Here is a 71,576-nt window from a genome sequence, read left to right as displayed (position 1 = left end):
AAAATATGATTATGTTTGCAGCCTCTGCTACTTTTGACCATTTTTTTAATCTCTATCTTGTGAGTCCACTAACTTAATGTTAATTCATGTTAATCGCTAGATAACCCCTTTATTGTACAAAATACAGAAAATACAAACATGAGACATCGCACTGTAGTACAGTAATAAAACATGTAAAGTATAGCCACAAAGTATCTGTTGCCACCTTGATCATAACTGTGTGGTCAACATGTAAAACACTAAATGTGTTGACAAAATTATTCTTTCCAGCACTGAAAATGCTGCTACTGAAAGAAGAAAGGGGTGCTTGAAGGTGCTTTTGGTGGGGTAGGTGTAGAGAAGGGTTGAAACAAGTCAAAAATGTACGTCATATTTGAAACAAATCTTTGCTTTAGAGTGGAAATAATACACAGTAATTTTCTTTTTTTAGGCACTGACGTATTTCCGTATTGCCGTATGATTGAGGCTAACACACACACAGGGAATAAATAAAATAATTGTCAACACCTCGTGGGAAATGATTTCACTGTGAACTGTGTCTGAAACTGGGTTTTAGCCCTAAAACAAACATAACACAGATTAGTGAATGAGGGTGGATCAGAAAAAATTATATTACATTAGGGTATGTCTCAGTATTTGCTCATGACCTACCAAATTTAGTATCTAATCTATACATAGTGTATGTTCGCACCAGGTTTCTAACTGCCTGATGACGACACACGGCGTCAGTCTGTGTCTAAAAACAACAAAACACCAGGGGAATGGAGGGAATGCCATGTAAGGATTAACACACTGACTCTGAGGAGTGGCGCACACACACACACGCATGCATTTGTGAGTGACAACTTGGCATCAATGCGCAGCATCACACTGCTAGCCTTCCTCTGTGTAGCAGCCTCAATCTGTTGAGCAAAGACGTCAATGTGTGAAGTTTCCTGGCACAGAAAATGTGGTCAGAATCCAGGATGCTCTCTCCCTTTCTCTCTATAACGCACACGAACTCGCAATAAACAACAACAACTACACACATGAACTACAGACAGATACACAGGAGAGTGGGTGGGTTAAAATGGGTCAGCGATAATGTCAATCTTAGCTGGAAAAAAAACTAAAGCTAAAGCTCCAAATAGTAAAACTAAAGTAAAAGTAAAATAAAAAAGTGTAATATAATGATTCCAAAGCATATATTGGCCCACTACAGCACCGGACAATAATGAGACACAACTATCAGAACCTGAATCAACACAAACTGTCGGAGTCAACAATTAGAACAAGCTGCTATTTTGGTCGGACGCCCCCCCCCCCCACTCCTGAGGTTTAAAATCCACTGGGCATCCCTGTGAAATCCACCCCTCTAGCACCATCTTTCATATTTTTACACCAAACGTGATTCATCTTCCTTGAAAGAGTAAAACAAGATATGTAATTTTCTCTCTTTTTTTATTTGTTCTTTTCCTCTATTTTTAGCACTTTTTTTCTCACTTCAAAGTTGGATGATTCAGGATTTGTGGTGGCAGCTCGTCCTCCCTCCCGTGCTTTCATGCACACACTAGAGAGGGGCTTTGTGAGTCAATCTGTGCCGTGTACTGGTATTGAGCCTTCTTCGCATATCCTTTCTCTTCCCAGGCCATGCGCACATATGCACACAAAGATTAAAATGCTGGGCCGTTTGCGTCATCCTCTGTTTCCACGGCATTATCTATCTTCTTATTCAGTATTCAGTGGAACACTTTACTGCCTTGAACCTAGCTCTTGGAAAATGACCACACAGTGAAAACAAACAAATTCCACTGATATTAAAAAATTCCCAACAGCCTGTTGAGACACGGTGTGCAAATTATGAGAGGAATACCACCACTCAACAGCTCAATAATCAAGCCATATATCCAGAAATGTGTAATATCACAGAATAATTTTTTTAATGTACTGGCTTAGATATGAGAATCTAAAAGTGGTTTAAAACAAATAAAAACTATATCTTTTATCCTTGGCAAGTTAATAATGTCATATGCTTACTTCCATTTTTTTGTCTGTGAAGATTCTCAGTCATCCAGGTCGTAGTTATCCAAGGACATACATTCAAAGGTTAAGAGACACCCTTTTGAGGACAACAACGTTTATATTCTGGATAGGACAGACAGTTTAAAAGAGGAGTGAAAAGGCCAATTTCACCAGAGTAGAAAAACACCGCTCAACAGGGGAGGAGGCCTGTCACACCAATTACCCTCCACTTGCAATGGCGTCCTTTCAACTCTTCCCAGGGGATTGAACAAACACCAGCAACAAACAACGGTCATTTCAGACTTAGCCTCAGGTGACTAACAACTAACAGCCGGGAGCACTATCAAACCAAGCGGTATCCATCACCTTGATAACAACCCCACAGGTGATAGCAATAGCTGGGACTCCCAGCCAGTCAGTCAGAACTGAAGAAGCCTCTTGGATGAGAGGCGAAAACATCTTCAAGTATCTTCAACCAAGTCCAGCTGCCCGTGATTCCAACCCCCCCTGGACTCCATTGTATTTCCAATAAGATCATCAATAAAAAGGCTGTCAGCACTACACTACAGCTTACACCCAAAACAAGAACCCTTTTACTGTTTCTTTCTATTTCACAAATGGAAAAACTGCAGATATCGCACATTGCCGTACCTGTTGTGTAGCTTTTAACTCTTGTTAAATGTTATCAACATACTTTAAAGCTGCACTAATAAATATTTTGTTATTACAAATGGATCTAATGAGTATGTGTAATATGAAAGGGGCCGCCCTATGTGACAGACTCAGTTTCCCTCAGCTAGCCTGTAAGGGTTTAAGTGACTTTCAACCCCTTATTTTGGTTTTCAGACTTGAAAATCTCCTGTTATCATTATCGTCTTTTCCATCAGCAGCAGACAGCTGTTTTCAGCAAAAAAAAAAAGCTCAGATGAACCCACATAAACAATGAAATTAGGCTTTAGTGGCATCTAGTGGTGAGGGTTGCAAATTGCAACCAGTTGCTCACGGTGCATTCACGTGCTCCTCGGATGGTCCCATTTCCTGAATTGTGAAGTCTTTCATCCAACTTCAGTGCTCTGAAATGGGAATGTTGAATCAACATGGACACTACTACAAAGATGTGTTAGATTAGAATTATCAGAGTATATAAACAGCAGGCAGACATCTAGTTCAATCTACATGGACAGCAAACTAACTGTTATAATGACGTCCGTGTAAGAGGACCTGCGGTGTATGTAGATAAAAATGGCTTATTCTATCACACCAATATTTTGCGACTTGTGTGCTATTTTTAAAAGCTCAGATCTTTCCTCTTGCTTTGAAAGATACACATATAAAGGAACACTGCGGGAGTGGGGGTGTGTGATTTGTGACAGGAAGTTGAGGGTGTCATGGGAATTATTGTCTTTATTTTAGGCCATACACAGAGACAGTACTCATTAAGTGTGTGAATGTGTTTGGTGATTATGTGTCAGTTTTAATAAGGTTAACATGTTAGCACACAGACAACATTCAGACACCAAAACCTAATTAACAATAGGATGAGATGAAATGAACACAAGGGTGTGTTTATTTGTGTGTGTGTGTGTGTGTGTGACGTGAGCAGCTCTATAAAGAGATGTTACCTCTATAGCCGTCAGTGTGTCAACAGCCGTATCTGTTCCTCTGTGAAGATAGATGGCAAAGTGTTGTGGTGGTCTGGTCCACCGCTGTGGAAATGTACCTGCTTTTACTTTCCATTTCTCACACACACACACACACAAACACACACATATAGTACATGAAGGCGGGCATAAACAAACAAGCACAAGCCGTGCTGTTCTTCCCATACTGACCGAACACATAGGAAATGAATCATGGCTAACTGGACGCAACCCCAGCTGATGTGCAGGCAGTATGTTTTTTATTTTATTTTTTTATTTTGTCAGTGTGCATAAAGAATAGTTCAAACTGAACTGTGATCAACTTCCTCTGTTACCATAGTTTTCAACTCAATCTGTCGCTCACATACTCTATTTCCCCTGCACTCATTAATTTTTCTCCTTTCTGCAGAAATCATTAAACCTTACATGGAAGCAAATTTCATTTCCAGGGACCTTTTAGCAGAACATGACTAAATCACAATTAGCGATTATGAAGTAAGGCAGCGGGAGAAGAAAAGAAAAACCCTGCAAAGTGGCAAATTCATTTCTGTACTTAACAGCTTGTTCCACTCAGAGGTCAATGCCAATTTCATTGTCTTCCTCTGAAAAGAAAATTAAGTCCCATGCTTTGTAAGCCTGAGTTTCGTTAATGGTTTCTTAACAGCAGTTCTGTATATACTGCATACTCTGACTCCCTTATGAGAGAGGCACGGAGGAGAAATGTATTGTTGTTTAGCCCCATTTAATGAAAATTCCACCCTCTGATACTCATGATGAACTTCTCATTTGAGCCTGACCCCACTTTCCTTTAACCTGCCTCTACTTCACTTAGTGCTAAAAGGGCTCAAAATTGGCAATATTGGCTGGGTTGGTCAGCCGCTCTGGAAAAAAAATATAAGTAAAGAATAGGTTTTTAGACCCGTAAGGCTGAAAAATTCTTCTACAAAAATACATGGAAATCTCTGTGTAGATGCTTGCACAGGTGCCGACATTCATCGTTATCACACTTGTTTCAGTGATTCAACATAGCTCTGAATAATAATAATAACTTAATAAGTGTTTAATTTGAGTACTGTAGTACAACATGTAGCTGCTTGGAATATGATTTTGGTGCCAATTTCCCAAATACTTATAATTACTATTACTAATAATTCTCATGCACAGCTTCTTGAGTTGCCGTGTTTATTTGCTCCGGTTACATGAAAGTAGCATACCTGTCACCCAAATCATGGAGTACCTCGACATTGAGCTGTCTTCCTGTTGTCATTTTAAACATCCATCCCTCAGATCTTACCCTCTCTCCATACGACAATCACCATGCAGGGCTGGCTCAACCTCAATAACTGCTTATCACAGATACCTTGGCAATTTTAGGTTGGTTTTTAGTTTTTATTGCATTCAATTAAATAAAAAAGCACAAAGACAAATAATGTTGTGATGATTTGCTGACAAAGCTGGGCTCAGTAAATTAACATCAGTGGGGGAAAAGTATATTCAGTCAGTAGAATTGACTGAGAGACAGACTTCAGGGCAACAACACCAGATACCAAAAAAACTTATCAGTGTTACTGTGCTGTAATCGAGTGCATTAAGATGAAGATGAAGTTGTCAATCAATGACAACACATTGTTTTCTTATTATCTTATCTATTATTCCATCCCCTGGCTCCTCCAGTCTGCATGTCAAAGTGTCCTTGGGCAAGATACTTTACCCCAAATTTCTCCCGATGGCTGTTCCACTGGTAAGTGAATGTTAATTTCTGTTTCTGATGAGCAGTTGGCACTATAGCCTCTGCCATCAGTGCGTCTGTTAGGAAGGTGCTATACAAATACAGACCATTTACCATTTAAAGAGGCAAGACCTTTTCACTTTTAATGCCGTTGCTGTGATGTACAGATGATCCTGTCTGGAACAGATTTTGCAACACACACTGCAAGCTTGTCTTTCCTTCTCCGTTGTAAAGCAATTAAACAAACGGAAGGAGAGCAATCCAAACAAACAGAGGGGATAACAGAGTGTGAGAAACAGGGTGAGGTGGTCGAGGCCCTCTGACGGAAGGAATAAAAACTACTCAGCAAACAGGAAAAACTCCACTTGACCCGCTCTCTCTGTTTTACGCGCCTCATCGCACTTTCTGCAATTCCATTTTTCCATCCAAGTCATCCAGTTTTCCAGTCATGCATTTGTACTGTTCTACTGCACAGAATGTACTTTCTATAGAAATACATCATCACATGTTCTATTGAACACAACCATGGAATATGTAAGTCCCTAGATATTAACCTTCAACAGCTTCAGCACATGGTTAACCGTAACCTAATCTAGACATTCCGTTGATTCTAACACTGACCATAAGCACTGACTCCAAGCCCCCCTCTGTCCCGGCGAAGACGTATTGTATAAACAATACATAATGTTCTGTGCAGAGAATTTCCTTAGTATGTCCAAAATGAGTGCACGCCCCTTACGCCTGCATATTCATTTTAAAGAGAAATTCTTTCTTAGTCCTAGTTTTGCTGCTCTGTTGGGATTTCCAACTGTGACGCATTTGTCCAAGAAGCACATACCTTTGCACAACGCAGTGCAGTCAACACAAGGCTGGGCTCTTCATTCCAAGGCTATATACAGATCTTTGATTACTTTGGCAGCTTTTGATAAGCCGTCATATTTGGGGTTTTTTGATCATGTTCTTGAATACATGTAACTCTGTAGGTTTCTGGGATTTAGCTTGACACTGAGAATGTTGGATATCTGGAGACTCCGCCCTAAAAAAATACATTTCACATAAAAGTCAGTCTTGGCAAAAACAACAGCAGGCATGGCTGTAGTGCCAGACAGTATTTCTGTAACTGATAGAACTAAGGGGCGTGACAGAGGGGATTTCTTTTTTCCACTTGATGCAGAAAAACCAAACACCAGCCTTTCCAATAGAACAGCACGACACACTTTTTTGGCTGCAGGTGAAATGACACATACAGAAGACACATACAGCGCAAGAAACCATTGTTTTATACTGAATGCTGCTGTTATGAGTGGAAGTGAGTCACTGTGTTGATGTCAAGGTGATGACGGACAACTTTTTAATGTACATACACACCCTGTATAGTATTTCATTTTGGCATTGTGCTCTATGAGTCCACTACTGGTATCACAGAGTAACCATTATCATTATATGAGCATACCTGTTATTTTAGTTCCATTCAAATCTACTGCACCTCCTGGAAAATGTCCAATACAATAAAATAAAGGAAAATCTAATCCTGGCCAATATCCCTGGATGTCCTTCCCTTTTTAGTGACATTTTATTGCTTTTGAAGAGCTACTGTATTTTTATAGACCGGGGTAGATATGAGGGACGGGTATATTTACGGTTCGAGTACAGCAGAGGAAGAACACGCTCGTTTTGTAATCACACACATTTGTCATCCATTAACATTTCAGATTACAAATGCTCTTAGCCACACTGTGCTAAAAACCAATCCTGTCCAAACATGGCTTTACATGCTGTTAGTGTCCTGTGCCATTATACTGTACCTTGTTGAAATTAAATAGGCCAGCAACACTCCCTAAAGACTTTCAGTTTGATTCCACCCCCTGACCACCTCCACTACCCTGAGTCTGTGCCTACACTTACAGTACACGTCATCTGGACTAGGTTTCCTACCTCAACTTCAATATTTGCAGAGGTCGAATGTTGTTAATCGGACTGAATTCACAGCCAAACAAAATGCAGACTGATGCAAAGATCTGGCATTTGAACACAATTCCATTTAATTAATGATGTGTTCACATGACCCATATGTATATTAAAACAGCTCGTGGTTGCGGTAAGCATTCCTCCTGTTTATACTGGCTCTTAGGAGATCCCTTCCCAATATGCTCAGACTGCTGAAGCTTCACTTTAGCATATCAGATAAAGTCGGGAATGTATTTTTATTACAATGTAAACACATTAGGAACGGATCTCTTAAAGAAGAGTTTGAAAAGGAGGGATGATTACAGAGAGAAAAAAGTCTTTCAATGTTTACATGGGCACCTGACTGTTGTTTTAAGACATGCTTGAAAAATTGTGAACCTGTCGTTGAACCAAAACCATAACACAAATCAAACTCTTATGAATTGATGTGGGATTTAAATGGGCTGGAAATATGCACAGGGCTGTGACAACTTGGTGGAATGAAAACAGGTTCAGATTTACTTCATTTAATCAAACAGTTTCAGTGCCATGGTTGGTTTGAAAGTCAAACCACAATCTAATATATTATTGGAATTCAGATGGGCTTGTAATTGGTCAAATACTATCTTCTCAAGACGTTCAGGAAGATTTGAGATAGGCCTATAATTGGCACAGTCACTAATTTAAGGAGCAGATTTAAGAGCAGAAGGGAAAGTACCTAATTGCAGAGATTATTCTTGTTGTTTCATGAGAGATGCACTGGAAGCTCGATTTAAACTGTTTGGTAAGAACGGGGTCTGGTGCACATGTGCATGACTTCATTTTGTTGATGGTGATACCAATTTGTTGTCATACTATAGAATGTCATAGTAGGTGGAGGCTCACCACCAGTAGATCACAAAGACTTGATGAATCTGTATTTCTAATACTGGTTCTAATGGTGTCAATTTGTTCTTTGAAAATTCTTGACATTTGGGAACTGAGACTTGAGATGGTTCGAGAGTGTTGATTTGTGGAGAAGAGGACTTTGGGGTTGTGTTTGCTTTCAGTAATGATCTTTATGAAGTTAGTTTGTTTATCATTTCTGACAACATTATTGCAAATTCTCATTTGAAACTTTAAAATGTCAAATTGAACATTTAATTTTTTCTTTTCTTCCCCAGTCTCTCCGCCCTGTGACGGTTTCCTTTTAGGTGACACTACTAGAGAAGCCGCAGTGTCATAAGAAGACCTCAATTTATTATTATAATCATGCACAAGATCATCAACTGAGCAAGCATCAGATGGAAGGGAAAGTATTCATAATATCTGAAAACCTAGTCCTAGCATTGCCATCTAGAATTCACTTTAAAACAACAGTCTCAATATGCTGTTTTGATGCATAGTAGCATTAAAAAATTCAGAGAAATGGCGCAAATTCAAATATGTCAAAACAAAGCTCTCTTGCTGTATTTATGATTGAGACTATTGTCAAGCTTAGACTTTCGTCTTTTCAGCAGTATTTACCATTTTACAATATGGGTTCCAACATAGCAAAAGGCATTTCCGATGGTACGGCAATTGGCTAGGCTAAAAACAATGCTTACTGTCTGCTGCAGGCCACATTTTGGCCTGTTGTCAATGCTCAAAAACTGACATCCATAGAAAAGTTAGGTGTCATCTTAAACCGGAGTATCTGCAGATTAATTCTTTAACTGATATTTTATGATCCACTAAAGTTAGGCACAATACAAGATAAAAAAAATGCCTAATTTTGTTATCTCCGCAGCCATCTTGGCTGTAAGGGAGCCGGGAGGGACAACCAAGTGAGATTCTTCATTGTTTAGGAGGTGGGAGGGAAAGGGTTTTTTTTGTGTGTGTTAAAACAAAATATTGTAAATAAATAGCAATGTGCACTCCCTGTTCCCCGCCCACATGCTTTCAGCTGACGTGCTGTCACATGTTTTAAACTGTGATAGGGATTTTGAATTTAATGACAGTTTATAAATTAAGATGAATTTGTTAATCTCACACTTTGCTGTATTGTCAGATACCTGATGCTTACATTGCTATGTAAGTAGCACACTGTCAGTTTATTTTGTTTGGTTTGCCATGTAGTGGCATTGTGCAAGCAGCTTATAGGCTTAGCTTAAAAAAAACTTATGGTTGTGAGGTTCCCCTTGTTATTAGAAAATCTAATGTAATGCCGAAGTTGTTTTGTGAGTAGACCATTGCAGTTGCCACAACTCCAGGTTTGACATGGTTTTTAGGTATCATGTTATTTGCTAAGAAACAGTAAACGAAGCCAGTCTGCTATCAATATGTATAAAAATGATAGTATGCAAATACACTTTGCAGAGGTTCTCGCACAGATTAAATCTCACAGGCCCCCTAAATGTATATTTCTGGCTACGCTTATGGTCGCACAGTGATGATGTTGTTTCAGGCTCTCCACCAGATGTGAGCTAATTGCAGGCCTGTGATGCCTTCATGTAGGATACACCATGTCCTAGATTGGCAATGAATGTTGGTATTGAACATGAATCTTGAGGTGCAGAATCATCCAATATGGACACGTTTCATAGTGATACTGGGCTGAAAATGACAGAATTTCTAATTGTACACTCATTTTATGTTGACCATAATGTACACTGGATAAACAGCTACATTTGGTAAATGCCTGAGAAACATTCAGTAAAAATTGGCACAATGGCGCCGTAGTTAACATTGTCATCTTATAGCAAGAGGTTCCTGATTTGAGTGGAGACTGCATGTTTACATTCACCGTCAGACAGACTGGAGACACTTTCAGGCTGTGAGCAGCAAGTCTTATTATTCTGTTCATTTGCTCAATGTCTGAACCAGACAGATACTTTTGTAAATTGAGAAAACTTGGCCATAGACAAAAATTCTGATCAACTGCCAAACAGATTTTTAACTTCACTTCTACTTTGATCTGATTATGTTTCGTAAACATTTGTTTTGGCAAGTGCAAAACGTGGAAAAATTACAGCCATTGAAGGTTCCCAGTTACAGTAATCCATCAGAATTTTGTTTCTGGATGTATTTAACGCTCCATACAGTACAGCCTTTGCTGTACAGTATGTTAACTTTTTAATACAATACTAATACTAAAATCAACACGAAAGTAAGAATAAAAAATACAAGATGTGCCTTGTATGTATGTATGTATGAATAACTTGCTGGCAAGGTTTTTTTCCATTCAACAACACAGCTCAGGGGAGCAGCACAGCAGACCTCAGGTACACTTTGAGGTGAAGATCTGGGTGTAAAAGACAGCAAGATTCATTGCAGAGTGAGGCAGATAATGTTATCTAACTACTCCGTCAACACATCCTGTCCTGATGACCAACTACTATGGAGGAGGACTGCCCACGGTTGGCTAACACCACCTGCCGTGACACAGAGTCAGAGGGTTATGCTATTGTTCATATAAAGGGATCACACTTTCACACAGTTAAAAGATTACAGCAGTTTAAACTGTAAGAATTCTTTATTTCAACAACAACGTGGCCGTCAGGTGGGTGATCCCATGCAAGCTCTTCAGAAGGGTTCCCCCCAGGAGCTTCCAGGTCTTGTGAGAAACAGCTGACTTGGTTGACCAGTTAGTGGCGGTGAGAAAGTATGGGAGGGAAGCAAAGGTGTGATTTTGAAAGTTGAGAGTTTATATGCCAAAGAAAGAAAAGAGAGCTACAGGGATGCACATAAAATACTGTACCTAAATATTGACTGTAGGGCTGGGCAATAAAACAATACAGATAATTATTGCAATATCATTTTCCTCAATAACAATAAAACAAATATTCAATAAATGTTTGATGTAATTAATTTGAATCATGAAGCAAATTTTCTATTAAGATTTTACTTAATTTTACTCATCCATATTTGTTGAAAAAAACATTTTATCACAACTGCTTTGAATGGTCTACCCCAGATTTGTTAAGAGATCAGCTCTTTGGCAAGTGTTTGTCATGCTCTGACCATAAAGAATAGTTTAAAACCAAAATTAACCATCTGCTTTCTTCAACTTTCACTGTGTAAAAATCAGCCTTCAATCTTGAAAGAAATAATGATTTGACATTTATCGCGATAATTATTGATATCGAATTATATGAAATATTTATATATATTTATTTATATATATAATATTTTTGGCCACATTGCCCAGCCCTAACTGAGTGCTAGACTTTTTTTGGTGTGTGTATCTTGACAGCAACCTTGGCCGGGCTTCTTTCTGCGTGGGGTTCATAATTTCTTCTCTGGGTTTCCCGGGACCGCCGGTTTCCTCCCACATCCCAATGTGAAGTGAAAACAATTATGAATGTGAATATGTTGTCTCTCTGGGTGTAAGTCCCACCACGGAGTGACAACTTGTCTTGGGAATTTCCCTGCCTTTTACCCAAGGTATGCTGGGTAAGCTCCAGTTCCCTCCCTGACACTGAATCGAAATAAGTATTCCTTTGCGTCGTATTTTTCATTTCTTCCCCTACTCTTTTAAAAGCATTCTTTAGTGTAATTCTTTGACCTTTGACTGCTACAGGTCCAGCTTTTCATGCTCCGCTACAAGAGCTGTAGTGAGTTTCATAAGGAATGAAAATGTAGTCAGAACTCAACACAGAAATCACTACCAGAATGCAACAATTTATGTACATAAGGAGGCAGATGTTGAAATTTGATATTCAACAGTTTCTCTTGTATAGCAAAGTCTATCCTGGTATAATTAAATGGACTGAGGGCAGACTGCAGTCTAGACTAATATTCATATTCAGCTGTTTCTTCGTGTGTTCTAAACTGATATGATCAGCGGAGAGAGGAAATTACAACAAAAAACACAAAGCTTTCATCATGTTTAGTTAAGCTGTCCCATACTGCCACAGTGTCAAACCAGGACAAAGTTTCCACACTTTTCAAAAGTTATTCATGTGACTTTTGGCAGCGTGGGTCTAAATGAGCAAAGTATAAAAAAACTTGACAAACAAAAGAAAATTAAATGCACCTTTAATTACACCAAAAAGAGCACCATTGATAATGCCTCTATCCTACTTCTGCTTTTCTCTTTGTGTGCGTTTTAAGCGAGGTGGACGTTTGATTTTATAAACAAGACACAGCACAACAGCCCTCGGCACATCTTCCAGAACACATGTTCAGCATCCATCGTATCAACAGCAGAAAATTCATAACTAGCCTGCCAGAAATTGCCTAAATCGATTCAAATGCAGTACTTACAGTGTGTCTTAATTGACTGTGAAGCAGAACAATGCAAATCCTGACAGGAAGAAAGCTCTTCTCTTAAATATGCGCCTGCTAAATACACCACATACAGAAGACAGTGATGAAGAGTTTTGGAGTTCTTGGCTGAAAAGGACAAATGCAGTTTTGTGGCTCGTGACTCAACGGCATAAAAAGTGGATATACAATCTTTTCAGTCAAAATGTATTTTCAAATCACAAATGACATGCTAAAATAATATACAAATACATTGTGTTGTGTTGTGGAGGTACTATGCCAGTCAGGATTTCTTTAACCCAAAACCCTGCTTATGTAAACAAGCTAAAAACAGAAAATAAAGTTAAAAAGTCATGAATAGATACAAGTGAATTGACACGTTTTTCACAGCACATTTTACCAGCAATTACAGAGATGTAATTCCAAACAGCATAGATCATTCATAACCATTACTTAAAACCGGTGCTAAGGCTGTGAATTGATTTTTGACATTTCGAGGTAATATTACTTTCTAATTTCAGGGTATTTACAATAAGCAAATTATGAGAAAATTATAAAATATGGTAAGTTGAAAATAGTTTCACTACCATGTAAAAAACAAGAAGTATCTAACAATATAAATCATATCTGTGTTTGTTTTTTAATTCATTCTTACATGTAGAAATTAGTCTTGTGTTCATTTTCTCGTATTCAAATAAACATCTTGCCATCTTTTCCTCCTTTAATATTTTAAACGTATTCAGCACACATTGACTGTGACTGTTATTCTAATGTATTCAACATTACTGATGGGTTTGGCACATGCATATGTGTGTGTAATTATATACGTTTCTCATCTGTGTATTACTTAAGATGCATACATCATTGTGAAACAGGAAATAAGTTTAAAAAATTAAATAAAATGAAGCACCAATATTAAACTATCGGCTCGTTAAAACCTTAAGAGGTATCTCCGTACATGTATACTTGCATTTACATTTACATGCCAGTGGTACTCTGTGACCCAAGATGTAAAACAAAGACCCGGCATAACAGTTACAGTGTTTTTAAGTCCAGGTCTTGTTCCTATGTTTCTGTATTGCATATACTGGCCAGTGCCTACAGCTCAAGGAGATTTTTTTGTACATTTCAATGTGTAGTGGAGTGCCTCACTGTTGTGAGTGAATATCGGCTCACTGACTCATTAATAGAAGACAATGCTGTCACCTACTGATAAGCCTTTGGTGAAGAATACCACAGATAACCCGCTCCAGTGGCTCAAAAATAAAATTAGTTTCTATTTGAAGAGAAATGTCTGAAATAAGAACCCCAAAAAACATACAGTATGCAGACACAGAGCAGCTACCAAGTTCAGTCTGCCCTTTGAGACTTAAAAAATAATTTTGTCCTCACCTTCAACCTTTTTGTTGTCACAGTTGTTTCAGTGAAATTGGTGGATATGTGGTTGTCAACTCCACTTCACACTCAGTCTCATTGTGCCCCCTTGTGGTCAAATAAGTGAATGTCTTCTTCCAACAGAGTGCAACAATCTTTGCAAGTGTCTGCTTTGTGTAAAACATCCAAACTCTAAATTATCTTTATTTGGCTGATCACTTCCCTCTTAGAATTTTACCTTCCCTCTTTTCAGTAGTGATTTCTGGCATTGCCACGGCACCACAGCGATCCCTCTGAGCCTCGACATCCATCTGTGCGGTGGTGATGTCGGACTCGTGGGCGAAGGAGTCCCTCACTGCCGTTTGCTGTCCAGAATGGCCTTCCAGTCGTCCGACCAAGAAAGGAGTCGCCTCTGGGAGGGGCTGATGGGGAGATGTTTGTTGTGGCAGGCAGTGAACAGGATGTGCTCCCACGTTGGTTTGGGCTCCACACCTGATCAGAAGACACATTAAGGCTCAAACATTACATAAGCGACAACCACACATATTTCACTGCGGAGGAGTACAAACCGTACAAACCACGGCTTTAGGCAACCCAAAAGACTCTTATAAAGCGCAAATGAGGCACTGACTCACATGCCACCACACTAACAGGATTATGCACTCCTTATCATTTCATGTTTTTTTCCATTCCGGCTTCCTTTTAATCTTTAAAACACACTTTCATGCATGGTGAATGCTGATCATTTCTTTACATCTTGATTGTTATGTCACTACTTTTTTGTCAGTCAGTGATCCTTGTCAGTATGCCATTTCAGTTATTAAAACTCAGTCAACGAAAAGAGCTCAACTGCGATTTTTCAGATCAGAGAACTTGCAATATTGTATTTCTGTTCGCTAAACCTCTCCCGACTGTCCATTCAGTTTATAATAATAATAATAAGTTTACTGACCGTAATCAGGCGCGCAGGTCTGTCGAGCTGTGGATTTCTGTGCACAGGTGCCTGTAGTGAGACCACTACTCAGACTAGAAAGTGTTTCAAGGGCCGTGTCATTTTTTTTAGCCTTTACAAAACCAAAAACTCGAGAAAAAGTGTAAGGAATGGTATAAAAAGTGTGTCTGTCTAACTTAAGGTGCAATTGTTAACATTTCCTGTTAACTAGCTTACTACCTACAGCAGTAACCGAGCGTTACTTCCAAGACTAATGAACATCATTAACTAACTGTGTGTAACAGGTTACATTTACAAACAGCCCTGTTCAGGATTGAGCACTAGGGGTGCACGATATTGACAAAATTTGATGTTGCGATTTTGATGAGGAATATTGAGATAATGATTTTTATTTCGATATTCTTAAATACATGTAAAATGTATGTTAAAATACATGTTTTTGGGCCTTGTTTCTGATAGGTTTCCCCTTTTATCTCCGCTGTTTCGTTGTTTCCCTGAGCCACACTATCTTCTTACTTTTCTGTCGCTCCTCTGACTCGCTTTTCTTTTTTTCTCTCTCCGTTCACTCACACATTGTCAAAGTATGCAAACACCCGTCACATGATATGCTCCGTAGCGTATGCTTGTGTAGTGGACCTATTTGCTCACACTTTCATATGATAGGGGAACTGGCCAATGAAACATAATTTTTTATTTCAAGTGGGCTCTAAATCGGACTCAGCTAAGCCACACACCCAACGGATGCATCTGTCTGCAAATTAAATGGAATATTGCATAAGTTCTGTTTCAGTATGATATTGCGCAATGTGATATTGCTAGATAGCACATCTACGGTGTGGTATTTCCCCACTGTGTGGAAGCTGGTCCTGGATGCTATAAGAGTTTAGGCTAACATTAGCATCTCTGTTCTGCTCTTTATTGGATTTGGGCAAATTTATACTGCACCAGAGGCATTGGTTAGTTCTCATCTTTAAAGCCCTTTTCTTTTGATTAAAAATAAAACATAATGTTTGAATATATAAGCCTCATAGAGTTATGATAAAACAAAGAACAATTTTTATTTTATTTATTTTATTGGCCAGGACATCTCTGCAGTACAATAGTATTTCCTTTACAATGGTATTTTGACATCCATTTTGCCTTTTAACACATATGGCTTCTGCAATTTGAAAATTGCAATTGGCCATATTGCAAATTCAATAAGAATGCGAGTAACTGTTCAGCACTATAATGGAGCTAACTTTAGCTTAATTAGCTGGTCTGTTATTGCTCTGGGAGCTGCACTGTCATTATTATCAATATAAAATAACAATAAATATCAATGTAGTTCAGAAGGTCTGTTACTTATTGACTAAATTAAAATGTCAATTAGCAGGCATTTAAATGCTCACGTGTTTCCAATCCTCACCTAGAATGTCAGGCTTGTCATCGATGAGTATGTCTCCGGTGATTACTGTCTTGTCTCTGGTCAGGATGACCTGCTCCAGAAAGTCATGACCCAAATGATTCTCTACCCATGCATACTAGACACACACACACACACACACACACACACACACACGCGCAGCAGATGAGATCTAATTAAAAAAAGGAAACACAGTAGTCATTTCAAAAGGGAACTGAATTGATGTTGTTGATTGACACAGGGCTTACCTTCTCATATGGGCAGTGTTTGTAATGCTTTATAGGGCTGGTACAAATAAAGACATCTGTGCTGCAGAAAGAAAGGGAAAACAACAGGACCAGAGTGGAAAAATTAAAAACATACAAACATTTTTATATCCTAGCTGTTTATTATGAGATCAGACCATATGGCAGATTTCCCTGATAAGAAAAGGTTATTCAGGCGCTGGCGGTTAAGGCAAGCCATTCATTTCCACCAGGAGAGGAAATGTAAACATACAGTTTCATAACTATATGACAGCTATTTTTAGACGTTATTCCACTGTTGTGGGTTTCTGAGAATGCTACTGGAAATGGCAATGGCACAGCCTCCCATATATTGACTCCAGATTTCACTTGAATGAATGAATGTAGTGACATGAATTGTCTCACTACAGATGCGGGTTGGAGGATGCTGTCACCAAAGCATCTACAGAGCAGGGCACCAAAAGCTGGTTCTACAGGGAATCCCAGCCCAAATTAGTATTTGACTTACAGAGCTCATCAGATCCAACATTTACCATCTTTAAATCTGACCCGTACCGATGTGGGAGTCAGGGTTTTTTAATACCCGAACTGTCAAGGAATTTAGGGGTACTATGACACAGGTTTCTCCCAGGTCATGATAGGGTCAATTTCTGAGCTAAAGTAAGCCATAGGAGACAGCTAGTGACTCTCCAAAACAGTAGGTCAGACTCCTTTCTCCTTTCTGCCTGCTTAGTCGACTGACTGACGCAGCTGTCTTGATAAGGATGCACTGTTTTCCATTGGTTAGGTAACCCAAGGTCGAGATTATCTTTATTTTGTTTCCTTACAGACAGACTGACTGGCTCGAAGCAGAAAGTGTTGCATGTGGCTTGAATGACACACAACGAGACATTAGATTAACTTAGGTAAGCACAGTGTCTTGATTTGAACAAATATAAGATAGAGGCTTCACACATGTATAAAGGAGTGAACAATAACCTTATTTGGACACTTAGCGAATCTCTGGGAAGGATAAAAATCCTTAAACATGAAGTATTATTCAGATTTAGTGTTGGCATTACATGTGATCAGATGTTGGATGCCCTGCATCTCCTCGGCCAGGCTCAATAAACAAATGCTGTGTAAGTCTTCATCAGCCTCCGAAATTTCTTCATCACACCTGAAACTGGCTCACTTTATTTCCATGACACGCACCCACCCAACCTGTTGTGAGACCCAATCCGCACTGCCCTGTTGAATAGCAGCAACACAGTAACCCTTCATTAAAGACATACAGCTCCAGGATTTCAACAATTTCTATGTGCTTCAAGCCCACAACCAACTGAACTGTAAGCGCGCTCACTGCCCCACCCATCCGAACCCACGACATTTTCCAGTAAGCTTACACAAACCCGCCCTGACTCGTGCATCACTAGCAGCCGAGGTTTCTGGGATGAACAGAACTCTACGCCTCTCCATCAATGTCTCTTATAACTCCTATAGCGACTGTGGTTGCAGGCTGTTATTTTTCTATAATGATGGCAATGTGACACATTTCCCATCCATCACAGTCTGCATGTCCGTTTGCCGTCACCACATCACACACCGGAACTGCACGTCACACTGGACACCCACAGGTACCGATCATAGAGGCTACCACACATTTGCCATATTCATTAAACTACCATAAATGTTGCTCAGAAACCTGTCTATGTTGCATGTGATTATTATATCAGCAGCAACCAAATTAGTTTATGCATCAGATGAGTGGACTGCATGAGTGGACTTCAAAACTTACTTATCTAGCTTGGCCATCTCCTTGACCGCCTCCACTCCTCCTGGCAGCGGATCCAGTTCTACGAAAAAGTCCTTGGACTCCCAGATACTGATGGCTTTTTCCTGGAGTAAAATAAACAAAAAACACAAGCAGCTTACTATCAGTGTACATTGATAAGGAGTACATCTAAATCTGTAAAAGTCTACACACCCTTGTGAAATAGTTTTTGAAATGTCAACATCACAACAACAACAACCTGAATGCCAGACTTCCGTCTTTAATGTGATCTTCCAACAAATGGAAAACAAAGAGGAAAATAACAAAGAGTTAATCATTAGGACCATTTTAAATAAAATAAATTTAAAAAAAACTACAACACCCCATTCATAATAATCATTTTGGACGAGCCTCCAAAATGATGTAAGGACGGGGAGAAAACTTCTGAAGGAGGCTAAGAAGACCGACTCTGAAGCGTGGTGGTGGTAGCACCATGTTTTGGGGCTGCTTCTCTTCAGCTGGGTCAGGGGCTCTTGTCAAGATAGACAGGACATTGACAACTAGTTCCAAATGTCAAGATATTTTGCCACAAAACCTGCTGGCCTCTGTCAGAAAGCTGACGCTGAAGAGGAATTGCACATTCCAACATGACAGTGACCCAAAGCACACATCCAAGGCATGGCTTCAGAAAAGGAAAATCATAGTATTGGAATGGCCCAGGCAAGATCCCCGAACTCAGTCCCATCGGAAACATGTGGAATGACCTACAAAGAGAGCTGTACACAGGAGAGCACCTCGCAAACTGAAGGAACTTTAACTTTTTTGCAAAGAAGAGTGGGACAAAATTCCAAAGTCTAGATGTGCAAGTTTAACAGAGTCTTCATTTTTCAATAAGAGGCTGATTTTCCAAATTCAGTCCGTGTTGGCGGGCCCTTAAGCATAAGCCAATCCTTATCCGTAAGACTTTCTGCTGTAATAAATACAGAGCACATGGCCAGCAATACCATTATTTGGATAGGTGTGCAGACTTGTGCAAGCAAGTTGTTACAGTTTTTTCCCCCTCATAATTAACTATTTGTTTTTTTTCCTCTGAATTTCTGTTTGTTGGATGATGACATTAAAGATGGAACAAGTCTGACATTTACGTCTTAATATTTCAGAAACCTACAATTACATAAGAGTGTGTGGGACTTTTCATAGCCACCATATATGTGTATCCACGGCACGTGAGTGTACACGTGCTCTGAAGGAGGAATGTCCAAAAGTCAACTTTTTCAAGGTCAGCTAGACACTCTGGAGGACAAGAACAGCTGAATTGTGACTGAGAATGTACAGCTTTCTTGAATATTTCAATAACAAAATAAAGCAGGAGGAACTACGAAAAACATCTTTGCGGTCCATTTCTTCTTTTGTGCTCATGTTTCTTTACCTTTGACCTAATTTACAATTCCCTGACATATTTTATTTGCGTTATATAACATCAATTTGACAAGCCAATGTGATTAGGGAATTTTTGCATTGTCAGATGGATTGGCTGTACTATAACAGTGTGCGGGATCATAATTTAGGATACATCTATGCCTCACCAACTTGTGCAGGATTAGCAGACATGTAAGATACTAGTGCAAAATCCAATTTATTAAAATAAAAGCTTTAAATAGTCTGTTGTGAATTAATTAGTTTAGTTTCTGCTTTGTCACTAGTGCAAAATCCAGAAAATACGTTTTTTCCACAGAAAAAACCCTTTCAAATTCATGTGACATTCATACACTTGACTATGAACACTATCTCAGTGGGTCTTAAAACACTGTAAATAAAAACACCTCTAATATGCTCTTATCACCTCTGAATTTTGCTGATTAAGATACTGGCTACTCCTCAGGCCTTTCTGTCCAGTCAGATGAAATTCATAAACAAAACATATATTGTGGTTGAACTGGTCATCACTCAAATGCAAGCATGGGACACTGGGTGGGAGTATAGGCCCTGCTTATTTCAAAGAACTGCTCATCTATATAGCCCATTAAATAATGTTTCTGTCTGAGGAACCAGCAATATTTCATGTTGGTTAATATCAAACCTCAACTGCAAACGCTACAGTGAGACCTGTAGTTATTTTTAAACAGTCTGTAATATATTGTTCATTAAATTCTGATCAATTAAATTATTTGTGTGGGGACCCGGGAAAATGGTTCTGTGTAAGACTGCAAATTGTGATTTTCAATAGCTCACTTACACACAGGTCACTCCTCAGCTGCCCGTACTGCGTTGACACCCAAAACCCTCTTCGGTCATCCAGGGTGATGTAGGGCTCGTCCGGATACCTGGCCCGGTACTTCTTGAGGAACCCTCCCTCGAAGTCCGCCAGCACCCCGTCCATGTCAACCAGAACCCGTAGTCTCTTACCCGGGGCAGAGGAGGACGACATGTTTACGCAAATCCTCTTAAACGGATCACGTAGCAATGTTTTCCCTCTTCCGAGTAGGCGTGTTGTCCTGCACAGTAAAAACATAGTTGACTATTGACAGATGGCTGCAGCAGTACCGACAGCTGTCACCAACAGTTACCGTTAACCCTCTCCAACCGACGAGTGCAAACAGTGGAAAAGTCCGCATGGGAGTCGAAAAGTTTTCCAAATTATGTGGTAGTTAAACCGTGTTGTTATTAGCACCTAGCATTGGTCGTGTTGTTATTTGTCCTTTCGTGAAATTTTGTTTCACTGCTGGCTTTACTTTATCATTCTGAGCGTCTTTCTGCTAGCCAGCTGCGGTTGAGCTAACGGTCGCTAACGTTAGCCGACAGGCTACTCGAACAGCAGCAGTCAGGTCAAATGTAACATGCCTTTGGCTACAGTGTTACTGGGAGCTGTTTGCATCGTTTGTCAGTGTGTTTTAACTTCCCGGCAGCTACCCGACAGCCTTTCTCAAACCCACAGCATCTGAACAGTGGCTGCTGGAGCAACCTGAACTGAAACGAGTAGTAGCCTAACATAACTGGTACCGCAGCACCAAGGGAAGAAAAGCTCAGCAGCTAGAACAAACTGTACGACAAGCCTGCTCGCAGCAAAGATATGTTAGAAGAACGAGATGGCTCACTCCTCTGTTGACAATGCGTGACAGCCATGCACAGTCACAATATGCAGTGAACCGTTTTCCGGAATCCATTAGTTGAACATACAATTTCATAACATAATTAAAATCAAGTGTATAAAGGTAATGAACCAATGTTTAATAGACTTCCATTCCACACTGTAACAAACAAAAATAGCAACAGCTTCAAGTCACCAGCACATGTGCCTTTAAGGCGTATTATCTACTTAATTTAAATTAGGTATCAGGGCATCTCATTAATATATTTGATTTTCTCAATTGTTAACTGTAAAATCAGGGAACTCCAAAAATGGAAGGGGGCAACATTGCTAGGGGTTTAGCAAGGTCCTCTTTGAACCCTGAACATGTTAAGTGGTTTAGAGAATCGATGGATGGATGGACAATCAGAATCAGAATCAGTTTTATTGCCAGGTACTGGTACACATACGAGGAATTTGACTCAGGATTGTACATTGTTCATGATGTGCTTTCTAATACAATAATAAAATAATAATATAATAAAATAAAATCAGACAAACTACAGAGTAGACAACACTAATATACACACTATGAACAAAACAATATAGACATATTGACAAATAGTGCAGTAATCAGAGTGCAAAGGATGCAAGAGTAAACTATTGTCATTATGTACATGTTGAAGGTGGATATGATATACAGGTACACATACATGTACACATGTACACAGTGTGATGGAGCATAGTGCAAAGGATGCTGGAAAAAATAAATAAGACCTATGACCTGAGGTAGGTGTATTGGTATACAGTATATACAATATGACATAGTATGAACATAGTATGAACAGCACTGAAATAGAGAATGGTGAATAAATAAATAATAAGTGGAAACCAGTAAACAGGTGCTGATTAGAGACAGAGTTACTGGGTTATTGCACAGGAATTGTTCCTGACACTGTGAGTCAGAAATCAGCTGTTCATCAGATTGATGGCTTGTGGGAAGAACAACCTTACATTTAACCAGTTCTCAGTTCTTAACATAACATAAGTGTTATCACAAAAACAGTCACAACCAAAATATTTACAAAAATAGCTGAATTTTTTTAGAAGTACAAGAAACTTTGGGGTCTTGTCTATATTCAGTCTATAATAAATGGATGCTATAAACTCAGACAGGAGCTCTTCCATATTATAGCATCTTTGTCGAAAACCCAGTAGATTGCGCGTCAGTTCCTGTATTTCTGTTTTTTCCTTAAAGGGAGAACTGACACTGCAGTCTAAAATAGACAACTGTAGTCCCCTAACATATAAGACAAGCACTATAAGTTACAAATTCCTAATAAAAATAACATAGTGGAAATAATGACAATCAAAGTTACAAATACTTTAAGCAAATCGTGCGTCTGGCCCTTTAAGAATTCAACGGTCGGTCCGTAAACTCGTTCCAGTCTGCTCTGTTCTTATGATCTCGCGACAGTTTCTCCTCAGTGGCGGCTGTGTGGCCCCCTGTCTCAGTCCGGACGGAGTTGTTTCTGACGTTTGAATGAAAAACAGTGCTAATTACCTCCACTTTGGACCCAGGAAATAATGGCTTCAGCCTTGGAGCAGTTTGTGAACAATGTGCGGCAGCTCTCCGCTCAAGGTAGGGATGCTAAACTCATTCGAATGGGAGGTATTAGCTAGGTAGCTAGCATATGCTATCCAATGCCTTGCCGATAGCTAGGAAGCCAAACTGGTCAGAGCCCTCTTTCTGCTTTATCATGTAAACACTCCGCAAAAATGACTTTTTCTGACTGCGAGAGTTCTGTAAAGTATCACCATAAGGTGCGTTAGTACACGGGGACGCCAAGGATAATCGCGAACTAGGTAGCCCATCAAACAAAATGTCAGAATTATACTTTTTGTTTTTGATCTAGAAAATAATTTCTGGGGATTGCCTACCGGTAGTCCCGCCCCGGCCCCACATGATTGGCTGACAAACTGAATTAGCGAATGTTATTGGTTCAAAGTCATCTGTCAATCACACTTGCATTACCTCTGTTGCAAGGCCTTGACAGGACACTTGACCGGCCGATTTATATTTAAATACTCAGCCTCAACGTGATAATTATAAACAGTTTTGTAAGTCTGTTTGTTTTTTACATTTGTGTCTACATTTGTGAAGAATAGCCTTTTGGCAATCATAGACAAGAAAATTTTAAAATAAAAATAATTTTCTTATTAATTTGACCCCTTTAAATAAGAACATGAAGAACATGCCTCTGCATACTTGTAAAAAAGTATTGCACTCTAATTTGGTTGTGGATTAAACTTTACAATGACCGTAAAGCGGGCATGTTATAATAACATTTTTAGTTTTGGCAACCAGTGCAGTCACATCTTTTGTCCGTGTGTCTTGCAAGGCATTTGGAAGCTGAAATGTAATGACATTAAATCCTGTTTAACAACCTAATTTTATGAAACGGGGGGGCATGCCTCAAGGCAGTGATTTCTAAAATTTTAATCTAGTATTGCAATGTAAACTGCCTTAAATATGAGAGATGTGTTTTTTTCCAATTATCAAAAGGGCATGTGAGACTGGCCAAAGTGGTTTACTTTCTTCTCTGTTCTCCTGCCTCCTACCCCTCCAGGCCAGATGACTCAGCTGTGTGAGCTGATCAACAAGAGTGGGGAGCTGCTGGCCAAAAATCTGTCCCACCTGGACACGGTGCTGGGGGCCTTGGACATCCAGGAGCACTCCCTAGGCGTGCTGGCTGTGCTGTAAGTAGCCCCCCTTTCCTTATTCTTTACAGTTTTGCCACCATCAGTGTAGTTAGCACCAGTTAAGAACTCTTCCTCAGTCTCTAGTGATGTCCGCTGCTGTCTTGTTTGCCTTTGTGTTCAGTTCTGTCCAGTCGTGTGTTTCTCTGCTCTCCTGCCTTCATTTTGCTACTTGCTTCTGCTTCATGTTTTTGTTTCTGAACTGGGCCAAGAGATTCTGTTATTGTTTTGTTTGTTGAACGTGATGTTTTACATTTTGTGGTGAATACGGTAAAGGTGGTGGGACTTTTGAGAAAAGTAGTTTAAAAGTAGAAAATGGTGCACATGACTTTGGCGCCAGAGTTTTTATGTGAGTTTGATATAAATAAATCACATAAATGATCCAGTATTTGCATGTTATTTAAAGGGTGCCAATTCCTTCTTAGTATTATGATGTTTTTATATTATTATAGTCGGCCTGTTGCATGTAGCATAGCAAATCTGATGTAGTCACAAAGCAGCTAAAGGCTACCTGTTGCATGTACAACTAATAATGTAACCATTAAATAATTTGCAAAGAAAGTGATTATGTCTTATCATTAAGTAAATCAAGAAATGCCAGTGCTGAATTTTTAACAGCTGTAAAAATTATGTTTAAGTCATAGAGTTTGATTGTGCATGGTCTAAAATCCAATTTTTATGAGTTGACTTCAGCATCACGAACCTGAAAAAATCAAGTTATGGAAATCATTTTACCTGTGCAGTATTTTTTCATATGGAAAGACTTTACATCCCTTTGCATATGGAAATGACTTAACAACTAAACCATCCAATTTTGCTTTTTCATCCCACATAACAAAGTGTTAGTGTCATTACTAGTTAATCTTTAAGGCCTCTGTCAAGCTCTCCTTGTTTCACTTTGCTAACCTCTTACTCTTAATTCCAGATTTGTGAAGTTCTCCATGCCAAACATCCCTGACTTTGAGACGCTCTTCTCCCAAGTTCAGCTCTTCATCAGTACCTGCAATGGGGAACACATTAGATATGCAACAGACACTTGTAAGTCCAGACAACCAGACCTCTCACCAGATGTTGCTGGTCGTTTTTTATGTTGTACAGGTTTTCAGTTGAACAAGAACAGATTTCTACTCTAGCCAGAATTCTTTTGCATATTTTGTTGAGAGCATGTACTCTGCTAACATATGCACGATTGTCAGCTAAACTGTGCCACACTACAACTAAATTATGCACACTTCTCGTGCACGCTCATTACCCAGTTTTGGACATATCTCAGATACTGTTTTTTCCAGTGTCCGCTGGCAAGCTAAAGATTTTTTTGAAACAACCAAAAAAAGAACATGTAGCACAGTTAGGATGGTATGGCATCTGTAATGTAGATTGTAATGGTCAAGTAAATGATGTATCGTAGTGTTATTGTAAATTGCCTTTAATTTCGGAGAAAGTCCTAATGTTAGATAACTTGAACCTTTTTGAGCTTTAGGAAAAACACTGTATGTAGAGGGATGGGGCGATTCATCTACACAATGGATGTCCTCGATTCCGAAAATAGGGCGATTTGCGTAACGTGCGCCGGCACAGACGATGCCATCATCGATGGCTGACAGACACCACGACGTTGAGCCGGCATCGTGATTATACCACCCTGTGAAAGCAGGCTTTAATCCCCACGAATATTATTATTATTATTATTATTATTATTATTTTTAAAGGGCTATACCTGCTTTGCACCTGCCTCGGAATTCTCTTCTCCTCAGACTCAGACACAGTCACACATATACAGCTACACCTGCAGTGTCTCACTGCACACACACCGGCTTGCCCCGCCTCTCCCTGTTTTATAAAGTTGCCTAAAAGACACAGAACTCGTCTTTTTTCCATAATTTTCCACCTGCGATCCATTGTCACGGCACGGCAGCTGGTCAACTGCATGCCGGCTTGTTGATGACGCAGACTATGAAACAACCAAAACCAACATCTGCACTCTAGTGTCTACTGTTGCTTTACCTGGTCTGTGATGTATAACGTAATAGGGTACCAAGTTTTTACTGAGTGAAGTCTGTGCGAGTGAACAAACATATGCACATAAGACGACCGCTCCCCTTTTTGAATTTGAGTTCTAATATTTTTCTGATCTAGCATCTGACAAATAGTCTATTATTGATGTTGTTAATAATATCATATCACAGCAGTGATTAGGAAATTGGACACATTTTAAATTATGCCACTCATTATTCTGATGTGCTTTATGTGTCACTGTAACGGCTGATAATTGAATAAAATATTGAATTATTATAAAGTAATCTTTAGGTGCAGTTCTAATGAAGTGTTGATGTGTCCTGTACACACATGTGAGCAGTGCTTTACACTTGACTAACCACCAAGAGTCAAACATCACTTTTCATTTAACACCTTTCTTCCATTCTGTTTCCTCGCACAGTTGCTGGTCTCTGCCACCAGTTGACAAACGCCCTAGTGGAGCGGAAACAGGTAAGACTTCGGACTCCAACTTTGGTGGGAGGGAAATCCCCAACTAGTTATCATTATTGAGCTGTAATTCTATATATGTGTATAAATCCAAATCAGCTGCCATTGTAGATTTTTGTTGGTCGAGTGGAGGGATTAGTGTAGAAAACGTAAAAACATAATGATGTTTTTATTCATGACTCGCACAAAAATGATGTGGTTGCTAATGAAGGCTGCAGACTTTAAATATCAGTGGAGAACACAGAATGCAAATGGGATTTTGCCCTTCAGTCAGCCTGTCTTTGGTTTGTGAGACACACACCTCCAGGTTCTGTTAAAGACTACCTGCACAGTTGAATCAGTGATCATTTAAATAGTGTGTAATCATTGACAGAGCGCTGTTTTAGAGATGTGAACAGTCCACCAACTCCACAAGCTATACGGCTTTGGGCTCTTTCATCCCATCAACAGCTGATCTCTCCCATGTTCATTTATAAGTCCTATTTCACTTTACATCATGTATGTGCTGATGTTCCCATGTTGACATGCAGAAATATGCTCACACACACACACACACCTTCATATCCTGACCAGCACTTAACATAGCGCAGCCCCCGTGCCACTCCTCGGCACTTCAGCAGTAGAATCATATGACTGTTGTCTAATAGGGGCAACCAAAAACAAATAAACATTGACTTCTTCTCACCTGAATAAGAGTGTTAGTGTGGGTCTTCTGTGTGTTTTGTGATGTTTTTGAGATTTCTGTGATGTTCTCTTTACTGTGAGTGTTTTAAAGGACACTGTGAGCTTGCGAGTGGGGCAAGCTATTGTATGTACCTTGCTGCAAAAGCAGTTTCCCCTTAGCGATAGCGAATCTTATTTTCAACTCTGTCCGACAAGACAAGGCCCAAGTGAGTCATCCTATTGCTGAGTTTCAGCATCCAAGAGTAGCATGTTTTCCTTTCCACTTCTTGATCTAAATATTTCAGTGCATTTTAAAGTGTAGCACAGGTTTTCAGTTTGTTTTTGATGTCCCCAGGATAACTCAGAATATTTCTTCCTTCTCTGACAGCCATTGAGGGGCGTTGTTGTCCTAAAACAGGCAATAGACAAAATGCAGATGAACACAAACCAACTTACCTCAGTTCATGGAGACCTGTGTCAGGTGAGTCTCTGGCCCTGCACCATCACCAGCATGGTTGTAACCCTGAATGGAATTACCTTGCACAAATAATTTTGCTAGCATTGTTTTGTAATCAACATCCATGTTATCCCTGTTATCTTTACTGTTATCTCCTCCTTCTCCTAAACGCATACTTGTTGAATATGCCATTCAAAGAGTTGTGTTAAATAATTCAAACGCAGGCTCAGTCCCAGCACAGTTCCTTTTCAGTATGACAGTCCAGTGTTAACCCTCTTAGTCATCCTCACTACATATCTGTCTCCTTGCAGCTGTGCTTGTTAGCAAAGTGCTTCAAGCCCGCCCTGCCCTTCTTGGAGTTGGACATGATGGACATCTGTAAGGAGAACGGAGCTTATGACGCAAAGCACTTTTTATGTTACTACTACTATGGGGGCATGATCTACACGGGCCTCAAAAACTTCGAAAGAGCACTGTATTTTTATGAACAGGTACCCCTGTGCGCTTTATGCTGCACCAAATGAACTGACATGCATACATGTAATGGAATAACCTTTCTAATTTAACCATTAAATCTTCAGAAATTGTCACACATGCTCATTTATGCCCTGAATGCACAGTTTTCTCTGGTGTATAATGTGTTTCTCATTTTCTCTAGGCAATAACCACTCCAGCCATGGCAGTGAGCCACATCATGTTGGAAGCCTATAAGAAATACATCCTGGTGTCACTCATTCTCCACGGCAAAGTGCAGCCGCTGCCCAAATACACGTCACAAATAGTAGGGAGGTTCATCAAGGTAAGGGCAAATAGCATGGAAGGAATGAATATTATTAGGGCTTTTGCTCTTTTGGGACAGCAGTTAGATTTTCATATGCAGGCATTTAAGTTATAGGAATTGCAGCTGCTGCAAGTAAGCACATTGTAACTCAACAGATGAAGCTAGTCACGAAATGTTGCTCACTTAAATAACACTCTGTCTACTTGTGGTTTACAGAATCTGGAGTATACACTTAGTTTGTAGTTTTAGGGTACACCTAGCTTAAACTAATCAACAGTCATGCAGTAAATTCTGCCTTCACGAGTGTTATAATCAGTTTTTGTTGAAACTGACTGATTGATTAAACTGTGTGGCCCTTTTGGAGGATGTATTTTGTGGTGCTATTGAATTGAGTTATACCGGCAGGCATTTCTATAATTTTCTCCATTTATATCAATGAGGAGACCCTCTCTGTGTAATGCAGTGTAATCTGCTCATGCAGTTGATGATTTGTTGCGCCATTAAGTGCTTGGTATTCTCTCTGCCCGCACTCTTCTCTTTCTCTTATTGCTGCCGTTAGCCCCTGAGCAACGCGTACCACGAGCTGGCTCAGGTCTACGCCACCAACAACCCGGCCGAGCTGCGCGGTGTGGTCAACAAACACAGCGAGACCTTCACACGAGACAACAACACAGGCCTGGTCAAACAGTGCCTCTCCTCCCTCTACAAGAAGAACATCCAGAGGTTAACAAAGGTGGGTGTGCCTGCGAGCTCGTTTGTTATCACAAGAAAGTATGAGTGAAATTCCTCCAGTCATGGTTTAAACTTTACTGTATGACTGGTGCTATGACTTGGTTTAAAGATTACATTTAAGTTCATTTTAGGCGGGGGGATAGGGAATGCATACAGCCTGTGGAAAGAAGAATCAAGCAAAAGAGTGTCTTAGCGTATTTAAATCACACAGTGGTTAAATTGGTTTTGCACTTATTCTGTTTAGTTTATTTGGCCAGGTGAGAACAATACCCTCTTCTTTCTTTTTTTTTAACTCTAACCTGAGACATCAGGAAATGTGTCTCAGTCCTCCACCTGTGCTGCACGTCATTAGTGTCTGTAACCAGAATGACAGGAAACATCGGGGAGTGACTCGGATGTAGACATCTGATAGCCAGCTGTTACTCGTACCCGGAAAGCTGAGCAAAGTAGAAAGGAATCAAGAATTTGCTGTCTTAAGTTAGAGCTGGATGACATATCACTTTTTAATCACTTTTCTGTCATGTCATGACAGAAGACAAGATATACTTTGGCTTCTATCTTAATATCAAGATGTAGCTTTGATTTGGGCTTACAGGCGTTGCTACAGTTAGTTGGTGCAGTATTCTCAGCCATTTTGACTATTCAGTTTGAAATGAATAGCATCGCCTCCACCTGTTTGGTCATCATTCACATTACTAAAGTACATAAATAAAAAAATCTGTCTGTAAACGTCTGAATGAACCCAATATTCATCCCTGAAATATTTGGCTGAAGGTAGAAGAACTATACAATAAAAAGGTGCGTGTGAGCTCTGGCACCTTGGTGACAAGTTCTTGGCTGCTTTTAATTGAGCAGCATGAAAGATATAACAATAGTTCAACCAAAGAAAAGTAACATACGTGAGGTTACACTCACAGGTTCAGTAGATATTTTAGTCTAATCTCATTTAATATGTTGTATTGCAGACCTTCCTGACACTGTCTTTGCAAGACATGGCGAGTCGAGTGCAGCTGTCGGGCCCCCAGGAGGCAGAGAAATACGTTTTACACATGGTGAGTTGGTCCAGAAAGACTCAAAACTTGAACAGCCGGTCCCAACGTTTCATCCGCACGCTTAACTTGAAATCGCTGCACATGAAGTATGCAAATTAGATGTGACGCTTCTGTGCAGATTGAAGATGGTGAGATCTACGCTAGCATTAACCAAAAGGATGGCATGGTCTGCTTCCACGACAACCCCGAAAAATACAACAACCCTGCAATGCTCCACAAAATTGACCAAGAGGTGAGGATGCCCAACTCTTATTTTCAATGCCGTCTTGCATTGCATGAAGTCTTATCATAATGTTGTGTATGAATGAATAGTATGTTTGGCGTTAACTACCATTTTAAAGTGAAGCTGTATCATTTTTCTCCTTTCAGATGTTGAAATGTATAGAGCTGGATGAAAAACTAAAGTCTATGGATCAAGAAATCACAGTAAATCCCCAATTTGTGCAGAAGGTGAGGCAAAGTTTAATAGCATCAAATATATAGATATGAATAGCTTTTTTTTTAACCTATGCATGGATGTGTTTTGGTTTGTGGAATCATACATTTCCTTGGAATGGTCTTGGGATGTTATTATTCATTATTCAGTTATTATTATTTTATCCATGGTGCAAATATTCTTTCTATGATAGAATGAAATGATCTAAGGAATGTGAACGCGGTTGAGCACAACAGTAGTATGGCTAGCTATCGGTGGAATGACAAAAAAACAAATAAAATTGTACAAAACATGACCTTTTTGGTATTTAGGCGTTAGAAAATCATCACCACTGCACATACATAACAATCAAAAACTAGAAAAGTAACATCTGGAACATGGACTAGTGGAAAAGGACCAGTTCTGGGTTTCCTAATTCTGTCGTTAACCTGCGTCCTGGAAAAGGCCCTTGGTTAGATTCAAGAGATAAAACCGTCTGCTATACTCCCAACAGGAACCGTTTTTTCCAACTGCATTCTCAACATGTTACACTTTATTTGCAGAGTATGGGATCGCAGGAGGACGATGTTGGTAGCAAAACATCAAGTTATTCCTGAGAGGCCTTGGACGGGGAAAGAACGCTGCAGCCACCCAACACGTTCTTCCCAGGATGAGTTGGATTTTTTTTAAAGAGGAAAACAAACATTCTATTGCATAAGGACATTGGTCAAGGAAAATCTAATTGTGTGGAATGATGATAAATTTGGTTATTCTTTCTTCACAGTGTCTTAAGGATAACAAGAGATCCTTACAGAAAAAGGAAAAAAAGATTACAATTTTGTCAGTGTTTTATTTATCAATGTTCAGGTTGGTGCGCCACTGCTACATTAACAGAAACCACAAAAATAAAAACTGGACTTATTTGTTCCAAACACATGTGTGAATAATCTCACTGTTTGTTTTGGTTCTGCTGCATGATGGCCATTACAAGAGGGCATTACATATGAGGTAAAACATCTATGGCTGACGAGGATTAAATCTGATATATTCAACATTTGTAAAAACTGCAATGATCGTGTCCCTCTCACTCCTTTTGGTTAGAATGTAGATATCATCAATAGAAAATCTGTACAAATCTTTATCTGGACACGCCCTTGACCAAACTCAGTACAGTGGAGGAGTCGTTCACAATCCGGTGCACTGTTTTGTTTTTTTTGGTTTGTTTGTTTGTTTTTTCCCTTTTTCTTTTTTTGTTTTTTTAGGTCGGATTCACTAGAGGTCGCTAGAGCACTGTATAGAAAACCGTTTTGACAGCTTGTTATTACAAGAGGTGAAGTCAACAGATGAAACCAAACTGTCATGTCATTTGGGAGCTTAAGCTTTGCGATTGTGGATCTGTTAATAATAAATTGTTTAAGAATATAGATCTGGGTTTCATGCCTTTGTGAAAATATCCTAATCCACTTGGTTCTGCGTGCACTGTAAGGTGGATATGAATTTCCATCCACTCTCGATTGACACATTGTAACGTTCTTGCTTTGTACAATGAAGCTGATTTAGGCTTTAGCCAATCAATGTCCACATACAGGCGGATGTGGCTTGCAGGAAAATGGCACCAATCACGACGCAGCACACGCTTCGTAGAGGCGGGATTTAACCGGGAAAAAGAAAGTTGGCACACGCCAATCATGCGTAGCACTCGCACCTCATTGGTCCACCGTATGAATGAGGTGGGTCTTGACGACACTCAACGGTGCAAGCTACTGTTGAAATTCCAGTGCTAACCAACTTTAGCCAGCTTGCTAACATGTAATTTAGCGAATTTGAAGAACCACATATACAGCGCTTTTGTGGATTTAAATGCATAGGCTTATATAATATTTAATGTCTAATAGAGGAATATTGGAGTGTCGTCTTGATGTTTTGTACTGCGCGTGCCTCCGTTACTGTACCCAGAACATGTCCAGTTAGCCAGAGCGCAGTAATCGGTGGATAACGAACCTGGCAAGCTAACCAACCTGCCCGTTTGGACTGGGTACTGCGTTGAGGGATTTGAACAGGTTTCATCGCCTAGAGGACAGCAAAGCCGGATGCTGTGACTACCATGAGTCCCGCAGGCTGTCCCCATGTCAACAGCTTCAAAGTGGACAACTGGAAGCAGAACCTGAGGGTTATTTATCAGTGCTTCGTGTGGAGCGGGTCAGCCGAGACCAGAAAACGCAAGGTAACAAGTGCCAGAGGGAAACGGGTGCTCTGAAGGGACCCTAACTGTGCGTGTTTCATGTGTGAGCCTGCGTCGCGTGCGTGGACAGTTCCCCGCCCTTCCAAAACAACACAAACATCCGACGCAGTGAATGCCAAAGTACTGTGTGCGCTCAGTCAAATACTACCCACGCTAAGAGTCTTGTTTTCGGGCTCGGAACTAGCCTAAACTCGCCACAGCTGCATAACAGCTAAAACTGAGGCAAGCTACCAGCGAGTCACCCAGTTAATCCCGCACATTATCTTAAATTACCACGAACGTTAGCTTACTTGAAAGCTAGAGACCGCATAATAGATCAGAAAGCTGATGTGCATCTGTTTGCATTGGCACTGCGCCTGCAGTGGCTCCACTTCCTTCCACCAGCAGACCGTAGGCCAGCATTACACCGTGCCATTTCCTCGCATAGGGGACATTCACTGATTTAAAACCAACCAACCTAACTGTAATCTTTTCCCCACAACGCACTCTATAGCAATTATCCTGCAAACCCCAAGCCACAATGACAGAGATGCACCGTTGCCTCCTTTGTACTGCATGACAGGATCAACTGGTAAAGAAATAGGATGTGTGTGTCATCAGTCACATTGGCTTTCATATGGGCACAGAGTGTTTAAAAACGTATTTTTTTTTATTGAGTCTTGTTTATTGTAGATCTGCACATACCTTGTGGGTACATATATAAGCAGCATGAACATGTTGTGCTTGCATCTTCAATGTGTTGGTGGGTGTGTGCTAGCCTGTCTACATGCATCCTGCACTTAAATGTGCTCTGGGACAACCCTGGGTCCCCTGTCATCTACTTGAGATCAGTGTAAGCCAGGAGGAGGCGTGCTTATTGAAATAAATGGTGTACATTTTTGCAGGGTCTCCTCCCGCCGGAATTGCCTGGTGTCTCTGCCCCTGAAGACAGGAGGGCTCACATGGCAATTCATTGTCATTGATTGTGGCTCAGTTACATATACATTTCAGACAGTTCTTCCGTCATTCACTTTCCACTATATGCTGACCGTTACCTCTAGTGTCAGCCTCAGATGGTCACAATCAACATTTAGTCTGCATCAGACAGTCCGCTGACCTTCTGACGCAGATTGAATTTCAAGCATTTGTTCACTTTGAGAATTCAAAGGCCCTACTCTTTGGTTGGCTACGGGGGCGATCCTAGAAGTGTCTAATCACATCTGAATGACAACACATAACAGCAAAAAATGTGTTTTCCCCAAGATACTGAGGATGATGACTGCAGCCTTACAGGATGGTGCGTTCTCATTTCCCTATGTTAAAACATTCAGTTATGCCACAGGTAAATTCATTATTACATGTTTCATTTACAAATAATCACATGTGTACATGTATGCCCCATGCCACCAAAACGTGAGACCAAAGACCTGCTAAATCTTGTGAGCTTGTGTTGTTCAAACTCTGAGCTTGGTACCAGTATCAGCAGTACTTTTCCTGTCCTGTTAAGACCGTCTATTGTTAGCCTGCACCACCACCACTGCTGCTGCTGCCTGCACTCAGTTCAGCAACATAAAATAAAAACCTTGTGAAAGAGGTCCAGTGGCTTTTAAACTCAAAGCTGGTGGCAAAAAGACAGATGGTCAATCAAATATACTGAACAAAATTATAAACGCAACATTGTTGTTTTTGCCCCCATTCATCATGAGCTCACCTCAAAGATCTAAGACTTTCTCTATGTACACAAAAGGCCTGTTTCTCTCACATATTGTTCACAAATCTGTGAACTCTGCCGAGATAATTGCCGAGATAATTCATCCACCTCACAGGTGTGGCATATCAAGATGCTGATCAGACAGCATGGGGATTGCACAGGTGTGCCTTAGGCTGGCCACAATAAAAGGCCATTCCAAAAATGTTAGCTGATTATCAAAGGTTTGAAGTCATTTGGAAACAGCGTCACCTATACGTCAGGCTGCAACTAACAATTATTTTCATAGGCAGTCAATCTGTTGATTATTTTCTCGATCAATCGATTAGTAATTTGGTGCATAAAATGGTGAACATATTCAGTTTACTGTCATGGAGGAGTAAATGCTCCGTATTTGTATAGCGCCTTTTTAGTCTTTTTGACCACAAAGCGCTTTTACACTACATCTGCATTCACACACTGTGCCGAAGTGCTCAAACAGAAACTAACATTCACATACAACAACTGAGTTTAGAATATTAAATATTGAGAGGGTGATGTTGTTGTTGCTCCTCTGTCTTTTAAAGTGACCTCTTTTTCATTTCCCTACACTTTGTGTTATTTTTGTCTGGAAACACACTATTTGATAGCATGCCTTTGTTTTGGAGGGAATAACCCTTATTAAATTCACTTATCTGGATGCAGGACTTTCCCTTCAATGGACAGGACAGGTGTTGCATTTTGTGCACAGTGTGATAACATCCTCCCTTACTGTACTCTTCTAACCAGGCTTTTTTCCAGCCTATTACCGTCTCCTGCTCTTCTCACATAACATCCTTGTACCTGACATCACAGCGCTCTGAGAAACATGACATGGACAGAGCTCTGGGTGTTAGGAAGACCACAAGGCCTCACTGAGTGACCAGTCTCTTAGTACATGGCCAGTATGCTAAAGCAGGACTAATGTGTGTGTCCATAACTACTCCATATGTGTGCCCTACTCTTAGACTCTTGCTGGCATGACAGTAGAGGATGTAAAAATGTGTTGACTGGCAGACGCAGATTCTTACATGAATACAGTGTTCACACGGGACCAGAAAAACACACATGCGTACTGTACCACTGGCAGTAGGAAGAATGAGTGAGGAGAGATTGTTGCATTTTGATGCCTTTTCATAATTCATGTGCTGTCTAAGCACTTATGCACGGAGGTGTGTGTGTGTGTGTGTGTGTGTGTGTGTGTCTGGACTAAGTATCAGTGATTTGTGTTTCTTCCTCCATTTTGTAAACTTATCAAGCCAAGCATATGCTAAAATAATCAGAAAGTAAGGTTGTTATTTCTTTTTTTTTTCCTATCAGTAAACATGTGAAGACCATAAGCCTGGATCTAATGTTGACCAGAATCATGAATTGAATCTAGTTAGCAGAATTGCCGCACATATGGAATGGGACTCGGTTCAAGACATGGTAGAGTAACATTACACCCTAGTTTGGAGTCCACTTTCAGACAGACCAGTACCCCAATCCATTTTCATCCTCTTTTTCTGTTAACTATTACACTCTGCGTCCTTAGATTCTTTGGAGATGAACGTAACCGAACACATTTTATGACCATACAATTTGACGTTGAAACAACTTTTGACAGAGGAATGAAATTAGCATCTAATTCACACCGACATTGTTTAATCCAGTTGAACCGAACCCTGGAGCGTTTACCACCTTGGTGTGGAAACTCGAACTTTGTGCAGACCCAGCTGTGGCTCAAGAGGTAGAGCGGGTTGCCTAATCGGAAGATTCAATCCCCGCCTCCTCCAGGCGAGGTGTCCTTTGGCAAGATACAGAACCTCGAATTTCCCCTGATGGCTGTTCCATCGGTGTGTGAATGGGTAAATACGATGGGAGTGTAAAAATGCGCTTTGAGTGGTTGCAAAGACTAGAAAGGCGCTGTGCAAATACAGAGCATTTACATTTACAATCATTCTCTGGTCTGCCTCCAACCGCTGTCAAGTGAATTGGAGTGGTTAATTTCTGGTGTGAACTCCAATCAATCCAATAACGGGAAGTGTACCATTGTCATGTGTCAAAAAAAGGGTTTTCTCATGCTGTTTTGCTACCAAAATGGCGACAAGCCAGGGACAAACCAAACCTCACGAGAAGGTGAGATGCCTCCTGAATATTTGGGCTGAAGAGAATGTTTCTCAGTTACCAGAGAAGGTGTGTAAAGACACCGAGGTATATGTAAATATATATATATATATAATATATAGTGTATATATAAATAATGGTCTGTATAGCGGTTTTCTAGCCTTCCGACCGCTCAAAGCGCTTTTACACTACCTAACATTTACTCGTTCACACAGTGATGGCAGAAGCTAAGGTGCCAACTGCACATCAGAACAGAAATACTGGGAGAGCTGGAGATTGAACCACGGAATTTCTGATAAGTGGATGACCCCTCTACCCCCTGTGCCACCCCAATAAAAATGATCATCTAGCGATTAAATGAAGGAGAATGGATTCCAATGCCCAGTTGAGCATGGTTGTGTAAAAGTTAAATAACTGCGTCAACAGTACGTCAATGTACTGTATTAGTATTTAATAGTTCAAGTATTTGGAGGACAGTTTCTGGACCGTTTGAGTTTTTGCCTTTGTGAATTCAATCTGGACCAGTTGGAAAATTGAAACAACGTTTTAATCTCGCATTTGGTTCGATTCAGGAAAGTTCATCTCATCTCTGCGATTTTCTGCTTTTGTCTTTGTCTCTCTTTGCTCTCATAACTTCTTCTACCTCCTGTCTTTCCTTATTTCCCCAAACTCTCTTCTTCCATGTACTGCTCATCTCTTCTCACATCCTCACATCGATTATCTTAAGCAGGCTCATTGGCATGCCCAGCTTCTCATCTGCATGCTTTTGAACCATTGCTATCTACCCTCCATCCACAGTCACACCCCCTCCCCCGTCTTTCCAACATGAAAGAATATATAGGAACGTATTCATCATTAACAATCACATACGCCAATTTGGATTTTCACATGTGTTGCGCGAATTTTACAGTATCACGATGAGCCACTTTAGTCATTATAGTCCCCCCTCCCAAAAAAAATCACAGAATACGAGACAAAACACGTAAGAGGCCTGAGGTTTTTTGGCCTATGTTCATACTCTCAGTCTCACATGATGTACAGCCACACACGCACACTTCTCTCTCTCTCACACCTATATTGCTTTCCTGTCACCTATTGTGATTCTGCATCACTGGTAGAAGAAAAATTATTCTTAGCTGCCACAGAAAAAGGAGGCCAATAATGATGTATGCCATGTCAGGCTTGGCCCTAACACACAATTACATGGTTTAAGCCAAAAACTAAATGGGAGCCCATCACAACTTCCTACGCCTGCAAGGCCCGTTGCCACACCCATGGTCTGGGAATCTTCCTGCTGCTGTGAACTTGTTTTTGGGTGCTGTCTGTGTTTTTGTCTAAGAACTTTAAAGCTTTCACAGTGTTAGCCAAAATTAGCATCCTAATTAGTATCACAGCAAACTAGAATTACGGATGCATCTTAGTAACCAAGCTAGCTAGCTTCACCCTCTCGTTCAGATATGGTCAGGTCTGGTTCCAAAAAAACAAAATAGCGACGGCCAAGATGCCAAACTCGAGGCTTCAAAATGGTAGGCTATAAACCAATGGGTGATGGCACTGTGACTACGTCCACTTCTTCAGGTTTGTTTACCATTCCAAAAGAATGTGGTTGGCCCTAATTTAAACTTCCTCCTGACCTTTATAGGTCACGGCCACTTTTGAGTAATGCAATCAAATCTGAGGGATCTGATCCAAATCCCCCTTGTCACTAAACTCCACCAACACATTTTTGTTTCAGTTGGAAACAGGGTTGGGGCGATTGTCTCTATTTTCACATCATCTGATCAGGGGGGGAGAGAGAGAGAGAGAGAGAGAGAGCAGAGGTGCTGAGTGAATGAATGTACTGCTCGCAGCTCCACCATGAATTATGATTAAACTCATACTAAATAGTATGTGGTGTTCAGCGTTGATATTGTGGCATGTCGAGTCGCCATAAATAAATGAATGAATAGGAAACATTGCAGTGTGGTTCAGATTCTAGAGACTGTTTTTATGTTATCTTAGTTCTGATTGTGATAGTTAAAATCGCCTTAATATTGGCACATGAAAAACAAATCGCTGATCATCCCTTCAATTGTCGATAACCGTTCCAATCGCCAATACAAACAACCCTTGTATGGTAAACAAGAGAAAAAAGAAGTGGTCTCCCTACCTCTGAAGTGGTCGTAAAGTCAGAAATACAAGCCCAGGCTATTAATTGAAGTTTTATGGTATTTCCTAAAATGAGCTTGATAAAACCAGAGCTATTGATTACACTGATACAGTAGCAAATATGTGTCTGGTGGTGCAAATAATTTAATGATCTTTTCCTTTGTTTCTCTGTGTTAATGCATCTTCCTCTCTCTGTTTCCTTTCCTCTCCCCCCTCCCCCTCCCCCTCTCTTCCAGGCCAAGTCATGTATCTGCCACATGTGTGGCGCCCACCTCAACAGACTCCACTCCTGCCTCTACTGCGTCTTCTTCGCCTGCTTTGCCAAAAAACACATCCACGAGCATGCCAAGAGCAAAAGGCATAACCTAGGTATTGCACCCACACACACACACACTCACACATACTATAGACTGTATGTAAAAAGACTCATACATAGGCACTCATTGTGTCCACAGAGGCAGGTGGAGCAGGTGTGTTTTGAGGGGTCTGTTATGCACATGGCATCACACCAGGCATCCAGACCTGCAATTACCCCCCTTTGCTTAAATGAGTTGGTCCCAGCCTCCTAAACAGACACTCTCACAGTACATCATGTACACAAACACACACCCATACACAACGCTGTCACTAATGCATCTCTCAAAACAAAGGCTGATAAAATCGCTAATTAAATGGCTGAGTGGCTAATGAAAATATAGCCTGGCGTGATTGGATGCAGCGCTGCCGTTTCGTAAACACCAGAGCGCGTGCGCATGTGTCTGCGAGTCTATATTTAAGGGTCGGCTATAAGTTAGTAATATGTTGGTCTTTTCAGCCGGCCTGACTGTTGACTGATTTGTGGTTTTGTGATGCATTTAATCGAGCAAAATAATCGAGAGCAACAGAGAGAGCTGTTATGCAAGCCAGTGCAACATAACTGCAACACAGTCTAAAAGGCTCAGCCTCGAGGGGGATTTGAATGTCACCTGTGTATTTGGCCCCATGTTGCTCATTAGAGGGAATATATGCATTAGTGAACTTACTAATTAATAGGGACTGAGGTCTGTCTTGGTGGCTGATTTTAAAATGAAGCACGTTTACACATGCAAAGAATCTGTTTTATTGGGTACACATCAGCTTCCTTCAAAATTCTTCAAAATTTTCAGGTGTGTGTGTGTGTGTGTGTGTGTGTGTGTGTGTGTAATCCTGTCAAAACAAGGCAGAGGCAAATCTAGTGTGTGTGTGCTACCCCATAAACACACACGAGATTTGCCTCTGCCTTGTTTTGACAGGATTATTATTCCAGGTCAGAGAAGGTAACGTAAAACGTTGGCACGTTAGTGATTTCATTGATAATCTGCGTTAGATTGTGTTGATTTCCTTTTAAAATGAGAAGCTGAGCTTGAAGGTTGCTTTGCTGGCGAGCGGTCGCGGTGAGAAACGGGGAAAGTTGTATTCCACTTGACCAAATTAAGTGTTTGCATCAAACAGACACAATCTGGACTGCTCTAAATTAGAACAAAGACGTGGGTGTTCGCTGAACACCATGAACAGTTGGCTGTTTTTCCCCGTCCCATGCTACTCCCACAGGGACACACGGCCTGTAATAATCAAAACATTACATGCAAATCACTAAAGTATTGCTGAGAAAAGTCCATTCAAACGTATTTTTTTACTTCGTTTTTCCGTGATAACAGAATAATTATCTCGACATCTCAAGATAACGAAACACTAGATTAATACAGCGGTGAGCAGGTTAGTTTCTTTAGGCTAATTTCAGGTCTGCTTCCAGTGTCTCCTCTTGGCTCAGTTGGTAGAGCGCAGGACTTGCAGTCAAAGTGTTTCATGTTCTATCCCCACTTTGGATTAATTTTTTTTCTTCTTTTATATTTACTTTTATATTCTGGAGTGTGTGCGTCCCGGTGATTGGTCCACATCCATTAACCTATGGACTTTTCATTTCCCATCCCAAGGCAGAGGAAATTCCTGCGCTTTGCATTCAGGGGAATCCAATCACCCGTTTCCTGACGGCTATTTCATAGGTTCACCTCTGAAACAGCTGTCAGGTAATGTTTGATTGGATTCCCCTGAATCTCCTTGTAAGAACTTTGTTGAAGAATATAATTATTTTTTTAATCATCCAGTATGGGAATAGAACACACAACCTTGGTTGCGGGTCCTGTTCTCTACCAACTGAAGTAACCACAGACACAGTAAGCAGACCTGAAATTTTTCTTAAGAAATGCACCTGCCGACCCATCTTAAACTAGTGTTTTGTTAATTTGAGATCTCGAGGAAGTTATCGCTTTAAAACGAAGGGAAAAAATGGATGACCGCTTAGGGCTTCCATATATAGACAGTATTAAAGTGTACAGTGTATAATCACATAAAGTTTAGTATTTCACAACAACAAGCATGTACATATTGCACAATAGTCACCACATTGGATACAGTGGCGTTGCAGAGGTGAAGCAGAGTCGAAGGCAGGGGCGAGGTTGTAGCCAAAGATTTCATTGATTTGAATAGATGATGCATACGATATTGGCTTTCAGGCTGCAACTAATTATTATTTTCTTTATCGATTCATCTGTCAAACATTTTCTCGATTAATCGAGTAGTTTGACTGATGTCAGAAAATGGTGATAAATGGTTGAGTGTTTCCCAAAGCCCAAGATGACGTCTCCAAATGTCTCATTTTGGCCACAACCCAGAGATATTCAGTTTACTGTCAAATAGGGACCTAAGAAACCAGAAAAGACCCCTCAAAATGCTGATAACTGATAGTATAAAATAGTTGGCAATTAATTTAATAGTTGACAGTAAATTGACTAATCATGGAAGCTCTAATTAGCTTACTGCAGATATCGCTATCAATGTACATGTCAGCCTTTACGTAACAAAATATTGCACTACAAAAATTCTAAATATTAGTTTAATGAATATTTAGAAATAGTGTCTCCAGTGGGCGCCAGATAGCTCACTGCTAGAGCGAACACTCAATGTACAAAGACTGATTCCTTGCTGCAGCAGCCCAGGTTTGAGTCAGATCCAAGGCCCTTCACCCCATACCATCCTCTCTCTCTCTCTGCTACACATTTCCTGTCTCTCTCAACTGTCCTGTCATAAATAAAGGTGTCTCCATCACACAGTATACATACGGACAGGTTATTTTTTCATCTGGAAAATTTCCAGGTCAGTTCTTCATTAACAACACTTAAAGGTTATGTGTTTTAAATAAATAAAAAAAGAAGAAGAAGAAAATCTGCTAATACATCATGTATTAGCTATCTATCCCGAATGTTTAAACTCTCTAATATTTGTATCAGTATCCAAGTAAAAGTATCCAGTTAAAATAAAGTGGTGGCTGAGTCTGATGGAGTAAGCTTTTTGTACAAACCTTTTTTTATTGTTAATAAGAACATAAAACATCGCAGACTTTGGAGGAAACACAAGATCCCGTAAACAGCATATGATCTTTAGCATAAGGCGTCATCCTGCTAGACTAAATGCTGCGATACCCAGTAGCTTTCTGTTTCACTCCACATAATAGAATCAGGCTGTTGTGAAGTATGTTGCACTGCAGTGTTTGGAGGAGCGCAGTGCCGCAGCAAAGACACTCGGGGTGTCCATCACAAAAGCTGGTTTGGCAGATGTTGAGAATTGCCGATTGGTCTTGTTAAGAAGCCTCCTTTTTTGCTCTGCGTTATCGCTCAGCTCAGGAAACCCCCCCTCTGGTGTGTGTGTGTGTTTGTATTTGTGTAATTGTGAGTTTAATTAGGTTAGCTGATGACATAATGCCGCAAAAAAAATCAAGTGAAGATCTAATACAGAGAAAGAGAAGTTTTTTTGTTTTTTTTTAAAGGGACAGATCTCAGCAGACTGGTAAGGAGGTAATTAAGACGTCTTTAAAAAACCCTGTGGAATTAGCCTCCATTAACAGCCGGCCCCTCCTCCTTCCTGCTTCTCCTCCTTTCTCTTTTGCCGTTCCATCTCTTTCATCTAACTGTTTCATGCATTTTCCCTCAGAGCTATTTGGTCAGTGCATGTTTGCAGCCTTGTATTGGGCTCATCTCCGTCTCTATCCTTTTCTCTTTTTGGCCTCCTCTTGTTCCCATGGTTACCTGATGGCCCTTTCGATATTCAGAATTGTCCAGGGATTACATCTAATCGCACGTGTACCCTAAGCCTCGTCTCTCTCGCTGTCTTTTTCTCCTTTTGCTCTCTCTCCTGTCAAATTCAGTGAAATTTCATATTTCCTGCCTTCCTTACCTCTTCCTCCTCCTGCGTCCTTTGTCTTCCTCTCGTCGTACCTGCAGAGGATGACAGCTGGCAGAAGCCGACGGGCAGGTTGTTATAGCAACAGCAAACAGGTAGCTACAGTGTACAGAGCAGGTGTGGACGGACACTTTGAGTCTTTGTTTGAAGCAGGTGTGTGTGACTGCGAGAGATTGCGTGATCTCTCCCGTTCCTTCTCCTCACCTTTTGACTCCTCACTGCTCTCTCCGTCTCCCCGAGGTGTCTCTGATTGTTCCTGGATGGTGTTAACAGATAACTGATATGTCAGCAGATAAGCCCCGGTTACCTGGCATCACGACGCCATGGCAACGTGGCCTGAATAGAAGAAGACTCGAGCGATAAAGCAGTCAGCAGTTGAAAAGCCCGTGCCGACGCACAGCCCTTTTTTACCCTCTGGCAAACGGATAAACTCATCCGTCCCTGCATTTGAACAGAACGGCTTTCTCATGCTTTCTTCTTTTCCCTTCTCTTCCCCTTGTCCTCGACCGCCTCTCTAGCGATTGACCTGCTGTATGGAGGAATTTACTGTTTTATGTGCCAAGACTACATTTATGACAAAGACATGGAACAGATTGCCAAAGAAGAACAGAGGAAAGCCTGGAAAATGCAAGGTATGATGGCGCTAAACACACACAGCTGTGACACACACACACACACACACACACACACACACACACACACACACACACCATGCCAAAGTTGTATGATGTCTCCCCATGAGTGTTACACCAAGTGTTACTCAAAACATGGAATTTCAACATTCTGTCACAATAATCTGAGGCATTATTACCTAGATATTGGCAAGAACATGTCTTCCCCAAAGTTAGAAAAGGGGAGAAGAGGGAAGCATGCAATCCTCTTTTGTGTGTGTGTGTGTGTGTGTGTGTGTGTGTGTGTGTTCCAGGTATAGGGGAGAAGTACTCAACGTGGGAGCCCACCAAGAGGGAGCTAGAGCTCCTCCGCCACAACCCCAAGAGGAGGAGAATCACTTCCAACTGTACTATTGGTCAGTATCTCTTTTCGTCTCTCTGCTCACACACAGCAGTGTTAGAGACGATGCCCGTGTAGCTGCAAAGAGCTCGATGTCAATCTAGGCCAAACGCTTCGTTCCAGAGAGAGGGACAGAATGCAGATCTGAGGGAGGATCACATGAAAATGTAGAAAGATGAAGCAGCTCCGTCATCTCTCTCTCCGCTGCCTGTTTGGTGACATAAGAGTGATCTAGCTGAGCTGTTATATTGTTGAAATGTATTGTTTGCTTATCCACAGATGATTTTGGTGTACATGCATTATTATACTCTACATTTGTGTGGGTGTCGTCGGGGTGAAGTAGGGTCAGATCTCAAAATACTGTTATATTATTGTACAACTTGATTACAACAGTTGTTAAAAGGAACATACCTTTTTGAGCTCACACTGCAGCACAGGCAGTACATTTAACACGACAAACTAATAAAACCAACATATAAATAAAACAAACAAGGTACACTAAATATTAATGATAAGCTCAGGATTTTAATAACCTAAACATAATAAAATAATAAAATAAATACAAAGAAAACCATAAGGGAATGTGCCCTGAAGTGTTTGACATTCAAGAGTCAAATTGTAACCTGTTCAGATTTAAAACAAGTTTAAATCTCCTCCCAGAGGGCATTTACTTCAAGCTTCCAGAAAAACGTATCCTCTCTAATCAGCCAGCTTTTTAATTTTGTGAAAGGACAGCCTTGTAGGTAGGGGATAAGTGGTGTTGCAGACCTCCCCTGTTTTAGAGATGCTCTCTCCACTTCGGTATAGATGACTTCCTTTACTCCTTTTTCAAACCATCTGTCCCTCCCTATCCAAAATATGATAATGGACCCACAGAGGTTAAACAGCTGGGACTCCCTGCCAGTTAGAATTGGAGAAGCCCCTTGGACGAGAGGCGAAATATCTTTAAGTATCTTCAACCAAGCCAGTTGCCCTTGATTCAACCTTCCTTGATCAAAAAATTCTTTGTTTCAAGCTCCAAACATTTAAGGATTTGCTGGTTTTCTGATTGTAAATTAAAGATCTTTAGGTGTTGGACTGTTGCTCAGGCCAAGCAAATAATTTGATGAAGTCACGTTGGGCTCTGGGAAGACAAAAAAAAAAGATTAATTGGTAAAGAAAGAAAACATGAGTTGCAGCCCTACTTGAGACTGCAGTAAATCCTGTATGAAGACCTGCATCTGTCTGTGAATATAAAGTCATTTACTGTCTTCAGAGAAAAAGCAGCAGAATATATTTGAAGCAGCATAGGAATACCAGAATGAGGGAGTGGGAGTGAGGAGAGCTGGCATACGTTTAACACCTTGTAGCAGCCTGCAGGGATGAGCTCTAGCATCATTAACATCCCTGGCACTGTCTTAGGTGAAGGAAATTACAGGCCTGGCTGCTCATCTGTGAGAACACTACCTCCATCCTGCCTTCCTCTCCCTCCTCCTCTGTCGTCTTTCCTTTTCCTTCTGTCCTTCCACCTTCTCACCCGCTTTTCTTCTCCTCCCTCTCCCGTTGTCTGTGTCTGTGTGGTTTGGGTCGCAAGGGTTTCCCTGCATTGCCTCAGGGGCTTCACGGGCATGAGTGTGTGTGTGTCTACCCCTAACAGCATTGCAGCTTAGATGCCCCAGATGCCCCACCGCAGCAGCCAAGAAAATGATCTGGCTTTCTCAATGTTCTCCCTTTTCCCTCAGGCTTGCGAGGTCTGATAAACCTGGGCAACACATGCTTCATGAACTGCATCGTCCAGGCGCTGACACACACCCCGCTGTTACGCGACTTCTTCCTGTCCGACCGGCACAAATGTGAGATGCAGAGCAACTCCTGTTTGGTGTGTGAGATGTCGCAACTCTTCCAGGAGGTAACTCTCTCCCTTTTTTTTTGTGTTCAAATGAGCAGAAGAAGCGTTTTTTTCTCTCTCACACATACACACTCCTCCTTTCTCCAGTTCTACTCAGGCCATCGGTCGCCACACATCCCCTTCCGTCTTCTTCACCTGGTGTGGACTCACGCCCGTCACCTTGCCGGCTACGAGCAGCAGGACGCCCACGAGTTCCTCATCGCAGCGCTGGACGTCCTGCACCGACACTGCAAAGGTCGGGGCGCACATTCACACAGAGATGCAGGAAACAAGATAAATATGTAGAGACAAATGACGAGAGACAGGTGTGAGGGAGGCGGAAAACACAGGAATACTGACAGAGAGGAAGCTCTTAGCTGAGTGGGGGGTGAGCTGGTTGGAACGATTGGATGAGTGGAGTTTAGAGGATGAAAAGAGAAGAGAGAGATGCACTGGCTGACAGAGAGATGGAGAGACACAGCACTGATCTCTCCTGGATCCCTGTGTGTGTCCCTGCAGAGAGTGTGGCTGTGAAGTTACACAGCATTGCTTTTAGTGACTGTGTGTGTGTGTGTGTGTGTGTGTGTGTGTGTGTGTGTGTGTGTGTGCATTTCTATCCACACAGACGACAACGGGAAGAAAGCCAACAACCCCAACCACTGCAACTGCATCATCGACCAAATCTTCACAGGGGGCCTGCAGTCTGACGTCACCTGTCAAGTCTGCCAGTAAGTGGGGCTTGTGCGTGAGGTCTCTTCCAAAAGAAAAAACGCAACACGAAAAACCTTTTCGGCATCACCAGAGACTGTAAAAAGAGATGAAAGCAAACAGAGCAAAGCCACGACCTTGTACACCACGGCATTGTCATACAGCACTGTTCCACTATGTTACAGTGCGCCTGGCTTTTACTGTCTTCAACGAACAGCCGCTGAACAATGACACACTTCACTTGTTTCTCACCAGCCCGGATCAGAACCCTCTAATTCCGTGCCCCGAGGCGACCCCTCCCTCCTCCCCTCTCCTCCATCATTCACAGAGTGCACCGTCAATCACACGCACACACACACACACACTGAACTGGCACACTGCAGCAACAAGAAGACCCTTTCATGGCGTACATGTGCAGTGTGTAAAGTTGATCTCTAGTTCCACCTGGTGGTCAAAGAAAGCATCAGACGCCGGTGCTCGTGAGATGCATTTAAGACATTTAGGAATTTACCAGCAACATATGATTCACTTTTTAAATTATAACTTTTATTTTCAGTCAGTTGAAGTGGCAGAAGAAGTACAGAGATCCTTTTTCAAGCAAAGGTAACACTAACACACTGTAAGTCCCTCATCAAAAATAGAACCCACCAAAAGTAAAATTAGTTATTATGCAGAATGACCAGTTTTGATAGTGTTATCCATGTGTTATTAGATACAAATGATCTATGCGTTCACCTGTAAGCAGCATTTAGATGTTGGAGCTGGACTCATTTGAACTTCTTTGTTTGATGATCATAGTTCTACAAAAAGTTCCCCATCTTACTTAAGATGATTAGTTACTGATTCGTGATTACATTTTTTTTGTCAAAATAATCAAATCTACACAGTTTCGGTAGATTAACCAGTTTCCTATGAAATCAACTTGAATCAATAACTTTTGAAAAAAAGTTTGGCAGAATAACTGTCTTAAAAAAATCATGAAACCGGGTGACTTTTAGGACTCTAAAATTGTAAATACACAGTAAAAAGTGCGTAACTTTCCTCTGGCATGTGGTTTAGTAGACATTTAAATAAACATAAACCTTCTGGTGAACCAGGTATGTACAGATTTTGGAGCAGTGATGTCCATCCCTTGTTTTCTTCGTCCTGGAGCACTCCTGTGTTTGAGAGGGCCACCATGACCTGCGACAGCTGACGATCTCAAAGACAACTGATTCCCTTGCAACGATATTCACATACCATATTATTTGGATAGGATTTGTCGTAAATGTAAGTTATGTTAACAGTGTGGTGGTGCAAGTTAATATGGAAAAAAAGGACACTTAAGAATGAATGACAGCTAACCATTACTGTAACTGAACACGCTGTTTCCGAATGCTAAAGCACTGGATATAACAACCATCATAATTTATTATCATTCATGTTACATTCCTTGTAAGCAGTTGTAGCTACTAAAAGAAGACTCTCACTTATCAGATGTTTTTAACAAACTGATAAGCGGGTTCTAATTTAAATCCAGTTTCCACAGTCAATGAAGACATGGGGAAGTTCTGTAGACTGTGAATCTAAACACCTGTTTGTCCTCTACATGAAAAAGTAATAACCTGTACTTTGTATGTATTACTTTTTTAAAAAAACTTTATTTTAGAGTTTTTCAAAACCAGGATTACATGGTGCTTCAAAGTTACAGAAACAACAATGAAAAGCATTTGAATACATATTCAGAGCAAAGACGAGCAGAAATGGTAAACGCATAAGAACAAGTCAAGGCCAGGAAGCAACAAAAAAATGCTTCTGAGAATAAATCATTCTTTAGATGAGATTTAAAACACTCGACAAAGTAAGCTGGTCTAACCCCCAGAGGGAGACAAAAGCTCAAGACTCGAGTCTTGAGCTTTGAGGAGGGCAGAACCAGAAACCCTTGTACTTAAAGGCCTAGCAGACCTGTATGGGATCAGCAACTCACTGCGTGTTGTAGCCAAATTGTGCTTTCCCTTAGAATTAATTCGAAGGATTTTGAATTCTATCCTATACTTTACAGGAAGCCTGTGTAGTGAAAGCAGCAGTGAGGTAATATGGCAACGCTGCAGAGTTTTAGTTAGCAATCCTGCAGCAGAACTTTGGACTAATTGTAATTGTGCTACAGCTTCTTGAGTTTAACATGAAGTCAGTGGATTACAGTAGTGGAAACAGGAGCAATCAAAACGGCGGATGGTTTGTTGAAGCGGTTTGAAAGACACGAATGGGAATATCTTCTCAATGGTTCTTAATTGAACAGTTTTACTCTGTTCAGGTATCTTTTGGGATCTGGGTGGTAGATCAGTGGATAACAATGTCACAAGCCAGAGGTTCGTGGGTTTGAATCCATCTGCAGGGGGAGGCCTTTCCGTGTGGACTTTGCGTGCTCTCCATGCAGCTGTGTGGGTTTCATCTGGATGCTCCGGTTTCCTCCTACTGTCGGAGACATGTAGGATCAGTGATTTGGAGACTTCAAACCGCTTGGAGATATGAATGTGGGCGGGGGGTGTTGTCTAATGTGCGCTGGAACAGGCTCCAACCCTCTGCAGCCCCGCACCAGAGAGGCTGTTTAAAGAAATGCTTGATGGTAGGGAAGGGCGTCCTTTAGAAAAGATGGTCTCCACCCAAATGTTCTCAGTTCAAGAACGCCGTCAGCCGATATCATTTCTTTTATATCCTTAAGTGCCAGCACTAAGCTGCAACGTGCGCCTCCCAATGATGTTCAGCAGCAGAATTATCTTCATAGCACAGATGAACGAGCTTAGCTGCCAACATTAGGAGTGCAAGAGTCTAAGCCACGGTGCCAAGATGTAGCTGATGCCAGAACTCTTACTATCTCCCTCTTTTGTCTCCCTCTCACTTATATGTCTATCTGAATAAAGGAAAACTACAAAGTGCAGTGTCTTGCTGTACCGCCTATGACGTGGGTAACCGACTGGAAGATGTACAAATCAACACACAGCAACTCCTTGAATCTACATTAGATATCTGCAGCGTTTTCATCTCCCCATGCAGACTCACCATCTCATGCGTCTCTCTGTGTTCCTCCTAGTGGTGTTTCGACAACCATAGACCCGTTCTGGGACATCAGCCTGGACCTGCCAGGCTCCTCCACCCCATTCTGGCCCCTCAGCCCCGGGGGAGACGGATCAGCACTTAATGGAGAGAGTCACACCACTGGAGCCACGACGCTCACGGACTGTCTACGCAGGTGACTGACTATATGACAATATTTATTATATCATTTTTGATAAACTCCCTCTTTCTCTGCAGTACCAAAATGGAAGTAACCAGTGCAGCATTTTGTATTCGAAACTGAAATAAACGCATGCATGCACTGACGAATTCAGAGACATAAACGGTGTAAAACCACTTCCCAGACGCATCACACCAAAGCCCTTCAGAGAAAAGCAACACACACACACACAAACACACATGGTTCCCTGAAAACTAATTCCTGTTCTTCCCAAATTCACAGGAGACTTCAAGGATAAAGGCACCCACACACACACAGACACAAACTCATTGGACCCAAATTTCATCCTCTCCCGTCTAGGTTCACCAGGCCAGAGCACCTCGGCAGCAGCGCTAAGATCAAGTGCAGCGGTTGCCATAGTTACCAGGAGTCCACCAAGCAGCTGACCATGAAGAAGCTGCCCATCGTGGCCTGCTTTCACCTCAAAGTAAGAGCGCGGGTTTGATGGTTGGACTGCTAATTTAGCGGCTGTTCTAACACTCGTTCCTTTGTTGGCCTTCAGAGGTTTGAGCATTCAGCCAAACTGCGGCGGAAGATCACAACCTACGTCTCCTTCCCGTTGGAGTTGGACATGACCCCCTTCATGGCCTCAAGGTGACAATCCAAATGAAGACAGCTAATACCAGATATTATGCACGTTTGTCCTTGATGAATATCCGAGATCTTGATTGATAATTGTATCAATGTGTATCCAAATATTTGGATGCTTCGTATCTGTTCAGAGTGCATAATCTGATCACATCCACATAATGCATTTGTATTTGTTTAACTCAATACTGAAGACATATATGTGCACACTGGTATACTAATACAAATACAGAAATGCAGAGAACGCTAAGAAACACAAAACACGTCGCAGTAAATTGTTTCCTTGTTTTGTTGGCTTTGTAAGACAAACACACCAGTTTATGTTGTTGCAGCTAACGTTCTGCTGTGTGTGTGTGTGTGTGTGTTTCAGCAAAGAAAGCCGGATGAACGGGCAGTACCAGCAGACCGTGGACCCCTTCAACAATGACAACAAGTACGGCAAACATCTGTAATAAGCCAGTATCTGAACCAGCACAGGTTCCAAATATTCCTAAAGTAACCACTTTATTGTCACTCTGTCACCTGAAATTTTTTTTTTTTTTTTTTCATTCACTTCACTGGGGAGAGTGCACCACAGAAACACCATGTTGTTCATCTCTACTTTGTGTCTTGTAAAGATCTTTAAGCTTTATTTACCAAGGTGTATCAGTTGTTGGTCGTTGGTTTAAGCCTCATTAAGCCTCTTTGTCTCTCTCTCTCTCTCTGTCTGTCTGTCTGTCTGTCTGAATCAGGTATAGCTTATTTGCAGTGGTGAACCACCAGGGGACACTAGAGAGCGGCCATTACACCACCTTCATCCGCCAGCAGAAGGACCAGTGGTTCAAATGCGACGATGCCATTATCACCAAGGCCAGCATCAAGGACGTCCTGGATAGCGAGGGGTGAGCAAGTCATAGCGTTGAGCATAGTGCCTCATGCTGAAGCTGTATGTGGATGTTTTGTGCTTATAATAGCTGTTTGAAAGAGACTGCGCCTTTATCAGTGATGACCTCATGGTACTTTTTTATCTCCCCAGGTACCTTTTGTTTTACCACAAACAGTTCCTGGAGTACGAATAGTTCCCTCCGTTAGCATCCGCAACCTGCAGGAGGAGACGAGGGATGGTGTAAGGATTAGTTGCATGGGGAAAAAGGTAACAGAGTGACGAGAGAGGCATGGAAACACAAACACGAGCCTACCTGAATCACTCTTAAGTTGCAACTCTCACTCGAACATGGAACCATCCTTACTACATACCAGTCTAGTTCCACCATACGACATTCAACAAAGAACTGTCTGCTCTGCAGGATAGTGCAAAAGTGCAAGAAACTAACAAAATGCAAGAAATTTGAATGGGCCCTGAAGGAATATAACGCACTTGCATACGTTTTTCACTTGAATTCAGGGGATGAAGAAGAAAGCACCTGTGATAATCTGTCAAAAGAACTACAGAATCAGTCTGTACTTGCTCTCATAAAATAGAGGAATAGTGTCGTATCCCTACTTTTTTTCTCTGTGTCTGACAGATTTATCTTGGGGGGGGTGTCTTGATCACAAATGCTGTTCTTCACCAACGTCCTGTTTCGTGCTCTCACATATGCGTTTAGCGACACCTGAAGAGTCGCGGCCTTCCAAGGGGCTCCGCGGCTCTTGCTATAGCGCAGAAAATGTTTTGTTTTTCATTCCCTTTACCTAAACTGGCAACTTTTTTGGACACAAGCACACTTGTTTAACTCACCCACACTGCTCCAAACGACCAAAAATATCAAGGCGGGAAGTTGTCTTATTATGCATTCTAGTTCCGAATGCGAAGAATGGGGGGAGAAAAAAAAAATCACCTGACAAATGAAGTATTATGAACATTGTATAGAGCGACAGTTAATTCCATTCATTACTCGTGAGTCTGTAGCTGTCAGTCACGTACGTTTAAGAAACATCTTCTTTCAAGGATGAGGACACAAAGGATCTGTGATTTTCTGCCTCTCATGCTGCTTCCAACAGAGGGGGAAATAAAGGGCACGGTGAATATTATATTTTTATACATACTGCAATTAAAACGTTTGTTTACGGTTTTGCATTCTCCTTAAACTCGCACATTTCTGCCTGTGTTACATTGTGCCGTCAATCATAGTTTGTTGTACACAAAAAAAGAAATGGCTAAATAGTGCTGATCATGTTCACGAAACTGCTGCTACGGTGGCTTCATTTTTTATTTTTATTTTTTTTAATTTTTTATGTTGAATGTTTTTGTTTTTCAAGCTTAGTTCGGCTACGTTTTGTCACAGTTTTTGCCAGTACAGAGGCATATTCTCCATGTTCAAGATACGTTGTCATGATGACGTTTCAGGTAAATGGCAAAAGAAGAAATGGAGCTGAGCGTTATTCTCAAAACAGTGTGTATAATGGGTCAGAAGCTCGATCCTGCAGTGTTAACCGTCGGCTGCATGTTGCTCTAATTCTGTGTGTTTGTATGTGTGTGTGTGTGTGATTGTGTGTGTGGGTGTGCATGTGTATGCGCCCGAGGAAGGGGGAGGGGTGTAAAAAGCTCAGCGTTGGTGTGTTTGTATAAAATGTGTTAGTGCGTGAAAAGAGACAAAAAAAAAGTGCGTTTGTGTCCCTGTTTGTATGCACGTGTGTCGTGCGCGTGCGTATATAGCGTATGTTCGTGTACTGAATCAGTACTTGCATTCAGCATGCCGTCTGAGCTGGGTATCACAGTTTGATAGGATTCTTTCCACATGTTGATGATGTATGTAAAAGTATATATGTACAGTTTGTATGTAAGAGACAAATGGTGAAACCTCAAAGTCAAACATTTTGTTCTTCTATATTGCTGGATCCGGGACGGGGGGGGGTCAGAAGAGACTTGTCTGGACCTAGTCAGTCATTCCTCGCGCACACACACGTAACTGCTGCAAGAACTGGACACAGTGATTGAAAGACACTCAAATAAAGAAATATCTATATCTGTACACACTTTGCTTCTGCCTGTCTTTTTTACGTAAAATGAGATTTATTTTTGTTGAACACAGTTTTGAACAGCTGTCTGTATGTTTATAGTTTTCAATATGAAGTTTTTATTTTTCCTTATTCGGGGCAAAGAATACGAGGAGATTCTGGATCATATGAACCAACAGCCTAAGAATATATACATGTACAACACTGTCCACAGAAGTCATTTTTTCATGATTGACTTTATTTAATTTTATAAAGACAAAGGAATAAAATAAAACATTAAACAGGGGGGGGGGCAAAATACACCACCTCAAACAGAGGACTAAGACATTAACTAGTAAAAAAGACAAAATACACAAAAGATAATAGTTGAAAAGAAACCGTGTGTGTGTGGAAGGGTTGTCTGTTAATGTAGTGAAGAAATCTTTCCCATGTTAAATAATACCATTCTATCATGCCCAGCAGAGACGAGGACACCCGTACGCCCTCACTAGCAGATATGTCTGTGACCGATGGTGCGTGAGCTGACAACCTGCAGTACACACGATTTACATACATATATTGTACATATCTGTGGCAGTACATATACTGGTGGTATTATATATATATGGCATTAGTTGGTCACATGCAGACAGGGAACACAGTTACTCAGTCTTCGTATTTGCACAGTTTTTTTGGTTAGCTCACCAAGTAGGGAGAAGACAGCACCCTTGATGAAAGCGAGACTAAGGAGCTGGTTATTGTGAGTCATTATTTTCCTCCTGTTTTGATTAATGATCAGTCCATTGACGCGTTAGAAGAGTTTAAATACTTAGCAACCTGTTTTGATTGCACTTTTTTTTTTTTTTACAGCCAACACTATAAATGTTTTAAAAAGAAGTGCAGCGCTCGTATCTAATCAGGAAGTTGGATTAAAACGATGTAAGCCAGAACATTTTAGAGAAAGTCTTGTACAAAAGGCAAAAACCTTGCTAAATTCCAGCACCATTCACAATGGAACACAAAGAATTTTCTATGATGGTGTTTTAACCCACCAGAAAAGCCAAAGGCAAATTTCCACATTTGTGGACAAATAAAGATGATTAATTATACATTTTCTGCAGATAGTAACTGCCCAGAATGAGCTCATGCCTCTGCCCCTGCATTTACATTTTGATTGCAGACTTCTAGCCTCAATGAGGAATCAGTAGGACCTGAACATTTGACTTTGCCGACTCTCAGTTGTGGTATCAAACAAAAAAGCACGACTGATTATTTACAGGAGAACTGACACAGCAAGATGACAGTTAGCAATCATATGCTGTTGTCGTTGAGCTTGTGTGGGTGACCGTGACCTGTAGTGCTCCTGAAGCTAGTCGGTCTTTTTCATGACCCTTTTAGCTTGTTGAATCGGATGCAGTCAGTGAGAGAGAGCTGTGGGAGCTTGTTCTCCTCCACCTTGACTTCGTTCTTCCACAATTAAAGGATTGTGGATTTAAACAAAAAGCAAAAGTTTACTAGTGATAGTAGTAACTTTTTATCATGCAAATACTCCAAATTTGTATTCTCGATTTCTTCAATTCATATGACAAGTTTATTTGATGAAATTCATTGGCATTTAAACAGATGGAAGATTGCTTGTAATTTGGTTGTTTTTGATTTGCAGTTTTTTGGGGGTTTTTTTTTTTTTTTTTTTTTTGGATTATGAACACTAACTACTAGACCAGACATGCATGTTAGTAGTCGATGTTTGACAGTTTAACAGAAGTCATGAAGCAATGTCAGGGCACCAACATTGAGCAAGCACCCCTTTTAACACGTTTTTTTTTTGTTTTTTTCAGTTTCACAGTCCAAAACCTTTGTCATGACATCTACAGTCTGACGGAAAATCCACTACTCTGACCATCTTCTCCTATGAGCTGGGGACAATTTCAGTTGTCCTGTAAGGAAGCAAATAAGCCTCATCCCACTGCAGCCTCCTCATGCACCTCCATTCCATCGGTGTATAGGTCCACCTGAGTCCAAAGGGGGTCTTCCTTCTGCATCTGGGCTCTTTGGAGGAAAGGAGGCGGGTATAATGAAAAGGGCGCTCTGTGTAGCCTGTCATTGCCCTGCCCTAGTGCTTTCAGATCAGGGAAACAGTGGACACACACACAGGTCTCAGTAGGGCTGCATTCATCTGATGGCTCGCGGTCAGTGAGACGGCTTGAATTTGTAACAAAATCTGTAGAAAGACACATTGGAGCAGAAATATATGAAAAAGATGCTAGGGTGTTTTTCAACTGCAATTTTTGAGAGACAGGAGTTTTCAAATTCACTGCTGAACATAATTTTGCTACTTGACTAAACTATTTATTGCACCAATGTGGGCCTTTGATTTGTATCTGTACCACACTTACCTGAGGCATAGTACCCTGACTGGCCAACCTCCTGGCCCGGCTGGACAACAGACTCTTGGTTGTGGTCAGCCTCCTTGGTTCTTAAGTTGGAGGTTTTGGCCCTGGACCTCTTCAGCAAGACGGCCAAGGCTAGAGCCAAGCTAGAAAACAGCAGCACCATTGATAGGGCCAGCAGGGAGTAGAGCAGAATACTGGACTCCTCCAGGGCTGTCGGTACTACCGTCCCTGGCACGTGTGAGGGAACTGGGGGGATAGAAGGGAAGAATATATCTGTTATGGCTTCTTAAGATGAAATAGCAAATACTGTTGTTTTTGATTGACTGCTTCTAGATACCAAGGGATATTCCACTGGACTTATGCCACGGTGAAAACCTCGTCAAGGTCTGGTTACTACAAACATATACTCTAGTGTACAACCTCAACATATTTAGACATTCAGACATTCAAACAAAGATTTTGAGATGCTAAATGGCTAAGATTTAAAGAGTGCCACACAACAAAGGTCCGCATCCAAATGAAAACTGGTAATCTTGTGGCTCATGGTTGATGGTGCTTTTACCCCGACATGTAGGCCTCCTGGGGGCATCAACTACTCGCTTTCTCCAAAAAATCTTGTTTGACACCATTGAAAAGCTTACTGCACCCCCAGCTCCTCTTGTGCCTGTGTACGCACACGAAGACTGTAACAACTTTTTGATGTTTTTCTTGAACAAAGTGCATGACATTAGGGCCAGTGTTAATCCTCCACTCATTCGTGGTTGTTTTATTGAGCCCTCACCGGTGTCGTCTTGGTCGTCCTTCACTCCTGTCAGCTTACAGGATGTGAAGACCATAACAAGTAATATGAAACCGTCTTCAAGCCCTGCTGACATTGTCCCAACGAATCTATTTTTGAAAATATTTGATATCGTCGGGCCCCTGTGTGGAAAAAATAATAAATCTGTCAGTTAAATCTGGCTCAGTTCCCAACTACTTCAAACACGCTGTGGTGAATCCGATCCTTAAAAAGCCCAATCTTGACCCTTCAGAACCTAAAAACTACAGGCCCATATCTAAACTTCCATTTGTCTCCAAAATTTTGGAAAAAGTAGTGTCATGCCAGCTGACCTCCTATTTTGTTTTTACTGTACATTTTGCCACTTGGTCAAATTATCGGCTGTTTCAAGGATGTATCATACCATTTTTACGCTGACGATGTTCATTTGTATTGTTAATGATGCTGAGTTTCATCGTTTGCCTCTGTTTCTAGAGTGTGTGTCCTCCATCAAACCATAAGATCCCGCTGATCAAACAGCACCTTGGCTCTCTGGGCCCTTCTGTCATATCCAGCCTCAGAAACCTGGGGGTTGTGTTTGACCAGGCCATGGCCCTGGAGACACACTCAAAACAGCTCGTTCGAAATTGCTTTTATCACCTTAGGAACATCTTTAAAATCCGCAAAATGTTGTCAAAGAAGGATCTGGAAATGATAATTCACGCTTTCATATCGACAAGACTCGACTACTGCAACGCTGTTTTTACCTGTCTGAATAAGTCTGCTTTGAAGAAATTGCAAATTGTTCAAAATTCTGCTGCTAGACTTTTAACAGGTGCGCCTCGAAGTTCTCATATTATACCAGTCTTTCCCATTCCCTGTAAAATTCAGGATTGATTTTAAGATTTTAGTGCTGACTTTCAGAGCCTTAAATGGTCAGGCCCCACATTACATCCTGGACCTTTTGAAGCCGTATTCCCCTGACTGCACTCTTCGGTCCTCTGGCCAGAACCTACTTGCAGTCCCTAAGACCCGTTATAAGACCTGACGGGACATGTCATTTCAGTCTGTTTCTCCCAGACTGTGGACTCTGCCCCTGTCCATGCGTCTGGCAGACACTGTTGTCTCTTTTAAAAAGGATCTGAAAACATATTTATTTAAGAAGGCTTTTGGTTGATGGGTTTTCACTAGTGTCATTTTAATTTTATATATTTATATACATTTTATACTGTTTGTTTTTCTTTACTCTTTTGTACAGCACTTAGTGATTTTATCTGAGAAAAGCGCTTTATAAATAAACTTTACTTACTTACTTACTTACCATAGTACATCCACCAATCCTCTTTGGTATCCACCTACACAAACCCTACATCCTTCATCCCGCTGTAAAGTAGCATCTGTTTTTAAGTAGTTTTTAGGGGTCAATACTCACTCGAGCAGTGCTGGGAGCATTCTGCTGGATGTCTGCCACAAAGCTCGGCGCACCTCATACATTTCTTCAGCAGCCCATCATAGAAGTGGCCAGGCAGTGCCTTACAATTTGCATACTCTGAAGCAGGATGACGTACAGTGAGACAGCAATCAGAAGAAGTGATGGACATATGATGAACTGAATTCACTAATCCTGTCCTTTTAGTTTTGTAATTGGTGATCCTGTTGTTACCAATACCAAGTGTGTGTGTGTGTGTGTGTGTGTGTGTGTGTGTGTACTTACCACAGTAACTGGTGCATCTGGAGCTGATATGTGCTTGCTGGCATATCTTACTACAGTTCATACATTCTTTCACCAAGGAGTCCCAGTACTGACCCGGTAAACACTCTCTACCCATCGGCCCTGATAACCCTCACACTGACAAACACACACAGACAAACAAATGTCAGAGATACATAAGAAGATACATGTGGAGGGAATAATGGTAGCATGTGATAAATATAATAAAATTACATTTTATACAGCACATGTATATATGTGGAGGCTGGTAAAGACCACAATCATATTGAATTATAAATGTAATAATCATTTAATAAATTATTTAAAATGAGTGTACTATCATTCAAACTAAACTCATTAATATAATATTCTTCACTTTTACCCCACCCAGCCATGCTATTAGTAGACTCACCACAATTTAGCTCCTTAATTAGAGCAATAAACCAACTAGAGGCTGCTGCTGTAAATAAACACAGAGCACAACTGCAGTTCAATAACCAACCACGCTAACTATACTATACTAGGATATATAATAGGCCTACTATAGTTTTGGTCCCAAAAGAAGAACAATTAAATTATTAAAACTTCTGTTTAGTCGATGTCACTCACAGTGTTGCAGGACGGGGAAGAATGTCATTGTGACAGTTTTCCCCCCAAACACCCTTGGATTTTGAATTTGTTTTCCAGTCTAGAAAAGTGTTAATGACCCGAGATCCTTATTGAACCACAACAGTGCAATGGGGCTATAAGTATTTTGGGAGCCTGTTTTTCTTTGGGCCCTCTGCTGTGTACTCTGTGGTTTAACTCGTGATTTGTCAGTCTGTTGTATGTTCAGCTGATATTGCTTGATCCAATTCCAACATCGCTAACCCTAGACCACCCTTCTATTTCTATTTGAAGTTTTAAGAATAGCTTTGCTGAAGCAACACACCAACGATTCCAGCTCGTGAGAGGCATTATTGTGCACTCGACACAGAAACAGGAACCTGCACAGATTTTGATCCTAAACTAAACTAAACTGATTTCTTTTACCAAAGTGATTTCTTATGTAACTGTTGCTCAGAGGTAGCTTTGTTATGTTCTCCATGTTCAAAACAATACTTTTATTTTTTTGCAAACCCTTTATACAAAAGATTATCTATTGGTGAGAGTCGTCTGACTGTATTGAATCAAGCTTTTGTGTTTTATGATTCCAAACTTGTGAACAGTAGTATACTATATATTGATGTTGATCTCAAGATATATTGGTTTAACTATGTAAGATGAAGGGAGGAAGTTTAAGCTTTCCGAGTGCATGATAAAAAAGACTGCACTTGCGCCAGTTAAACACTGTATAATCATGTGTATACTGGATGAGTTGGGGAGAGGCTTTTATGCTGTGAAAGCTCTTTTAAAACTTTTATAGAGCAATCTTTGCAAAGCAGGTCCAAAGTCCAGTAAATCTAGCCTTGCTGTTGCCGTGACATGTAAACTTCCATCCTTTCAGAAGCCATGTCTTAGTTCTGAAACAGTCCTCCTCGCTCCGCTGAGCACCGAGTCAGCCGACTGTGAAAGACACAGATCTCTTCCACCCTCATCAGTTTTTGTGTCACACACTGTTAATCAGCACTCAGTGTCTTACTCATGCCCCCTTACTGATTTCATGTAAAGGCAGTGCAATTAATAAATATCGTAAACACATACTATATATATATTGCTACTCTCCTAAACAAAAGTGCATATTTCCAAACATACAGAAACAAAACTTAAGTAACCAGACTTCTTTTTCATGTATTCAGTTTTTTTGCCCCCTTATTGAGTTTTGTTGGTGCTCTTTTTACTATTACTATGACATTTTTTTCCGTTTCCGTTTTATAAGCTTCTCATATTTGTTCACACCTGCCTTGTCCTTTATGGTGTATATGTATGTGTGTATGTGTGTGTGTGTGTAAATGTAACTGAAGAACTGCGTAGAGATGTTTCTGGTATTTAAAGAGCCGCAGAGCCGGCAACAACTTCTCACAAACTCTTAAGTTCTACTTGTTAGAAACTGTGACAATGCCGGCTGAAGTTGTCAGCACAAATACTGAAAACACAGCATTCAGTTTTCAGTCTCCTTGAAAAACACTGTTTAGAGGGATGACTCACCTGGCGAGATGAAGAAGCGCTGGGAGAATCCTTGGTTTGAAGATGAGCATGAGACAGGCCTGTATTTCAGCATGGAAGCTGATTTGGGTATGAACTCACTGTCTGATTTGGGACTTCCCCCTTTGCATAGAAGGGGGACTCCCCCCACCCTAAAGAGCACAGCAATGTTAGACCAATGCACAGTACCTATAAAAAAGTGATCACTCCCCCTAGGATATATTTGTGATCACTGCAGATGTGCAGCAAAAATACTTTACTGTCAATGTAAAGACACATTTCTACAAAAAGCAAATCACAGTGGTGGAAGACGTTTTCAGATATTTTTCTTACTTAACTAATTTCAGCTAGTAATTAGCTGATTTGTATTTTGTCTGAATCTGTAAATGAACAAGTAACTTAAGTTATCTAATAAATGTAGTGGAGTAAAGAGTAGCATAAAATGGAAATACCCAAGTGAAGTACAAGTACCTCAAAACTGTACTTAAGCCAGTGTTTGCCCTCTGCAAGTCATAAGAGTAGAAGCACCTTTTTGGCAGCAGTTGCAGCCTTCATTCAGTCTTTGTTGATACGTTTGGTTAATTTTTTCTCATTCTTCTTTAAACGTTTTAAAGCTCTGTTGAGTTCCAGGGGCCACAAATGGACACGTCTTGACTGTGGCTCCTCCAGAGCATTAACATTGTTGAGCTGTGTGATTCTTGACCTTGGAAACACCGATTTGACTAAAACATTCTCATCTCAAGGTCCACTTATGTGTTTTTTCTGAAGCTTTCAGACACAAAGTGTCAAATTAACATTTTTCCGAAGAAGCCAATTATGTGTCCATAGCTTTGTGTTTGGGGTTGTTGCCTACCTGGAATGTACATTTTTTCCCTATATAAATATAATAATGCATAACATTTATAAAAGAAGTTTTCAAAGTGGAGGCTCAGTGAATGGAAGTGAAACAATATTACATTAGTTATTATATTAGTTATCAAAATGTGATCACATGAGATAGCCTACGTGTGTGACCTGGTTAATGATGGAGTTTATTAATAGTTTTGGTGAACTGTTTTTCCCACGTTACCAGAGTCAAAAACTAATAAATGCCTTAGGACTGATGTATTTTGCGTAGTCTAAAGTTATGTCAAACAGCAATATTAGGCTATTTTACCTCACTTGTTGAGTGTTTATGAGATCAAATAACATAATCATCATCCCACAGGCATCCAGGAATTGAGCGAAACTAAACAAGTAAACTGGGGGGGGGGGTCTTACAGACTACAGCAGGTTCTCCTCATTGTGTTCTTTATATTTTGATTATTTTAATTCAGTTTATTCAAATTAGTTTTTCAAAAATAAGCCTAATCTTTATAATAAAACTATCTCAGCATATTTGTGAAACTCTTGGGCACTTTCACAGCATGTATTTTCCTCTCCACTAAGCATAAGACCTGATATCATCTCAGTACTTATATGAACCAGGATCTTTCTGGCCAAGTTTAGTTTAGTTTTAGACTAGAGAGTAAATACACTAAACAATTTTTACACCTGAAGACATAAAAAAATGTGAGACAACCAGAAATCTATGTGGTCCAACAACTAAAGAATCCTCACACACCTGTTTGCTCAACTAATTTCTACTGTTATGAATAATGTATTTATACAAGTTAATCAAAGTGAGTACAGTGACGAGAGGATATCAGAAAAGAGTAGAACCCAACGTTCAATATGCGAGATGATAGATCACAGCCGATAAGGAGATCAAGTTTAAAAAGCTCTTGAATAAGGTTTCAAACAATGCCCTGACTTTGTCACTGAGATTTTCAGGGAGCTTTACTGTGCAGGTGTTAGAAGATACCGGAAGTTCTGGGGTCTCAAGTTATTAAAAGGTGTTAGTTTTGTTTTACAACATATGAGTTTGGTTCTGCTTTGTCTCATTTAAAATAAATAGTTGGAGACTAACAGGATGGGAATCTGCTGCCAACTGAGAACAGCAGGTGCAGTTGTGCTGGTGTGTATTTAGGAGGCAACATATGGTCGAAGAGTTATGGCCGTGTAAGATGGACTCAATAGTTATGGCTATTTAATAGTTGTAGACACATCTTTTATGGTTTATGTAGTCACAGTTATGCTGCAGGTTTGGTGCATATAAGTTACACACACACACAAAGGATCAAAGTGGGGAGACTACTTAATATACTGTGTGTGTACAGTATATTAAGTAGTCTCCCCTCTTTGATCTTTTGATAATGATGTGATCCCTCACTGGCTTCCCACCAACAAACAAGTTAGAGATACTGGTGTTGAGAATTGACTCTCCCAGTCCAACATCAGGATTTCTGATCGGCCAAGGAAGTTACAAAGGCCTTCTCCCATAGATTGAAAGCTATGTATTTAAACCTAAAACAATGCTAGTTAAAAATACCTAGCCTCTGAAATGAAATGATACAAAGGATTTATTTTCTGGATTCAAATTGCAAGACTATGCCAGAGCAAGTATGCAGTAAGTAAATGAGACTTCCACTTCGGGAACATCTGTATGAAAATCATCTGAAAAGCAACCTTGTGTGAAACACAAAAATCCAGAAAAAAACCAAGAAGTTCAGTTTGAGGAAGCGCAGATAAAATTATGACTTGGCTTATGTTGAGTCACAGTTTAACAAGAAGTTTCGTAACCTGTGCTGAAATATTGTAGATTTCTTTAGATAAAGACTGTAATGATAAAATTTAACTACAGAAAGCTCATAGCAAAAACAAATATAAATATATAAGCATAAATATGCTAATGGTTGTTGCATTTTTTTGCACTTTTTGTTAGAGAATAGATATACAAGACAAGGAAATGAAGGTTAGATATACACACACATACAGCCAATTTGTGTGGTATTATCATTTTATGTTTACTTGGGGGGTTTTGTATGCTGTTCATTATGCAGTATCTTTTCATCCTTTAAATGCATCCAAGAATATATTTGATATGATTATAACAGCATGTCAGGTAAAAAGAATGGGTGGGCAACCTGGCAGCAGTAAAAGTTTCGAAAGAATGTAAAGCATACTATAGAAATCTAAATATGTGACACCGCTTTCTTCATCCGAAAATGACGAAATGAAAGAAATATGAGAAAATGCAGGAAAAACTAATTTTTCATGGAAATCTACTGCAGAAATGGGACGAGTGCCGTGCATAGCAACTGACAGGCATGTGGAAAAGTTGGTGCCAAAAAACAAAACTGCAGACACTCATATGTAAATGTCATGTCACAACGTGCTTACCTCGTCAAAAACTCCACATAAAGGGTCTAAATGATTAGAAAAAATTACAATGATGTCTATTCTGATAACTAACATCAGAATGTGTTTAAGGATGCAGAATAAGCTTCATACAATCTATAGACACTGTTTTGTGAATGATTAAAATTTGAAATAAAAAAGCATCAGAAAAGCAAAGATTCAGGGGAAGGAAGGACAAAAACAACACGAAAATATCAAAGGCAGTCACTGCCTGCTTGCTTAGAGGGCAACGAAGCTGTTTGTGTTGCCTGGATCACATCTCTAACAAAACAACCACCTTCAGAAACCTGATTACCCAGAATAGAACCACTGCAGATGGGTAGTCAAATTAACAAAAGGAAGCCAGTTCACATGAGTACAAAAAAAATAGCAACTACATAAAATTGCCAAACCTGCTGGGTGAGTCCTGCTGTACTGAAGTATCTGCATGTACAACATCACCAAGGAGCAATTTTCTTTTTTAATGGTACATGGTTTTGTTATTATTCCTCATAAATGGTACATGTATGAGGAATAATAATATATTTTTGTAGGTTTTGGAAAGATTTTGTTAATTGAAGAAGGCACAGAGTTCTGAACCCACATAGGAGCATCTAACGCTAAATACAAACTTAGGCTGAGGTTAGATTTTTTTGTAAGCTGAACATAATAAGACTGGAGTACAGCTGTCATCAGTAAATACTCACCATAAGTGCCTTCACTCAAACAACACCAGAATTGGACCAGTAGATGGAGACAGCCTGCAATAATTGAAACCTGCTGAGTGCAGGATTAACTATCATTTCCAACCTAATCTCTGTGTACTTGTCCAGCCGAGATTGACAAAAACTAACATGCACCATTTTCACGTCTGTCACTCCCAATCCAACACTTAATCGTGCAGGGAGGCAGAAAGAAGTTACTTTTTTCATACTTTGGTGAGAAGATGGAGTTTGAAAGAAGGTGTTGGGGCTAAAACTAGTCACAGGTAAAGGATTTGAAAGGATGAAATGGGGCTCACTACAGAAGAGAGTATTAGCAGGAATATGTATGATCAAAGGATGAGAACCCACCAGCTGTGTAGTATTCCCTGGAAAAATCTACTAGCCCACTGAACAACATTTCTGCCTACATGGGGTAACTTTGTTAGATCAAACAGACCTTGTTACACTTCCACATTTGCTTTCTTGAAACTCAGCGTTACAATACTGACAGAATATCTGTTTTCACTTCACCAGTGTTGGCTCATTATAGAAGAGTGGAAAACCCAAACAGACAGCATGCTTTGTTTCATCTGTACAGGTACAGGTTGTGAAATGGAAACACATCTTATGTACTGGGTCTGGTTTACCCTGATTTACCTTGTCAGTTAAAAAAAAAAGTACTTAAAGCACCTACAATACTTTTTTTTCATTAACAGATCATATAATGACTCATATGTGAAAGTGGTCGCTCATAGTCATCAACCGACGGAGAACTATAACTCGATCCTGAGTGTTTTAGCATCTTTCATGTCCTTGTCCAACTCTCATGGTGTTGTTTTCATCATGGGACAGTGAAAAGGCTTTAAAAACTGTGCCTAAAAACACACCAACAAAGTTACCATTTTGCAGCTAAAGTGCAGTTAAATACTTCACTCCAGTGTTGGTGGAGACCAAAAACAGATCTAAAAGGAAAGTGAATACTGGACTTCATTCATCGGGTAGGCACAAATCAAAAATCTTTCTTCTTTCTTTCTATCTAAATGAAAGCTAAATGCCATATCAAGCTGAAAGGAGATTATACATCAGTGTTGTTTCTGCTATTACAGGTTTAATGAGGAGGATGACCATCCTTTATATAAAAAATAGAGGCCAACAGGAGAAAAATGTGAGAGCTTTAACAGATGGAATTCTCAGTGAGGTTCAGGTGTTGCATGATGAATATCCATTGTAGTCACGATCACTGAGCCTTCCCTGGTGGAGTTTGGCTAAAGAAGCACATACGATTGTGTGTATTAAGCCCTAACAGAACAAATTGAAAAAATGTGATCAAGTCAAGCTGAAAACAAGAATTCTTGGCTTGGAGAGGTTTCACTGGAAACTATAATTTATCCACACAAACTTTAGAACGTCCATGCTCTTCACGATCAGAAAAGAATCTTTAGTGCTTTCACCCTGTCTCATCCAAATACCATCATGCTATGCTATACACTTTTCATACACGGAAGTTTTTCATACACTGATACTAGTTTTGTCCTACTTGCCTTAACTTTGTTCTACTTTGAGTCCATATTATGCAACAGAACTTTTCAAAAGATTTTCAGGGGTACTTTGAGTAATTTTTCCATCTGGCTGTGACCCGCTATAATAAATATATTGTTGACCTCACTGAGGGTGCAGGGGCTGCATTTGCTGACATTTTTTACATTGACATTAAAGCTTTACTCTCCCAGAACTGATATTTAGCTGGCTAGAGGTGGATGTGAAAATTCGTTTCCATCGTCTCACCTGTCGCCACCATAATAAAACACCCCCAGGCACGAAATTCATTACAGGATACTTGTTTTCATAGTGAAACTGAATCCTCAGCAGTGCTGGTTGGCATAGCGTTCATAGTCGTGAGTCATATGGAGGCAACTCAGGCGGGAGAGACAATGAGAAGTGATATGAGGGAACGTTGTTGCAAGGAGGCTCATTTGTGTGTGGAAGGTATTCAAGTCAGCCATACCTACTTCTACGTGTCAGGATGTCTAAATAAATCCACATTAAACCAAAGAAAACATGCTTCTGATATGATTTTGTCGGCAAAATGTCAGCTACAACTGGATAGAAAATGACATGCCTTGTAGCATTTGTTTGAAGATGATTTCCATCAAGGAATCTAAGTTAAAGGAAAATATTCTGGTAATTTTCAGGTATCACTCTCATAAGCAAGGCTATTCTTATTACTGTAATAATAATTTTGTGCTTGCCACCTGCACGTAAAACGGGTTTGTGGTAACACAATTTTGGCAAAACAACATTTACAGGGAGAAGCTGCCCAAAGTCTTCCAAATAAAAACAAATTTTATATAAATCTTGTCAAACAGAATATAATATAAACAGAATGTAGGCTCACTGATTAGCTTTTAAAGCTGTGCATGGGGTAACAAGCCAGCAAACCATGTTCATTTTTTACATGTTGGCTGTGGGTTGATTTAGCATGTGTTTAAAGTGTTAAGTTATTATGACCATAGCCAGCATTCCCACAGCAATGACAATATTGACTGAGTGAAAAAATACCAAAATGTGTCTTTATGCAGTTCCTGTTAGAATCTACAGCCACACTAGCGGCTCTGTGAGGGTTAGGTATTGATTTGAGCAACATGCTAACATGCTGACATATTAATGCTAATATACTTAGGTTTAGCAGGTTATGTTTACCATGGTCACCATCTTAGTTTCACCTATTAGCATGCAAACATTTGCTTATCAGCACAAATCACAAAGTACAGCTGAGGCTTATGATGGCATATAAACAAAGGGGATAACCAAAGTTATTCATCAATTCGTCTCAAGCCATCAAGCCATCTCTCTGCATTGCCATTTCTAGAACCATGCTGCTAGCATAGCTGGAAGAAAGGGTTCAATTTGGTTAAAACTTTTTTTATACTATGTAATATAAATATTTGTATCATCACTAATGTTGCTATAATTCTAAAGGAGTTCTCTACTACAGTAAATTAAATAAAATACAGTTAGTGAAATGCTGCTAAAACATTGCAGTTTTGTCCAACCTTGAACCATGTTAGTCATGTACCATGACTAAATAACTCTTCTGTGTTTGGGAGTTCCTTCACAGTCCCTTGTGAAATGCTGGCATTCACTGAATCCCACATTGGGTTCCATCTGTATACAACATGGTGTAATTTGTATGATGTGTTCAGAGATCGAGTTCCTCCAAGTAATGTATCCTTGGAGGAAATACGTAGTAAAGGGCCCTTCAAGATGCAATTCCAGGAACTTTCTAAGTACTGGAAATACTAAGAGACACTCACACTCAAGCTACATCTGACAAACAAATACACAGGTTTGACAACGGGAGCAGAAACTGGCCTGCATTTTAATTGCAGAGACGAGGACATTGGCGTGTCCATTACAATCAATGATCACATTATATTCTATGCAACAATAAAGAGTCACAAATAAACATCTGTTTCTGACATATCACACACATATAAGCAGGGGGAAACAGTACTAAAAGTGATATACAGCAGGTCTCTGTTATGTTTTGGTTACCAACATGTCTGTACAGTGCAAAAGCTTTAGCTGTTTGGCTCTTGGGAGAAACAGGTTACAATGTTGTTTTTGCTGTACATTGACGTCATCACATGGTTTTATATTAAGCTCCAAGGCACATAGATACATGTAACTGCACAAAAAAAGTACATATCCATGGTTGCACACTGTCAGAGACAAGCACGTTAAGTTACAACCAGCTCGGCTAAAGTTTGGTTTGGTCAGGATTATAATGTGCAATCTGTAGTGTTAAAAATCCACATCTAATTTTCATTCTTTGACCAAAAGAATGACTTGTATTGGCTGCCGATCATAAATTAAAAAGTTACAAAGCTACAGAGTTGAACCCAAACATCTCTGTACCTAGAGTGTATCTAGCAAAAAAAGGTGGCAGCTGTATAACACTGGTTTTGGCTAGTGAGGGGACAAAGAAGGTCGGATTTGCAACCCTCCCCATGCAAGAACAAGCAGAGGATACCATAAATACATAGAGTTAATATTGAACAGTGCATCCTCAGGAGTGCACGTTCTAGCCCTTCGCAAATCAAAGTATGTTTCAGGAAAAAGAAAGAGCGAGAAGGCAGAGGTTTCCCCATTGCTCTGCTTCCGCCTCTCATCTGTACACTATACAGTGGCAGGAACCAGCCAGATATCTGGACAAATGCCCTTTACAAATTTGTCACTGGACCGTACCCTGCGAACAAAGAGCCAAGTCTTATGTCAACCCAAATAAGCACAACTTTTTCAGAATATGACCTAATTTCAGAGCGATATTAAGGTCTTGATTTCACAAAATTACCAAGAAAGCTGCTGCTACAGGCAACGTCTCATTGCCTCAGCTGTCCTCTTAGCGCTACATTTACACTGGTTTTGGCACGACCCATCTTATCAAACATTTCTTAAACATCAGAATGATGTCCATCATTAAGTCCATTAAGTATGTCCAAATAGCCAGCAGCAATGACAGGCATAGTGTGTTTCCTTCAGTATGGTTCAGTTCATTTCAGCGCAGTTCAGTTTGAGTGGGTGCAAAATGTGTGCCAGCTCATATTATTCTTCACCAGCTGTGCACGCGAAAAGAAAGAGCGAGAGAGGAACAGATAGAAGGACTGAGAGAGCAACAATAATTAACTGGATGAAGAGAGAATAGTTCTTGCACTTCAGACTTGAAGGCGCTATATTCGTAATGGTGAGATTAAATAGTTCTGCTGTCAGACGAAGGCGCTAGTATTGTGGAGGCGTGAGTATTCACAAAGACAGAAAATATACAGATATTCAGGAAGATAGTGCATGTTTAGGGATGATTCACAGGTTTTTCTACAGGTTCTACATTTGATAATCAAATTACAATCCAAACATACTTCTGGTTGTGGGTGTCACTCACGTAAAGCCTTTGGTTTGGGCTGTGTTAGATTATTATACACAGAAAAACATGCGCACATACACAGTCTCCGCTGGGTCAGTATGACTCCCTAATGCAGAATTGGTCACCCTTATCACCTTCCAATTACTCAGACTTGGGTGCAAGGAGCCTACGTCTGTGTGACACATTGTGAGCAACAAGGGTACGAGAGTGTGTGTTTTGTCTTTATATGCATCATCTGGGACTGTACCTGCACACATGCCTGTGAACTTGAGTGTGTGATCCTTTTTTGACCTGTGAGAAAAGATAAGAATGACTCTGCTACAATTACTACTACTAGCAGTGACAGCACAGAGAGAAGGCCATGCCAAATTATTGGCTGTGTGGTCCACTACCAACTGTGATACAGGTATCTCTGTGTGCGTGGCCACACATAATTATTTTCCGTAGTAACCTCCCAGGACAAGCCCTGCCTTGCTCCTCAACTCTTTTGATTGCACTGATTGATGGTTTCTGACTTGACTGATATGCTGGGATGAAGTGAATGTGACACTGCAGCATATGGCGGGTGACCTTATTACTCCAGAGGCTTTGCAGTTGTTTGGCAAATATCCCGCCAACTAGATGTGACTCCATCATGGAGGTCCGTTAGAGGAATTATGTGCACAAACAGCCCGAAAGCTAAAATGGAAATAGATGTCACATTGTGGATGTGGGCTCATTCACTCAGCATTAATGGAGTGATAAGGTTTCCAAAGTCAGGTTATTGTGACAAGGTCTTTTGTTGTAGCTCCTTTGGGTCTCGCTCTACTAGGAAGTTGTAGCTTAGTGGAATTAGCCCCGTTAAGTAAGCAGAGTGGTATTGTTTTAGCTAGCAACACAACCAGCAACGTAATTTATAAAAGCTGATAATGATGTCAAACAGTCAGCGTTTACATTAGAGGCTGATGACCTTATATCTTAATTGGAGCTGGATCAGTATGAACATTATGTAAAAATGAGCAGACCAATTCACAGCACTAATAGTCTAAAGCCATGCTGTGGCTGTACTTGAGCTCATTGCTAACATCAGTATGCTAACGCTCACAAGGACAATGCTAACATGCAGACATTTAGCAGTTACAATATTTACTCTGTACACCATCTTAGTTTAGCGTGTTAGCATGCTGATTTCTTAATTAGCACTAAGCTGCAAAGTACAGCTGAGCTTGATGGGAATTAGACATTTGGTCATAAAAAAAATATATATATATGACCTAATGATGGTGCTAGGTGGACAGTTACTATGTTACAGTCAGTCCTATGGGGACCATAAATGGGCATGGTAAAAAAGAAAATGATGTTCTACTGATTGATTGATTGATTGATTGTTCCATTACTCAGCCTGGCATCCTGACCTTCATGTCTCTTATAAGAAGCCTCTAAATATATAGAGTACTGGTATAAACTGGAGTTAACTATAGCTGCCCGCTTATTCCTTTTACTATTCATTGGGTGTATGAAATGCTACTGAGAACTCAAGGTCACATTAATCAAATGCTTTTTGTGTTATTTGCCATACAGTGAAATGAGCGTATGCCTCAGTGAGAACCTCTCAAGCGTGGCCTTCATGTGTTGTGTTCTCAGTAGATACACTAATACAGACACAAGCTTTAGTTCATTCTATCTCCATATTCCTCTCTTCCTCCCTCTCTGAATGTGACACATTTTCCTGCCTTCTGTGAAATTTTTGCAAGCACACGCTGGCTGAACCAAATGTGAAACTGAGGGTGGCGACCACATTTCAAAATGAACTCAGGAGGAAATCTTACTATCAAAATACAGCACTTTACAAGAACAAATGGGCTCTTTACAATGGCACCGCTGGCACGGAGAGCAACTATCGTAAAGACCAATGTACAGTGAAATATTGAGTACGAATGATGGGTTTCCCAAAAGTAATTTCAGAGCTGTCCTTGATGCATCTCAACCGTGCAGAATTTTACAGCAGGGATTGCCTTTGAAATTCATTTTAGGACACTTGCATCATCAATATGCAGAATTTTTCCCCAGAGGTTGACAGAAAACTATTTTGTATGTACAAACTGAAGCTTTTTTAATGGTAGCAAGGTCAGAGCAGCTGCTGAGATGTTTTCCTACCCTTCCACTTGATCAATAAACCCATCCAGGATGTTAAATTCAGGAGTTTACAAATCAATGCAGCTTCTCC

General features: G+C 40.5%; 4 protein-coding genes across 7 annotated transcripts; 2 read left to right on the top strand and 2 right to left on the bottom strand.

Moving 5' to 3' along the window:
* Window positions 1–12,298: 12,298 nt before the first annotated feature.
* Window positions 12,299–21,320, bottom strand: LOC123983134 (5'(3')-deoxyribonucleotidase, mitochondrial-like). Of its 3 annotated transcripts, none has more exons than XM_046069269.1 (6): window positions 20,944–21,319; window positions 20,509–20,767; window positions 18,297–18,397; window positions 16,523–16,583; window positions 16,278–16,392; window positions 12,299–14,409 (listed from the first exon to the last, which is right to left on the bottom strand). In XM_046069269.1, exons 2-6 carry the CDS (start codon window positions 20,698–20,700, stop codon window positions 14,270–14,272), a joined length of 609 nt encoding a protein of 202 aa, XP_045925225.1. In that variant the 5' UTR covers window positions 20,701–20,767; window positions 20,944–21,319; the 3' UTR covers window positions 12,299–14,269. The 3 variants fall into 3 exon arrangements, with proteins under 3 accessions (XP_045925225.1, XP_045925226.1, XP_045925224.1); XM_046069270.1 differs by having other exon boundaries at window positions 21,114–21,319; XM_046069268.1 differs by having other exon boundaries at window positions 20,509–21,320.
* Window positions 21,321–22,814: 1,494 nt separating this feature from the next.
* On the top strand, window positions 22,815–32,107 carry cops3 (COP9 signalosome subunit 3). The gene is made up of 12 exons (XM_046069252.1): window positions 22,815–22,981; window positions 23,970–24,099; window positions 25,025–25,137; window positions 26,537–26,586; window positions 27,635–27,727; window positions 28,015–28,194; window positions 28,362–28,502; window positions 29,044–29,217; window positions 30,182–30,268; window positions 30,387–30,500; window positions 30,638–30,718; window positions 31,247–32,107. Exons 1-12 carry the CDS (start codon window positions 22,927–22,929, stop codon window positions 31,298–31,300), a joined length of 1,272 nt encoding a protein of 423 aa, XP_045925208.1. The 5' UTR covers window positions 22,815–22,926; the 3' UTR covers window positions 31,301–32,107.
* A 298-nt stretch (window positions 32,108–32,405) lies between these two features.
* usp22 (ubiquitin specific peptidase 22) lies at window positions 32,406–53,537 on the top strand. The gene is made up of 13 exons (XM_046069246.1): window positions 32,406–32,907; window positions 39,121–39,253; window positions 43,657–43,770; window positions 44,064–44,165; window positions 45,871–46,037; window positions 46,125–46,272; window positions 46,642–46,744; window positions 49,795–49,953; window positions 50,299–50,425; window positions 50,501–50,592; window positions 50,957–51,019; window positions 51,318–51,467; window positions 51,602–53,537. The coding sequence occupies exons 1-13, from the start codon at window positions 32,788–32,790 to the stop codon at window positions 51,642–51,644; spliced, it is 1,521 nt and encodes a 506-aa protein (XP_045925202.1). The 5' UTR covers window positions 32,406–32,787; the 3' UTR covers window positions 51,645–53,537.
* A 203-nt stretch (window positions 53,538–53,740) lies between these two features.
* Window positions 53,741–60,521, bottom strand: LOC123983132 (tumor necrosis factor receptor superfamily member 13B). Of its 2 annotated transcripts, XM_046069267.1 has the most exons (5): window positions 60,491–60,521; window positions 58,367–58,501; window positions 58,085–58,201; window positions 55,899–56,141; window positions 53,741–55,723 (listed from the first exon to the last, which is right to left on the bottom strand). In XM_046069267.1, the coding sequence occupies exons 2-5, from the start codon at window positions 58,479–58,481 to the stop codon at window positions 55,461–55,463; spliced, it is 738 nt and encodes a 245-aa protein (XP_045925223.1). In that variant the 5' UTR covers window positions 58,482–58,501; window positions 60,491–60,521; the 3' UTR covers window positions 53,741–55,460. The 2 variants fall into 2 exon arrangements, with proteins under 2 accessions (XP_045925223.1, XP_045925222.1); XM_046069266.1 differs by lacking the exon at window positions 60,491–60,521 and having other exon boundaries at window positions 58,367–58,654.
* Between the last annotated feature and the right edge of the window lie 11,055 nt (window positions 60,522–71,576).

The sequence above is a fragment of the Micropterus dolomieu genome, linkage group LG14 (assembly GCF_021292245.1).
Source record: "Micropterus dolomieu isolate WLL.071019.BEF.003 ecotype Adirondacks linkage group LG14, ASM2129224v1, whole genome shotgun sequence".
In the NCBI taxonomy this organism is placed as follows: domain Eukaryota; kingdom Metazoa; phylum Chordata; class Actinopteri; order Centrarchiformes; family Centrarchidae; genus Micropterus; species Micropterus dolomieu.
Note: the sequence above shows the minus strand (reverse complement) of the source record. Positions and strands in the feature narration are given on the sequence as shown.

Bases quoted from the DNA above. Each gene is read 5' to 3' on its own strand.
- usp22 (XM_046069246.1), top strand. From the start codon at position 32,788: ATGAGTCCCGCAGGCTGTCCCCATGTCAACAGCTTCAAAGTGGACAAC. The intron at 43,771-44,063 runs GTATGATGGCGC...TGTGTGTTCCAG, and splicing joins GAAAGCCTGGAAAATGCAAG to GTATAGGGGAGAAGTACTCA. The intron at 44,166-45,870 runs GTCAGTATCTCT...CTTTTCCCTCAG, and splicing joins CACTTCCAACTGTACTATTG to GCTTGCGAGGTCTGATAAAC.
- LOC123983132 (XM_046069267.1), bottom strand. From the start codon at position 58,481: ATGGGTAGAGAGTGTTTACCGGGTCAGTACTGGGACTCCTTGGTGAAA. The intron at 58,202-58,366 runs GTAAGTACACAC...ATCCTGCTTCAG, and splicing joins CAGATGCACCAGTTACTGTG to AGTATGCAAATTGTAAGGCA. The intron at 56,142-58,084 runs GTGAGTATTGAC...CTATCCCCCCAG, and splicing joins ATGCTCCCAGCACTGCTCGA to TTCCCTCACACGTGCCAGGG.
- LOC123983134 (XM_046069268.1), bottom strand. From the start codon at position 20,784: ATGTTTTTACTGTGCAGGACAACACGCCTACTCGGAAGAGGGAAAACA. The intron at 18,398-20,508 runs GTAAGTGAGCTA...ATTTTACTCCAG, and splicing joins AGCTGAGGAGTGACCTGTGT to GAAAAAGCCATCAGTATCTG. The intron at 16,393-16,522 runs GTAAGCCCTGTG...GTGTGTGTCTAG, and splicing joins AACACTGCCCATATGAGAAG to TATGCATGGGTAGAGAATCA.
- cops3 (XM_046069252.1), top strand. From the start codon at position 22,927: ATGGCTTCAGCCTTGGAGCAGTTTGTGAACAATGTGCGGCAGCTCTCC. The intron at 26,587-27,634 runs GTAAGACTTCGG...CTTCTCTGACAG, and splicing joins CCCTAGTGGAGCGGAAACAG to CCATTGAGGGGCGTTGTTGT. The intron at 29,218-30,181 runs GTGGGTGTGCCT...GTTGTATTGCAG, and splicing joins ACATCCAGAGGTTAACAAAG to ACCTTCCTGACACTGTCTTT.